Here is a 72089-nt window from a genome sequence, read left to right as displayed (position 1 = left end):
GAGTGGATCCTATGTACACACCCAGTCCTAATCCAGTGGTTATCAGAGTGGATCCGATGTCCACACCCAGTCCTAATCCAGTGGTTATCAGAGTGGATCCGATGTCCACACCCAGTCCTAATCCAGTGGTTATCAGAGTGGATCCTATGTCCACACCCAGTCCTAATCCAGTGGTTATCAGAGTTGATCCGATGTCCACACCCAGTCCTAATCCAGTGGTTATCAGAGTGGATCCGATGTCCACACCCAGTCCTAATCCAGTGGTTATCAGAGTGGATCCGATGTCCACACCCAGTCCTGATCCAGTGGTTATCAGAGTGGATCCTATGTCCACACCCAGTCCTAATCCAGTGGTTATCAGAGTGGATCCGATGTCCACACCCAGTCCTAATCCAGAGGGTATTAGCTACTAGCACTCAGTCCTAATCCAAGTTTCCGGGACACATCATCTAGGTCCCGACTCCGACCCACTGTGAGTTCCTTAGAACACATCCACTAAAAATGATATACAGTATTAGGCAATTACTGTGTGTCAATGAGCTCTGTCTAATAAGGAAATGGTAGACAGCCAAGATTCCTCCATTCACATCTCAATATAAAGCCTTTTTTTCTACAAATGTATGAACTCTTTATAGAGACTAACGATGTAAAGATAACTCATAATGACAGATATCTCCAGAGCCCTGTCACAGCTTGGCATCAATCATCAGTGTGTGTGTGTGTGTGCGTGTGCGTGTGTGTGCAAGCACGTGTTTGCATGTGCACGTGTAGAGACACTCAGTGAAAAAGATGACAGTTGATGCCATTGAACTTACATAGAGAGAGAGACAGTGTTTTTGTGTTTTTGGTAACAGGAAAACAAATGGGAACAATTTTATGAATGTAAACTGTTCTTTCTCACACAATACAATCCCCAGCTGGAATATGCAAATCTACAACATCATTGACTAGTAATACTTTCCCTTTATTAAATGGAACAGAGTAGGAACAAATGTGTGTGACTCTGGCCTCTACAGGACAACATAAAGAAGAGACAACACAACAGAGGAAGGATGAATGATCAATGGAAGATATTGAAAGGATGAATGATTAATGGAAGTGATTAAAAGGACGAATGATCAATGGAAGTGATGGGAAGGATGAATGATCAATGGAAGTGATGGGAAGGATGAATGATCAATGGAAGTGATTGGAAGGATGAATGATCAATGGAAGTGATTGGAATGATGAATGATCAATGAAAGTGATTGGAAGGACGAATGATCAATGGAAGTGATTGGAAGGACGAATGATCAATGGAAGTGATTAAAAGGACGAATGATCAATGGAAGTGATTGGAAGGATGAATGATCAATGGAAGTGATTGGAAGGATGAATGATCAATGGAAGTGATGGGAAGGATGAATAATCAATGAAAGTCATTGGAAGGATGAATGATCAATGGAAGTGATGGGAAGGATGAATGATCAATGGAAGTGATTGGAAGGATGAATGATCAATGGAAGTGATTGGAATGCAGCAGAGAGAGAGAACGAGAAATAAAGAAGATATGTATTCTTCCATTAGAATAGATCAATAATCACTTTAAGGCCACATATGAACTGATTGGAAGGATGCATGATCAATAGAAGTGATTAAAAGGACGAATGATCAATGGAAGTGATTGGAAGGATGAATGATCAATGGAAGTGATTGGAATGATGAATGATCAATGGAAGTGATTGGAATGACGAATGATCAATGGAAGTGATTGGAAGGACGAATGATCAATGGAAGTGATTGGAAGGACAAATGATCAATGGAAGTGATGGGAAGGATGAATGATCAATGGAAGTAATTGGAAGGATGAATGATCAATGGAAGTGATGGGAAGGATGAATGATCAATGGAAGTGATGGGAAGGATGAATAATCAATGAAAGTCATTGGAAGGATGAATGATCAATGGAAGTGATGGGAAGGATGAATGATCAATGGAAGTGATTGGAAGGATGAATGATCAATGGAAGTGATTGGAATGCAGCAGAGAGAGAGAACGAGAAATAAAGAAGACATGTATTCTCCCATTAGAATAGATCAATAATCCCTTTAAGGCCACATATGAACTGATTATAATGAATAAATGATTAGTCAACCCTTCATTGAGTCAGGACAACATCATTGTCTTCACATTCTCCAATCAAGTTGGAAATTGTAGCATTATTTCCTCTTGATGACATTGATCACTTCAGTATAACTGAAGAGAGGATTACTACCCTCTCTTCGTATAGAAGAGGGTAGTAATCCTCTCTTCAGTATAGAAGAGGGTAGTAATCCTGTTAGATCTGGGGCTATCCAGTAATGTTAGATCTGGGGCCTATCCAGTAATGTTAGATCTGGGGCCTATCCAGTAATGTTAGATCTGGGGCCTATCCCATAATGTTAGATCTGGGGCCTATCCAGTAGTGTTAGATCAGGGGCCTATCCAGTAATGGTAGATGTGGGGCCTATCCGGTAATGTTAGATGGCCATATGTGGCCCTATGTATCAAGCGTCTCAGAATAGCAGTGCTGATAGCAGTGCTGATCTGTCCATTTAATCTGATTTAACCTAAATCAGCACTCTTAACTGATACGTACTTACAGCCCCAGGTGCTCTGATGTGATTGCCATGCTACCTGGGTCCTATAATACAGCCAAACCCATTATGCTGGTGATGACTCACAAGCAGGGCCATAACCAGGGAGTTTCAGACAGCTCCTGAAGGGGGTGGGGGGGGATATTTTTTATATTTTTTAAGCTCATTTACTGCTTTTCTATACAATTAAACTTTAAAATGTTATTTGGAGAACAGCAAAAATAAGTAAAAATGAGCCCAGCCATTATCACCTTGGCTGCTGTAGGTTCATTCACCTCAATACAGCTACAGACACATACAGTGCATTTGAAAAGATTTCAGATCCCTTGACTTTTTCCACATTTTGTTACGTTACAGCCTTGTTCGAAAATGTATTTTAAAAAAAATCTCATCAATCTACAGACAATAACCCATAATGACAAAGCGAAAAAAGGTTTTTAGAAATGTTTGCAAATGTATGAAAAATGTAAAACAGAAATGCCTTATTTACATGCAGACCAGTCAAAAGTTTGGACACACCGACTCATTCAAGGGTTTTTCTTTATTTTTACTATGGTCTACATTGTAGAATAATAGTGAAGACATCAAACGTAGCTATAATGACCCAAAACACACCTCCAAGCTGTTTAAGGGCTATTTGACCAAGAAGGAGAGTGAAGGAGTGCTGCATCAGATGACTTGGCCTCCACAATCACCTGACCTCAACCCAATTGAGATGGTTTTGGATGAGTTGGACCGCAGAGTGAAGGAAAAGCAGCCAACAAGTGCTCAGCATATGTGGGAACTCCTTCAAGACTGTTGGAAAAGCATTCCTCTTGAAGCCTGTTGAGAGAATGCCAAGTGTGTGCAGAGCTGTCATCAAGTTAAAGGATAGCTACTTTGAAGAATATAACTTTTATATTTTGATTGTATTAACAGTTTTTTTGGTTACATGATTCCATATGTGTTATTTCATAGTTTTGATGTCTTCACTATTATTCTACAATGTAGAAAATAGTAAAAATGAAGAAAAACCTTTGAATGAGTAGGTGTGTCCAAACTTTTGACTGGTACTGTAAGTATTTAGACCCTTTGCTATGAGACTCAAAATTGAGCTCAGGTGCATCCTGTTTCCATTGATCATCCTTGAGATGTTTCTACAACTTGATTGGAGTGCACCTGTAGTAAATTCAATTGATTGGACATTATTTGGAAAGGCACACACTTGTCTATATAAGGACCCATAGTTGACAATGCATGACAGAGCAGAAACCAAGCCATAAGGTCAAAGGAATTGTCCGAGAACTCCGAGACAGGATTGTGTCGAGGCACAGATCTGGGGAAAGGTTCCAAAACATGTATGCAGCATTGAAGGTCCCCAACAACACAGTGGCCTCCATCATTCTTAAATGTAAGAAGTTTGGAACCACCAAGACTCTTCCTAGAGCTGGCCGCCCGGCCAAACTGAGCAATCGGGGGAGGTGACCAAGAACCCGATGGTCACTCTGACAGAGCTCTAGAGTTCCTATGTGGAAATGGTTGTCCTTCTGGAAAGTTCTCTCATCTCTGCATCAGGCCTTTATGGTAGAGTGGTTAGACGGAAGCCACTGCTCAGTAAAAGGCACGACAACCCACTTAGTTTGCCAAAAGGCACCGAAAGGACTCTCAGACCATGAGAAACAAGAATCTCTTGTCTGATGAAACCAAGATTAAATTCTTTGGCCTGAATGCCAAGTGTCACGTCTGGAGGAAACTTGCACCATCCCTACGGTGAAGCATGGTGATGTCAGCATCATGCTGTGGGGATGATTTTCAGCAGCAGGGGCTGGGAGACTATTCAGGATCGAGGGAAAGATGAACAGAGCAAAGTACAGAGAGATCCTTGATGTAAACCTGCTCCAGAATGCTCATGACCTCAGACTCGGGTGACAGTTCATCTTCCAACAGGACAACGACCCTAAGCACACAGCCAAGACAACACAGGAGTGACTTCGGAACAAGACTCTGAATGTTCTTGAGTGGCCCAGCCAGAGCCCGGACTTGAACCTGCTCAAACATCTCTGTAGAGACCTGAAAAATAGTTGTGTAGCGACGCTTGAGAGGATCTGCAGAGAAGAAGGGGACAAACTCCCCAAATACAGGTGTAACAACCTTGTAGTGTCATACCCAAGAAGACTCAAGGCTGTAATCACTGCAAAAGGTGCTTCAGCAAAGTACTGAGTAAAAGGTCTGAATACTTATGGGAATGTGATATTTTCTTACATTTTATACATTTGCCAAAAATTCTAAACCTGATTTTTGATTTGTCATCATGGGGTATGTGTGTAGGGGGAAAAACGATTTAACCAATTTTAGAATAAGGCTGCAACGTAACAAAATGTGGAGAAAGTCAAGGGGTCTAAATACTTTCCGTACTGGTACCCGTGTATATAGCCTAGCTATCATTGCTCATTGTGGATTTATTCCTTGTGTTTTCTATTATTGTTATTAGATTTGTTTCATTGTATTCTGCATTGCTGGGAAGGACCTGTAAGGAAGCATTTCACTGTTAGTCTACACCTGTTTTATGAAGCATGTGACAAATAAAATTAGATTTTGATTTGATCATATGAAATTGTATTTCACACCTATCCAAATAGTGTTTTGTGCCTATCCATATATAACATTTAGTGAAAGAAGTCTAGACTAGATATTGGTGAATCTAGATGCTTGCGATGGTTAAACTTGAACTATAGACTGAGAGGACCATGAGACAGATTTCCAGTTGAATAGTGTTTATCAGTCATACGTTGCGTTACATCAGTTGGCAGGGGTTACAAAGGTACAGCAGTTGACAATTACCACAAAATACATAATGGAGAATAACAAGATCATAGATATTAGACTCAAGGCAAACATAGGAGTTAGCAGTTGCAGTGTTATCATGCACTAACAAAGGGCTGGAATACGGTCTAGAATACGACCCTTGCATTTAAAAAGATAGTCGATGCCTGTGCAGCAATCTAATAATGAAATACCCACTAAAATATGTCTGTTCAAACTAGATGCTTTTTTGCATGGGCTGCGTCTCAGTCCACCGCTTCTGCATATGGTGGCCTTCCACATCTGCAGTGTTTATCAGACCAGGAGACATTACCAAATTCTGTCTTCTCAAGAAAACGTCTGTAGCATCCAAACGATTTGGGCTACAAACTATTATGACCCCTCTATGGAAAGATGAGACTCTCACAAATGTGAGAGATATACTGTAGATCTACGATATAGAGAGGACAGACACTTCAAAACAAACTTTCTTTTGATGTATCTTATTGCAGCAAACTGTGAAAACTGTGATAACCTGACTGTCAAGAGGTGTGTAGACTCTGTCACAAGTGACCACGACTCTTCGTGAATATTCATGAATACTGTAGCTTATGCCAAGTAAGGAAATAAGCTATCAATATGCCAAAACTTTATATGTACAGAATCATAAATATGCAGATGAATTCTACAAGGTTCTCTAAATGTGAACATGTAGTAGTTGAATGTTTTCTGGCTTTTTTCATTAGTCTATTACAGTTTCATGGAAGTTGACAACGGCATTATGGTGAGATCAATGGGTAAATTGTATCAATCATCATTCTGAAAAGTGTTTGTGCAAATTCATTTTTTAAAAACCAGCAGTGTGTCCTTGACTCCTTCCTTATCTTAGCTGTACATTGCACTTACTGTATGTTCATCACTTTACATCCCAGATGGAACTTTACTGACCCCTGCTGGATGAAGACAGTATTCATCAGTATCCAGCGGGCCAAACAGCCTGTTGGGTCAGTTATACAGGGACTAGAGTTCACTACAGAAACAGAAACAGGTCCAGAGCTTAAAGGGTATGTATAGGAGTTCAATGGATGCCCTCTCTATAAAAGGCTAACTTTAAATTTGAATAATGGTCTTCTCTATAAAGCTTTAATGAAGATAGGCATAATCTGAATAAGATGGCAGTCAGAACCCAATGAGTTTGCTGGCACCACAGAGATCCTATTAGCCTAAATAGTTCTATATGTAATACTATGGCTGGTACTAAGAGAGAGATCAGTGTTGTGTGGCCTCGTATAAACATTTACTTGTTATGATATAAAACAGTTGCACAGACAAAGACTCAAAATAAAAGCCTTCTGATCTGGGCGGGAATAATTCAAAATTGGATGCTTCGTTAGCCAAAGCCTGAAGGCTGTGTGACGGGGTTAAGCAGGGCCCTATAGAGTAGGCTACCGAAGCACCTACACACACCAGAGTCATTTCATTCATGTACTGTATATCTCAGTAATATCATGCCGGGACACATCAGATTACATGTTTGTTATACTTAAATCAAATCAATTTGTAATAGCCACATGTGCCAAGTACAACAGGTGTAGACTTACAGTGAAATGCTTACTTACAAGCCCCTAACCAACAATGCAGTTAACAAAAAAAATATGGATAAGAATAAGAAATAAAAGTAACAAGTTATTAAAGAGCAGCAGTAAAATAACAATAGCGAGACTATACACGGGGGGGGGGGGGGGGGTACCGATACAGAGTCAATGTGCGGGGGCACCGGTTAGTTGAAGTAATATGTACATGTAGGTAGAGTTATTAAAGTGACTATGCATAGATGATAACAACAGAGAGTAGCAGCGGTGTAAAAAGGAGGGGCAATGCAAATAGTATGGGTAGCCGTTTGATTAGGTGTTGAGGAGTCTTTTGGCTTGGGAGTAGAAGCTGTTTAGAAGCCTCTTGGACCTAGACTTGGCGCTCCGGTACCGCTTGCCGTAAGGTAGCAGAGAGAACAGTCTATGACTAGGGTGGCTGGAGTCTTTGACAATTTTTAGGGCCTTCCTCTGACATACCGCCTGGTATAGAGGTCCTGGATGGCAGGGAGCTTGGCTACAGTGATGTACTGGGCTGTTCGCACTACCCTCTGTAGTGTCTTGTGGTCAGAGGCCGAGCAGTTGCCATACCAGGCAGTGATGCAACCAGTCAGGATGCTCTCGATGGTGCAGCTGTAGAACCTTTTGAGGATCTGAGGACCCATGCTAAATCTTTTCAGTCTCCTGAGGGGGAATAGGTTTTGTCGTGCCCTCTTCACAACTGTCTTGGTGTGCTTGGACCATGTTAGTTTGTTGGTGATGTGGACACCAAGGAACTTGAAGCTCTCAACCTGCTCCACTGCAGCCTCGTTGATGAGAATGGGGGTGTACTCGGTCCTCTTTTTCCTGTAGTCTACAATCATCTCCTTTGACATGATCACGTTGAGGGAGAGGTTGTTGTCCTGGCACCACGTGGCCAGGTCTCTGACCTCCTCCCTATAGGCTGTCTCGTCATTTTCGGTGATCAGGCCTACCACTGTTGTGTCATCTGCAAATGTAATGATGCTGTTGGAGTCGTGAGGGAGAGCTTTGTATGCGTCTCTGTGTGTGAAGTAAAGATATTCCAGAGTTTGTTTTCCTCTGGTTGCACATTTAACATGCTGATAGAAATTTGGTAAAACGGATATAAGTTTCCCTGCATTAAAGTCCCCTGCTACTAGGAGCGCCGCCTCTGTGTGATAGTTTTCTTGTTTGCTTATGGCGGAATACAGCTCATTCAATGCTGTCTTAGTACCAGCCTCTGACTGTGGTGGTATGTAAACAGCTACGAAAAATACAGATGAAAACTCTCTAGGTAGGTAGTGTGGTCTACAGCTTATCATGAGATATTCTACCTCAGGTGAACAATAGCTCGAGACTTAGATATCGTGCACCAGCTGTTATTTACAAAAATACATAGTCCGCTGCCTCTTGTCTTATCAGACTCCACTGTTCTATCCTGCCGGTACATCGTATAACCAGCCAGCTGTATGTTGATAGAGTCGTCGTTCAGCCACGACTCCTTAAAGCATAAGATATTACAGTTTTGAATGTCCCGTTGGTAGTTTAATCTTCCGCGTAGGTCATCTATTTTATTCTCCAAAGATTTCACGTTTGCTAGCAGAATGAAAGGAAGTGTTGTTTTTATTCCGATCGCCTACAAATTTTCAGAAGGCAGCCCGCCCTTTATCCCCTTTTTCTCTGCCTCCTCTTCACGCAAATCACGGGGATCTGTTCCCGAGAAAGCAGTATGTCATTCGCGTCGGGCTCGTCAGACTCGTTAAAGGAAAAAAAAGATTCTGCCAGTGCGTGGTCACAGTCCTGATGTCCAGAAGTTATTTTCGGTCATAAGAGACGGTAGCGGCAACATTATGTACAAAATATGTAAATAATTAAGTTACAAAAACCGCAAATAAACAAATTAAAAACACAATCGGTTGGGGACACGTAAAACGTCAGCCTTCTTCTCTGGCGCCATTTTTTCTTGACCGTTTGGTCTAGCGCTGTTCACATAATCCATGCATCCATGCACTTTATTCCATGGTCATTTTGTAACTGTTGTTCGCAGTCAACAATTACTTTGATTCATTTATGGTAGTTTACTTTATGTTACAGACAATATTATTTGTCATTTTGAATGTGTTGTTTTTTGATTGATTAACCTTTTTGGTTTGTCTCTGTAGGAGGGGCTAAGGCAACATAAAAGTTGTGTTCCCCTGCTCAGATGTTGCATGCATCAATGGTTGCCTTCCACGTCATCGACTGTCCGTTCATTTATATAACATATGGGTCGTGTTTCTCTGCTCAGATGTTGCTGACGCATTCTAGATCTTATATCTCCTGGACAGGTATTTTATGTATCAGCTAACCACATCATATGCTATTATGATTTATTCATTTTTATTTAATCAGGGGAACCCAATTGAGACCAGGGTCTCATTTTCAATGGTGCCCTGAGGACATAAAATAAAAGATAAAATACAAGATAGAATAACAAGATATAATAACAAGCACATTACATTAGATCATCACAGGCATCATAAACAAATTATTAAATCAATTGTATACCTCGGTGAACTCATCACCAGGGTTTTAAAATGCTCCAGTGGCACCAGGGAATCCAAATGTAATGGATTTTGTAAGTGCTGAAAGAAATGTGGAGCTTGGAAACTAAAAGCGGATTTACCTAATTTCGTGGAGACCTGAGGAATCTGAAGAGATAACCAACTCTGTGAACAGGTTTGGTATCTCATTCTTTCATACGGTAGCAACGAAGTTAGGTTGGTTGGAAGCTTGTGTAGTAGGGCTTTGTAAACAAAAAGGAAATCATTAACTGATCTACTTGAGAACCAGCCAACCTTTTGATACAGGATGCAGTGGTGAGTATGAAAACTGTCACCAGTGATAAAACGAATGGCGCTATGGTAGACACCATCCAAAGCTTTAAGAGTAGTGGTTGCTGCAAACTGGTAAATGGTGTCATCATAATCAAGAACTGGCAGTAAAGTCAACTGTACAATCTGCTTCCTGCTATTTAGGGAGAGGCAAGATCTATTTCTAAAAAGCCCACTTTAAATCATAGCTTTTTAACTAGCTCATCCATATGTTTTTTTTAAACATTAAGTCTTTGTCAATCAGATGCCCAGATATTTGTAGGCGGGAAGCCAATCAATGGCAGAATCATCCAATGAATAAATATCTAGTCCATCTGGAACATTCTGGTGAGAACTAGATGGTCGCATTATTGCAATCTAGTGCCCGACAGCACAATTGATGACGACGTGGCAACCATTGGTTGATGCATGCACCATCTGAGCAGGGGAACACAACCTTTATGTGGTTTGCTGATATGTAAAATACCTATCCAGGCATTGGAAGATCTGGCATGCATCAGCAACGTCTGAGCAGAGGAACACGACCAATGGCTGGGTTAGAACTCCTCCCAGGCAGACCATGGTGAACATTTGACACAAGGTATTTAGCTTTTAGGGCCCAACCTAAATTTTCTTCACCAGATTCTGGAAATCCACAACCTTTTTGTAAAATAACCCAATTGTGACTCTATATTGCTGCCACTTCAATACTTTTAAGCCTCCAACCGCTGGGCAAACCCTACAGGCAGTAACAAAGGTAGTAGGACTGAAAAACTAAAATACAATAGAGGAAATTCAAAAGAAAATGTCATACTGAAGAAGTGCCTGTGGGCTATCAAAAATGGTGAGTTCTGTGTTTTGTGAGTTTTAGTGTTAAATTCTGATGTATCAGAAGTAGATTACTGAGATGGAGCCAAAGATAAAAGGTATAGCTCAGTATTTAACATGACGTCACGGAATGAGTTTACCCAAAATTTGCAGCCTTGTGGTACTGCAACTTCCTGAGCTAACTTTGACACTTCGGCTATGAATACATTATCTGTGGCTATGAGCTGCGCCTTCTGTATGACCAGGCCTTATTTCCTGTATAGAAGAGGGAGAGAGACAGAGAGCGTTCATGTTGAACGTGAAACCACATCAGACTGGGTTGTGGTCTGGAGGACCCTGAACTATGAACCTGGTTTAACGTGAGAGTCTGTGGAGGTCTTGGTCTAGTTCTCATCACTCCATCTCTGCAGCACATCTCAATTCTATCAATTTCTTTGATACAAATGTATGATAGTTTTTTTATACAGAATTAATTCTGAAATACTGAATTTGGAAACAAAAAGGCGCAATGCTAGCTCACTATTAAACATTACTAGTTTTAAAAGACTGACATTTTAGCCTTTAATGGCCTTCTTCAGAAATATTGAATTTGGCCATTGAAAATGTGGTGCATTATGTCCCTGCATCCAATATTTCTATCATTAATAGCCTGTTTTCCATCAGAGGACAACAGGATAGTAGTGAATCTTGGTCCCAAAAAGGCCTTAGAGAAAGCTGACATACATGTACATTGTAGTGACTATGAGTTTTAGGTTAAACTAGTCTATATAATGCAATAGTTGCTATCTGCCACTGTTGGGGGCATGTACACACAAACAGAAGCAGGAAGAGAGTTAAAGTGAGGTCTGTGAACATAAGGAAGTAGAGTAATTCTCGCTGTTGACTTTTTTTCTTGACACACACATCAGTACATAGATACCTGTCTCACATACACACAGAGTCAAACCCTCACATGGCTCCCCATCTCGCCCGCCGCATCCTCCTCCTCTTCCTCATCTTCCCCAGACTCTCAGCAGGTATGTGTAATCTCCTACAAACAACAATACTACAGTTTACTATAGAAAACTATATTACTTACTATAGAATTCTATAGTAAAGTGTAGTATACTGTAGAATTCTACACCACACTGTAGTATACTTTGATTGTGTAGTGCTTACTTACGTATTTTGTAGTATACTGGAGAATACTATATGATATATTGTAGTATCCCCTTCGATCGTGTAGTGCTTACAATAGAATTTTGTCATATACTGGAGAATTCTATTCTTCTTCTAGTATTCCTCAATCACGTAGTACTTATTTTAGAATTTTTAGATGGATTGGACTGCTAGCTAGTTTTACTGCTGTTTTGATTTGAACGCGCTGTCCTTGGGGAGCTCATGCCGGGGATTTCCACTGAGGTTCCGACTTGATCATGTAGCGCTTACTGTAGAATTTTGCAGTATACTGTAGAATACTATACTCAACACTTTAGTATCCCTTGACTGATAGATTTTCTCTGACTACTTAAAAAACAAAACAACCACAAATGTGGATACAATGTATTTAGAAATTTGTTGAGAATAACACAAAAAAAAGTTGTAAATTTATTTACATTGTGATCCTAGTTCAAACCTACAAATATATTACACATTTACAGCTTACCCACATGAAAAAATACTAAAGTATAATATGGTATAAATACTGTAGTATTACTATAGTTATATACTATAGTACTGCGGACTAGTGTTTTTGCAGACATGACTGTAGTATACAATAGTATTCAATGTTGTGTTTTTGCAGACTTTACTGTAGTATTCACTGCAGTGTTCTTGGGGGCATGACTGGTATACTATAGTATTCACTGTAGTGTTTTTGCTGACATGGCTGTAGTGATTGTGGACTTCAGGAAACAGCAGAGGGAGCACCCCCCTATCCACATCGAAGGGACAGCAGTGGAGAAGGTGGAAAGTTTTAAGTTCCTAGGCGTACACATCACAGACAAACTGAAATGATCCACCCACACAGACAGTGTGGTGAAGAAGGCGCAACAGCGCCTCTTCAACCTCAGGAGGCGGAAGAAATTTGGTATTAGGTTGTTGTTGGGGAATTGTTAGATTACTTGTTAAATATTACTGCACTATCGGAACTAGAAGCACAAGCATTTCGCTACACTCGCATTAACATCTGCTAACCTTGTGCATGTGACAAATACAATTTGAATTGATTGATGTATAGTATAGTATTCAATGTATTGTTTTTTCAGGCATGACTGTAGTATTCACTGTAGTGTTTTTGTGGACTTTACTGTAGTATTCACTGTAGTGTTTTTGCGGACATGGCTGTAGTATAGTATAGTATTCACTAAGGGTTGGGGAGTAACAGATTACCGTTTTTTTTTTACGCATAAAATATTGTAATCAGATTACAGATACTTTTGGAAAACTACAAATAGCTGATTACTTCTAGGATGACTTTTAAATTCAGAAAGGATGTTTGTGAAAAAATTATTTGATACCTTTCTGTTTTCTCAATGACATTCAAATTGTCATTGAAAAGGCCACGTTTAAAGTGGAACTGACAGCATTTTAACTACAATGCAGATATGAAACAGACAATCATAATATCAGTCAAAAATATCTAATTCCCAGTTTATGCTACAAAACCAACTTTATAAAAGGTTTTAAAAATTGGTTCTATTTGACTAAAAGTTCCATGACATACAGTAAGGCATTGTTGACAGAATAGATGGATGCAGTTTAATGCAAGACCTTTTCTCAATAGGGGGGCACCATTTCGACTTTGTAAAAATTCGTTCCCAAATTAAACTGCCTCGTACTCAATTCTTGCTCGTACAATATGCATATTATTATTACTATTGGATAGAAAACACTCTCTAGTTTCTAAAACCGTTTGAATTATATCTGTGAGTAAAACAGAACTCATTTTGCAGCAAACTTCCTGTCAGGAAGTGAGAAATCTGAAATCGGGGGCTCTGTTCCAGGGTCAGTTTATTAATTTGCATGTAATCTATGGGTCTACATGCACTGCATACCCCTTCCCCTAGATGTCAGTAAGCAGTGAGAATTGGAATGGGGTGTCTAGGTAGCTCTGAGGCCGAACAAGAGCTCTTGGAACCGGGTGTGCAGTCTTTTCTACGTTCGTCATGACGCGAGACAGACCTCAGGATTGCGTCCTGAAAAGCTGTTGTTATAGGCGCTAGATATATCCGGCTCTGATTTTATTCGATATACGTGTTAAAAACATCATAATGTAGTTATTTTAAACCGAGTTATATCAGTTTATATCAGTATATTGCGATTTTCGGGATTTTCTTTGTTCTGCGTTATGCTGAGCTGGACACGTCTGCACCACATGGCTAACGTTTGCTGCTAATTCCACAGTTGAAGACGACCTTCTACAACCGAGCAACGATTATTCTGGACAAATGACAACTTGTACAAGATTCTGATGGAAGCTCATCAAATAGTAAGAACTATTTATGATGTTAATTCGTAATTTCTGTTCGAAAAAGTTAAACTATTATTCCGCCATTAATTTCGGTGCGGTCTTGCTTTAACGCACGCTGTATGTCGTAGTAACGTTCATTTTAAAAATCTAACACAGCGGTTGCATTAAGAACTAATGTATCTTTCATTTGCTGTCCAACCTGTATTTTTTAGTCAAGTTTATGATTAGTTATTGATTAGATTAGGTGCCTCTCCCAAGATTTCTCCCGACATTTTGTTTGCAGTTTGGCTACTATTCTCATTGTATAACCACGATTTGTGCCGCTAAATATGCACATTTTCGAACAAACCATATATGTATTGTGTAATATGATGTTATAGGACTGTCATCTGATGGAGTTTGAGAAGGTTAGTGAAAAAATTAATATCTTTTGCTGGTTTATTCGCTATCGCTAACGTGTCTTGAATGAATGCGGCTGTGTGTTAGGCTATTGTAGTAAGCTAATATAATGCTATATTGTGTTTTCGCTGTAAAACACTTAAAACATCTGAAATATTGGCTGGATTCACAAGATGTTTGTCTTTCATTTGCTGTACACTGTGTATTTTTCATAAATGTTTTATGATGAGTATTTAGGTAATTCACGTTGGTCTCTGTAGTTATTCTAGCTGCTTTGGTGAGATTTTGTGATGGTGGCTGCAATGTAAAACTATGATTTATACCTGAAATATGCAAATTTTTCGAACAAAACATATGCTATACAATAAATATGTTATCAGACTGTCATCTGATGAAGTTGTTTCTTGGTTAGTGACTATTTATATCTTTATTTGGTCGAATTTGTGATAGCTACCTATGCACTAAAAAAATGGTGGGAAAAAAAAGTTGGGTCTTTTGCTATCGTGGTTAGCTAATAGAAATACATATTGTGTCTTCCCTGTAAAACATTTTAAAAATCAGAAATGATGGCTGGATTCACAAGATGTGTATCTTTCATCTGGTGTCTTGGACTTGTGATTTAATGATATTTAGATGCTAGTATTTACTTGTGGCGCTATGCTAGGCTATGCTAGTCAGCTTTTTTACTGATGAGGGTGCTCCCGGATCCGGGATGAGTACCAAGTAGAAGTTATTAATGTAACAATCCCTTTAATTTAATTTTATTTCAACAATACCTTTCTTGGTAGGCCAAACAAGATTGCTATCAGGTTGTACATCACAGCTGGCCTAACATGGTTTGCTGCCTCCCCCCATTAAGGAGATTAGTTTATTTTTATGTTTACAGGGACAGTACACATTAATCAACGTTTCAGTAAAAGTGCCGGTTTTAGCCAGCCGGCTAATTATCAACCGCAGTCCCTGGACAGGTTATTAAAAACAATTACAATAACAATACAGACAATCAATGAGCAGTGAGCATACGCAGAGCAGCATAGGACAAGTAAGACGTAGCATGCAGACAGAGCAACATAGAACAAAAAGCAACAAGACAAAATCCATAAAAGCAATAAAGTGTTTCCACCCCTCACAAACTACAGACAACAGACGACATGGAAAGCAGCAATACACAACTAGGGATTATGTTCAGAAGTCTGATTGGCCTTGAGCCATGTCTTCATGTTTTTGTGTGAAAGTGTGATAGGTGGTGCAGTTGTGTGTGTCTGATGGCAGTGTATTCCAGACATGGGAAGCTCTCACAGAGAATGCAGATTGACTAAAGGTGTTTTCCGTAAGGGAACTATATACGCAGTCACCTCTAATCGCAGACCTTGTGGATCTGCTGCCATATGTTTGGGTTTTCTGTTTAACAAAAGTGCTGAGTGGAGGGGGGAGCCAGGCCATTTAGGATATTGAATACAAGACATGCGTCGGTGTATTGCACAAGATTTTTCCAACTAAGGAGCTCATGCTTTCTGAGGATGGAACAGTGATGATGGCTATTGGGCTTCCTATCAAGCACTTTGAGAGCCTGTTTGTAGACAGACTGAATGGGTTTTAATGTTGTACAGCAAGCTTGAGCCCAACTAGTCAAGCAGTATGTTAAGTGGGGGAGTATCATAGATTTGAAGTACAGTTTTGCTACCTCCATTAGTAAAACAATTTCGTATAAATCGGAAATTAGCTAGGTTGAATTTGGTTATTTGAGTTACCCTTTTCACCTGCTTTTTAAAAGAGAGGTTGGAATCAAGTATGATGCCAAGGTACTTAAACTCAAATACCATCTGGAGCTTCTCCCCTGACACATAGACATCTGGCTCAGTAGCATCTGTTGCCCTCTTTGTGAAGAACATGCAGACAGTTTTTTTCACATTGAGATGCAAACATGAGTCACTGAGCCACTTTGTAACCTGTACCATTACAGTAGTGAGTTCTTGTGCAGCTTGTTGTTTGCTCTTTGCATGTACATATATCACTGTATCATCTGCATACATTTGAACTTCAGACCCAGTACAAACAGAAGGCAGATCAGTCATGTACAGGCTGAACAGGAGGGGCCCCAGTATTGACCCTTGGGGCACACCCACATCATAGCTAAGAGTGGGCTACAGCTCATTGCTCACTCTGACACACTGAGTTCTGCCTTCAAAGTATGATTTCATCCATCTCAAGTCATCGGGGGAAAAGTTGAACTTGGACAATTTTGTGATGAGAACCTCATGGTTAACAGTATCAAAAGCCTTCCGTAGGTCCAGAAACACAGCCCCAACAATGCCCCTTTGTCCATCTTGGACTTCACATTTTCCAGAAGAAGCAGTTGGCCGTTTCGGTGGAGTGTTTGCTCTGAAGCCAAACTGCATGGAGTGTAATGTGAAGGGGCTGATGTTGAGTTGGGCAATCAGTTGTTCTGCTACACACTTTTCAACAACCTTCGACACCACAGGTAGTATACAAATGGGCCTGTAGTTACTCACTTCAGCAGGGTCACCCGATTTAAAGATGGCCGTTATTATGGCCGACTTCCAGACCCTTGGAAACACCCCCGGACCAATAGATTGGTGTGTTGGTGACCTTAGTAATGGGGCCAATGAGTGACTCTGTAGTTTTTAAGAAAGGTAGAGTCCAGCCCAAACACATCTTTGGCTTTAGAGTTCTTTAGTGAGCTAATCACCTTGTTCACCACTGACTCAGAAACCTCCCTTATGATGAAGACAGGTTGAGTGTCATTCACTAGCACTGAGCCCAAGATACCAGTGGAGGGGTTCTGTGTCAGTACCCTGACAGAGTCAACAAAGTAGGAATTGAAGGCTATTGCTATTTCGACTGCATCCTTTGTTAGATTGTCATTCACCATGATTCCTAGTCTTTTTGCAGTGTTACTATGGTCTTTCCCTGTTAACTTTTTTAGATTCTCCCAGATCAATTTAGAATTTCCCTTTGCTTCACCAATTATGTTAATAAAAAAGTTTGCCTTGGCCTGTCGGATTTCTTTCAACACCTTATTTCTCAACATAGTAAACCTATGTCTGTCCTGCTCTAATTTGGACTTTAGGGATGTTTTTAGAGCACGATCTCGTTCTTTCATCAGTTTCCAGATTTCTCCATTTAGCCAAGGAAGAGCGCTCTTTTGGCCAGGATGCACTCTTTCAGTTTCAATGACTCAATATTTGTCAATACAATCAAACTAACAAGGGCAATGATCACAAGTCAGTCTTAACGTGGCTAATGGGCTAGCTTATCTATTTATGTAGATATTTATTTAGCAAGCTACAAACACGGAGCCTAACGTTAGCTAGCTGCTGGAAGGATTTCATGTCATTGATTGGAGGCGTGAGTGAGGGAATGACCGACTTTTCCCCTTCATCGCTTTTCGGTGGCTACAGCCAGACATACTGGTGTCATTTGGTTAGCTGGCAAGAAATGTGAATCTCTTTGCTAACTAGCTAGCTATGCTGAACATGATCGACTGCTATCCACAGATAGAATATCTCTTAGTTGTCAATCAAATACATCTGGCATCGATCAAATAAGCGGACAGGCAGGCAAGTTCCAATTTTGTCAAAACGTGGGTTGGGAGAAGCATGCATTGGCAGGCAAGCTGCAGTAGCAGGTTACTATTCCCCATTGTTTATCAGTGCATTTTTGACGGCCAAATAGCTGAAAAAGCTTGAGGGTTTATCTAATGTTCCCTCGTTAGATTTTTGCTCATCTCGCTCTGGCTAGCGTTAGTTGTCGATCTTGTTGTTGTTGATGTGCATAGGCAACTGAGGGCGAGAGGGCCTACTTTTTCACGGTTGTTTGATCAATAGGACAGCGAAGTTCCCAAATGTATGAGGACTCCCGTGGTATTTACATATTTCCAGAAATCCATTCAGGTGTATTTTGTGGCTTTTGGCCAATGCGTTCTAATGATCTAAAGTCACGCTGTTGCTACTGCCTGTAAATACACAGTTCAAACTGAATGATGGCGGACCCGTGTGGCAAATGGCTTATTTGCATATAGGCCTACTGTAGCTCTGAATAACTATGGTGCACCGGTCTGCGTAGACTCCGGTCCAAGATGAGCATGTGTTTTTATTAGGTTTTATTTACTGCAGTGTCTATTAATTGTCCAAACGCACGGCCGCTTTCCCACTTTACATTGCTATAGAATTTTCACAAATGCTTTACTATACTTCATTCCCAAACATTCTATGAATTTATGAAAAAGAGAAAATGACCATATTTAAGTGCTCGCTTGTCCAAAATATTTTTTTGAAGGTGTCATTCTTCCTGGGGGTGTATACTGTATGTAGCAGGAGTAGTTTTCACCTGCATGTATTTGTATGAAGTTCGTCAAAATATTAGATTCTCATTCTAAAGGGAATAAATTCCAAGATGTTATATCTCTATTCAAGGCTCTTATGCATTCTTACGCCCTCTCCCGGCATAAGATGGTATTGGTCTGGTGTCAAGTTCACAGTTGCCGCCATATTTGGGTTCCCTTTCCATTATGGCGAAGACAGTATGTAGAAAGTTGAGCTCTGCTCCTTTTTGTGATATAACATGTCATAATAGTCTAGTCCAACTCTATAAAATGCCTGAATGCACTGTATATGAATCAAGCTGTGTGGAGATCAGACTACCTCAGATATTTAATATCTCAGTATCTTGATGTATCGGCACTAAATTAACGTTCTGAATGTTTACTTTGCTAGCTAATGAGGCATGTAATGGCTAACGTTACCACAAGCGGTAAGACAAAGTTGTGACTGTACAAAATACTTTGAAGTATTTGTAGTTAATCATACCAGTAATGTTAGTTCATCATATCAGAGCTGCAGCTCCGCCCACCGGTGAAGTGGAGCAGAGCATGCTGGGCGCTATCCAGCTGAGAGAAGAAGATCAGCTCTAGAGATGTCAAGTGAGAGAAAGTTCCAGCCATCTTTGTGTTTACCACCAGTTAGCTTTCATTGTGTTAGCCAACACCAGTGTGCATCCTTGTTGATATTTGCCAGACCACTAAGTGCCTTAGCCCATCCATACTACATACAGTGTGCGGTGCTGTTCCATACCTGTGCATCTTCAGCGTTATTAAACCACCTCAACTGGTATCCTACCTGTCTGCTATCTGTGCCCTTACCAGTACACTGGAGTGAACACATAAAGTAAAACCTAACCTAAAGAATATACAGTCCACCAGAATATACAGTAAAATTATACGATCACGTTTTGTTATTATGATCATATTTGCCCTTTCATTTGTAATTATGGCGAAGACAGAGCTGGAGGAATGTAAATTCATAATCGCCTGATTCTGACTTGAACACCTACATTGTGTGCTTTATTGCAAGGCTACAGTAAACGGCGCACTCACCTGAACCCGGTGATCCTGTCTGTGCGTATCAGTCCTGCAAAGTAGAGATAGTCAAGAATCAAGGGGTTACATACTGTGTATGAACAGATTTGAATATGATTTCATGTTTCTGAAACGCTTCCACTTTAAGTTTGTTCCGTCTGAGCGAGTCTGACCACAAGTCAAAGACCACTATGACGTTTGATGGTTCGCGGGAAAAGAGCGGGAAAAGGGTTTTGTAGGCTTGTCCAAGCTAGGTCTTCCAATGTTGCGACTGCTGTCGGCATCCAAAGATTATCCAACTTGAAAAAATGCTTGGAGGTAAGGACAACAGCAGAGGTGTAGCCTACGGGCAATACGGATGGTTATCACTTATTATTGATATCTAGGCTAGATAGCGTATTGATGTGAATCACACTGCTGCTCTCTCATTTAGCTATTTGCACTTTATGGATTGAGGTTGTTGTGGATGGCTGTTTACAACGTAAATGTGTCATTTAATCCAATAATGGTTGAACTGAAGAAGTTTAAACTGCCGATCAATCAGGTACAGCAAGTGGATTTGGGAATGTCAATAGATTAAAAAAGATAGCCCCTCAGCTTTGCATAAAGCACCCTCCCTTGAAGACTTTAATCCCTCCCTAACCATTTTTGATAGATTCAGTTACAGGATTCAAATTAAGATCATTCACAGCTTAAAGATTTTTGATGATCTTTACACCGAGATAGGTTATAGTATCTTTTTCAGGTTATAGTATCTTTTTCAGAGATGTAACAATCTGCTGGATTGACAGCTCCTTTCAGAACAAACATCTCACATTTGGAAAGATTTAAAACTTCTTTGGGACTGGGGGGCAGTATTGAGTAGCTTGGATGAATAAGGTGCCCAAAGTAAACTGCCTGCTACTCAGGCCCAGTTGCTAATATATGCATAGTATTAGTGGATTTGGATAGAAAACACCCTGAAGTTTCTAAAACTGTTTGAATGATGTCTGTGAGTATAACAGAACTCATATGGCAGGCAGAAACCTGAGAAAAATCCAACCAGGAAGTGGGAAATCTGAGGTTTGTAGTTTTTCAACTAATTCCCTATCGAAAACACAGTGTCTATGGGGTCATGTTGCACTTCCTAAGGCTTTCACTAGATGTCAACCGTCTTTAGAACCTTGTTTGATGCTTCTACTGTGCGAATAAGGGCTGTTTGAGCCAGGTGTCTCATGGCACTCTGCCAGGTGTCTGGCAGAGTGCCATGAGCTCGTGACGCACGTTCACGTGAGAGTTAGCTTGCGTTCCATTGCATTTCTACAGACAAAGGAATTCTCCGGTTGGAACATTATTGAAGATTTATGATAAAAACATCCTAAAGACTGATTCTATACTTCGTTTGACATGTTTCTACGAACTGTAATATAACTTTTCGTCTGAACTTTCGCATGGACATGCCGGCGCGTCGTGATTTTGGATTGTGTACTAAACGCGTGAACAACAAGGAGGTATTTGGACATAAATGAGGGACAAATCAAACATTTATTGTGGAACTGGGATTCCTGGGAGTGCATTCTGATGAAGATCATCAAAGGTAAGTGAAAATTTATAATGCTATTTCTGACTTCTGTTGACTGCACAACATGGCGGATATCTGTTTGGCTGTTTTGTTGTCTGAGCGCTGTACTCAGATTATTGCATGGTTTGCTTTTTCGGTAAAGCTTTTTTGAAATCTGACACAGCGGTTGCATTAAGTAGAAGTGTATCTAAAGTTCCATGCATAACACTTGTATTTTAATCAACATTTATGACGAGTATTTCTGTAAATTGATGTGGCTCTCTGCAAAATCACCGGATGTTTTGGAACTACTGAACGTAACACACCAATGTAAACTCAGATTTTTTATATAAATATGAACTTTATCAAACAAAACATACATGTATTGTGTAAAATGAAGTCCTATGAGTGTCATCTGATGAAGATCATCCAAGGTTAGTGATTAATTTGATCTCTATTTGTGTTTTTTTGTGACTCCTCTCTTTGGCTGGAAAAATAGCTGTGTTTTTCTGTGACTTGGCTCTGACCTAACATAATAGTTTGTGGTGCTTTCGCCGTAAAGCCTTTTTGAAATCGGACACTGTGGCTGGATTAAAGAGAAGTTTATCTTTAAAATGGTGTAAAATAGTTGTATGCTTGAGGAATTTTAATTATGAGATTTCTGTTGTTTTGAATTTGGCACCCTGCACTTTCATTGGTTGTTGTTGAGGTGGGACGCTACCGGCCCCGAATATCCCAGAGAGGTTTTAATACCAAATAATAATAATACCAGATTTGGGAGAACTGCTTCACAATATCCAATGCTAATCTATTTTGCGACATTTAAAAAATAAATTTCAAAAAGTGAGGTGTCATATGCCAGTTGGAATATCTTGATCTCTTTTGCCTGGAATGTAATGCCTTCAATTTGACTTTGATAAATTAATGAGCATAAAATTTGAGGAAAAAAAAAAGGTGAGATTGGTCAAACCTGTCGTATACCTTTGCAAATGTTAAAACTTGAGGATGTTCTATGGCAGAGTTTGATTCAGCTATTGCCACCAGAATACAGAGTTCTAAAAGCATCAACAACAAATATACCAAACTTAAAATGCTTAAGACAATCAAAGATAAAATTGTGATTAAGGTATGAAATGCTTTCTGAAAATCCCAAAATAAGATAACAGGGAAGCCATCCAATAGATCACAATACTCAACCAAATCTAACACCAGCATCAGATTACTATATATTTGGCTCCCTTTCATAAACCCTGATTGACATTCATCAATCAGATCATTCAAGCACAACTTTAACCTTTTCGCAAAGATTGAGACTTTTGTAGTTGTTACTGAGGGGAGTGATTGGACGCCAATCATCAAAAATTAAGAGATCCTTGTGTGGTTTAGGTATAAGAGTAATAACCCCTTGCATCAGAGAGGCAGGTAGTTTCCCTTCTTTATAGCCTCAAATGGTTCAAGTAAAAATGTTGCTATTTCCTCAGACAAGGTTTTGTAAAATTCAGAGGTTAATCCATCACAACCTAGAGATTTGTTATTTTTTAATTGAGCAACCTCATAGTGGATGTCCATAATGAATAAATCTTGGCAACAAGTCTGATTGAATTCTATAAATATTTAACTTTCATAAAATCACAAGTGCAATATATCAAAATAAAGCTTATCTTGTTGTTAATGCAGCCGCCGTGTCAGATGTCAAAAATACTTTACGGCGAAAGCATACCATGTGAATATCTGAGGACAGCGCTCAGCACACGAACCATTACAAACAGTAACCAGCCAAGTAGAGGAGTAACAAAAGTCAGAAATAGCGATACAGTTAATCACTTACCTTTGATGATCTTCAAATGGTTGCACTCACAAGACTCCCAGTTACCCAATAAATGTTTGTTTTGTTCGATAAAGTCCCTCTTTATATCCAAAAACCTCGTGAAACTCAACAAAACAGAATTTCTCATAATAAACATACAAGTGTATATACATCAGCTTAACTTGTTACAAAACTGTGCATCAGTGCATTAGTGTGTTTAACTTCTCTAGGGTAGGGGGCAGCATTCGGAATTTTGGATGAAATGCATGCGCAAATTAAACTGCCTGCATCTCGGGCCCAGAATATATGATATGCATATAACTGGTAGATTTGGATAGAAAACACTCTAGAGTTTCCAAAGCTGTTAAAATAGTGTCTGTCAGTATAACAGAACTGATTTGGCAGGCAAAAACCTGAGAAAAATCCATTCAGTAAGTAGTTTTTTTTGTTTTGTAGTTTTCTATTCAATGCCAATACAGTATCCATTGACTTAGGATTCAAAATGCAGTTTCTATGCCTTCCACTAGATGTCAACAGTCTTCAGAAAATGTTTCAGGCTTGTATCCTGAAAAATGAGGAAGTAAGAGCAGTCTGAATGAGTGGACCCTGCCGTGTCACAGAGCTTTTTCCTGCGCACAGAGCTTTTCCACCAGTTTCACTGGCTGTTGAAGAGGTGGGACGCTACCGTCTCACGTGCCCAAGAGAGGTTAAAGATAAACTTCTTGTTAATCCAACCGCTGTGTCAGATTTCAAAAAGGCTTTACGGCGAAAGCAAATCATGAGATTATCTGAGAACAGCACCCAGCAGACAAATCATTACAAACAGTAACCAGCCAAGTAGAGGAGTAACAAAAGTCAGAAATAGCGATAAAATGTATCACTTACCTTTGATGATCTTCATATGGTTGCACTCCCAAGACTCCATGTTATACAATAAATGTTTGTTTTGTTCGATAAAGTCCCTCTTTTTGTTCAGTAATCAATTGGAAAAGGCGCAGTCACAGCAGGCAGATGAAAAATCAAAAAAGTACCATAAAAGTTCGTAGAAACATGTCAAACGATGTTTATAATCAACCCTCTGATTATTTATGACAACAACAACCTATCATATTTCAACCGGACAATAGCTTCGTCAATAGAAAAGGAAAAACAAGAAAAGCGCGCTCCCGGTCACGCATTGAAAGTGGTGTTTCTCCCTCATTTTTCAGAGTAAAAGCCTGAAACAATGCCTAAAGACTGGCCACATGTAGTTTCAAAATAATAGCACTTCCTGGATGGATTTTCCTCAGGTTTTCACCTGCCAGTTCTGTTATACTCACAGACATTATTTTAACAGTTTTGGAAACTTGAGAGTGTTTTCTTTCCAAATCTACCAATTATATGCATATCCTAGCTTCTAGTCCTTAGCAGGCAGTTTTCTTTGGGGATGCTTTTCATCCAAAATTCCGAATGCTGCCCCCTATCCCAAAAAAGTTAAGAAGTAAGTAATTTGGAGGACTAGTACAGTATCCATATACATTACACAACACAAATAATCTGTCCATGTGGTTGATGACCGTTCTACCCAATGTCCATTGGTGTCCATTGGTGTAAACAAAAATTTCCCTTTGAAATTGTGTGCTAAAATTGCAACCTCAGCTGAATGATTAGTCCTTTGGGCCAAGAAACTGTCACTGCCCTACTGATCTTTCAAAAAATTATAGTCCTCTTTGCATGAATGCGTTTCTTGAAGGAATACAAGATCTGCGGTGCAGTCCTTACAAAACAAAACAAAGCTTTCCTCTTCAACAGGTTTTTGTATCCCCCTGGCATTGATTGACATAAACTTCAAGTCCACGTATACAAATAGAATGGAAGATCCTATGCAATCTCAACTCTACCCTTTCTATAAAAAGGTGTGTCATATATGTATTAGCAGAACTCTTAACCATAACATCACAATTCAAAACCAGAATACTCAGTTTGTTGTGGTGAAGGGTCTACCTTGTAAGACTACCAGCGTAGCAAATCACCCAGGTCAAATGTATTTTCCATCGGCGAAAAAAGCTCTGATTCCCCTGTAGTATCCACCCTTTCCTTGATTTTGGGCCTGTTGGACGAGAGGCCACAACTTTGCCTTTGCTGCCTTGTCTGCTGCAGTCAGGTCCTCACCGAATATAAATGTTCTCTCTTTCAGAAAGGCGCTTTCCTCTGCATCTCTCGCTGTGCGGAAAGCAAACTGGATGATGATTGAGCTGCTGCCGAAGGCATCTTGCTTCTTCCCAATACGATGAGCGACATCCACAGCCATGTCCATATATCCTTTGGAGAAGTCCGGGGCCACATGGTTACAGATGCCACTTACTATTTGCTTCACATCCCCACCCTGGTCCTTGGGGACACTGTAAAGTCATAGCCCCTACCTCTCCGGTATCGCTCTGCTTCCAATAAGTGCTCTTGCATGTGTTTTCGCATATCATTTTCTCTAGACCATCCGCTCTTTAATTTACCTTTGCAGTGACAACATCGATTATGTTGACCTGGAGTTCCCGCAAAGACAATTATTTTGTGTGTTTTTGGGTGCAGGACTATTGACTGGAGTTTCTGAATCAACCAAATGTCCAGATTCCTCCATTTGTTCTTCTGGGGAGTCAGGAGGCAATTTCTCTCCGGTTTATGAGTGGTCAGCTAGGAACTGCAGTCTCCTCCCTTTGCTCTTTCGCACATTATTTTCTTCCATTTTGCCAAGTTTCAGATCAAATTATCGGTCTACTGAGCGTTATGCTCTGTTGTCTTTACTATATACTATTTTGATAACTTTTATCCCTCTCAAACTTACTTAAATGTAAGGTTACACGGGGCAAGCTAAAATCCGGTATTTTGCTCCAAAATGTAAAAAACAAGTGGGGCTTTTATTGCTCAATTTAATTTGTGCTGATTCAAAAAGAATTGAATGCTGAAACTGACACACTTTCGATAGAAGATAAGTCAAGTGTCACCAACAAAAATGTAAACAATAGACCCATTGCAAAAGCAGCATATGGAATACATTTTTCCCATGCACATATCACTTTTCTGTAAAGCTCAAAGCATGCCATTCTGACAGCAGCATTTATATCCCCACTTGAAGCAATGAGCCCAATCAGTCCTCCATGACAACAAAATCATAAACAACAGTGTTGGCCAACAGTCCTTCGTTTTTGGTTATGCTCAGATAAAACAATTTGACTCATTTATATTTCCAAGACCTATTCTTGAAGATCAAGGGCAATTCAATTAATTGGAATGACAAATCTGACAGACTTTTATGCACATATACAGCCTTAACAAACTATAATTTTGGCAAGTCGGTTAGGACATCTACTTTGTGCATGACACAAGTCATTTTTCCAACAATTGTTTATATACAGATTATTTCACTTATAATTCACGGTATCACAATTCCAGTGGGTCAGAAGTTTACATACACTGAGTTGACTGTGCCATTAAACAGCTTGGGAAATTCCAGAAAATGATGTCATGGCTGTAGAAGCTTCTGGTCGGCTAATTGACATCATTTGAGTCAATTAGAGGTGTACTTGTCGATGTATTTCAAGGCCTACCTTCAAACTCAGTGCGTCTTTGCTTGACATCATGGGAAAATCAAAATAAATCAGCCAAGACCTCAGAAAACAATTGTAGACCTCCACAAGTCTGGTTCATCCTTGGGAGCAATTTCCAAACACCTGAAGGTACCACGTTCATCTGTACAAAGAATAGTACGCAAGTATAAACACCATGGGACCACGCAGCCGTCATACCGCTCAGGAAGGAGACACGTTCTGTCTCCTAGAGATGAATGTACTTTAGTGCAAAAAGTCCAAATCAATCCCTGAACAACAGCAAAGGACCTTGTGAAGATGCTGGAGGAAACAGGTACAAAAGTATCTATATCCACAGTAAAACGAGTCCTATATCGACATAACGTGAAAGGCCGCTCAGCAAGGAAGAAGCCACTGCTCCAAAACGCCATATAAAAGCCAGACTACGGTTTGCAACTGCAGATGGGGACAAAGATCGTACTTTTGGAGAAACAGAAAAATAACTGTTTGGCCATAATGACCATCGTTATGTTTGGAGGAAAAAGGGGGGAGGCTTGCAAGCTGAAGAACACCATCCCAACCGTGAAGCACGGAGGTGGCAGCATCATGTTGTGGGGGTGCTTTGCTGCAGGAGGGACTGGTGCACTTCACAAACTAGATGGCATCATGAGGTAGGAAAATTATGTGCATATATTGAAGCAACATCTCAAGACATCAGTCAGGAAGTTGAAGCTTGGTCGCAAATGGGTCTTCCAAATGGACGATGACCAGAAGCATACTTCCAAAGTTGTGGCAAAATGGCTTAAGGACAACGAAGTCAAGGTATTGGAGTGGCCATCACAAAGCCCTGACCTCAATCGTATAGAACATTTGTGGGCAGAACTGAAAAAGCATGTGCGAGCAAGGAGGCCTACAAATCTGACTCAGTTACACCAGCTCTGTCAGGAGGAATGGGCCAACATTCACCCAACTTATTGTGGGAAGCTTGTGGAAGGCTACCCCAAACGTTTGACCCAAGTTGAACAATTTAAAGGCAATGCAACCAAATACTAATTGAGTGTATGTAAACTTCTGACCCACTGGGAATGTGATGAAAGAAATAAAAGCTGAAATAAATAATTCTCTCTACTATTATTCTGACATTTCACATTCTTAAAATAAAGTGGTGATCCTAACTGGGAAGACAGGGATTTTTTACTAGGATTAAATGTCAGGAATTGTGAAAAACTGAGTTTAAATGTATTTGGCTAAGGTGTATCTAAACTTCCGACTTCAACTGTACCTAATGTCATTTTTTTGGTGAGTTTGGACATTTTACAAGTGAATGTGAACAAGAGAGATTGTGCAAATGAACTAAGTTTTGAGCATTCTTGTCTGAAGGAAGAACAGTACTGGCGCTCCAGCAGCATGTCTACATGCTGTGTCTGTAACTGGCCTACCTCCTCTGCTCGGAGAAGATGGGGGAGGAGCAGACTGGCCAAGAAAGGAAAGGAGGAGAGGTGAAAAAACGCAACGAAATCAAGGTAGCAGTGGGAGCTGTACTAAAAACGAATTCATCCAAAGGGCTTTGACTTCTCAAACAAAGCAGGAAGATAATACAGTATGATGTCCTGCCACCTTATTCATTCAGCCACTTACATAGATAGAAAGTTAATCTTACGGCTTGTGTTAATGCAGAATTCTGCATTTTTTTATGCATAAGAAATATCTTGTTGCGTTTTGTAAACGCAGATCTTAAATGCTTATTATTGTAATTTCTGCTTGGCATCAGACTCTAAACTTGGCTCTGACTGATGTGTAGCTACTTTTTACTTTTCTTGGTGTTGCCAGCCTACTTTTCTCAGGTAAAATGCAAGACTAACTTTAAGCTAAACATTAGATAATGCAGCTGGCTACATTGTTTCTATTATTGGCCTAAACATTAGATATATGATGACCATACATGCATCGTTTTTGGAAATAAATACCTTGTGCTGTGCTTTTTCATTGTAAGCCTTTTTACGTGTGTGTCTGCTAGAAAAATTCTGTTGCCCTTCTGTTGTCACCTGATGAAAATGAAGCTATTTTCTGCCGAATGTGTTGCACTAATGTATTTTCAGTGAAGGAAAACTGTATATTCCTGATCACTCTATTGACGTGAAAATACACTGTTGACTTTCAATATAAAATGCGACCCCTGTCAATACACACAAACAAACAGTTGACTGGCTCAACTGTTCTGGGGAACTATGTAAGCGTCATAATGTAAAATAATGTGACAGGTGAAATGGTGAAATGAAGAATGCAATGTGCTTTATCTCCTAACGCATTGCACATGTTGACTGGAGGTATTTACTTAAAAATGTGCTACAAATATTTAAGTGTTTTTGCAGACTTTACCACAGTAACTGTAGAACTAAGAAAAGATATCGCTCTTGGTTCACTCCAGACCTGACCGCCCTTGACCAGCACAAAAACATACTGCAATAGCATCGAATGCGTTAGGAGATTTGCAACTGTTCAGGGAAGTCAGGAACCAATACATACACTCAGTCAGGAAAGCAAAGGCTAGCTTTTTCAAACAGAAATTTGCATCCTGTAGCTCTAACTCCCAAAAGTTTTGGGACACTGTAAAGTCCATGGAGAACAAGAGCACCTCCTCCCAGCTGCCCACTGCACTGAGGCTAGACAACACGGTCACCACCGATAAATCCATGATAATCGAAAATTTCAATAAGCATTTCTCTACGGCTGGCCATGCTTTCCTCCTGGCTACCCCAACCCCGGCCAAAAGCTCCGCACCCCTCGCAGCTACTTGCCCTAGCTTCCCCAGCTTCTCCTTCACCCAAATTTAGATCGCAGATGTTCTGAAAGAGCTGCAAAACCTGGACCCGTACAAATCAGCTGGGCTAGACAATCTCTCTTTCTAAAATTATCCGCCGCCATTGTTGCAACCCCTATTACCAGTCTGTTCAACCTCTCTTTCGTATCGTCCGAGATCCCTAAAGATTGGAAAGCTGCCACGGTCATCCCCCGCTTCAAAGGGGGTGACACTCTAGACCCAAACTGTTACAGACCTATATCCATCCTGCCCTGCCTTTCTAAAGTCTTTGAAAGCCAAGTTAATAAACAGATCACTGACCATTTCGAATCCCATCGTACCTTCTCTGCTTTGCAATCCGGTTTCCGAGCTGGTCACGGGTGCACCTCAGCAACGCTCAAGGTACTAAACGATATCATAGCCGCCATCGATATAAGAACTGTGCAGCCGTCTTCATCGACCTGGCCAAGGCTTTCGACTCTGTCAATCACCGTATTCTTATCGGCAGACTCAATGGCATTGGTTTCTCAAATGACTGCCTCGCCTGGTTCACCAACTACTTTGCAAACAGATTTCAGTGTGTAAAATCGGAGGGTCTGTTGTCCGGACCTCTGGCAGTCTCTATGGGGGTACCACAGGGTTCAATTCTTGGGCCGACTCTTTTCTCTGTATATATCAACGATGTCGCTCTTGCTGCGGGTGATTCCCTGATCCACCTCTACGCAGACGACACCATTCTGTATACATCTGGCCCTTCTTTGGACACTGTGTTGAAGGAAAATATCACTCAAAAGCGAACTTTGGTATTTTTTTCATTAGTTTACTGTTGATACAGTCCCAAAATGTTTTGCAAGTCAGCAGGGGCGGACTGAAACAATAATTCAGGCTGGGAATTTGACTCTATCCCATGCCAGCCTGTTCACGCAAACCACCAGACAGCTAATTTTGTAGGGTAACCCTATTTGTTGTTGTAATGGGTAGCAAACTAGTTTTATATTTGGCCACTATGTTCATCTGGGAAGAAAGTTATCCACATTACAAAATACAAACATTTGGGACTGACAAACATGTAGCCTATCTGAACACTGAGTTTTCAAGGTATGCTATGGCTATGGGTGCACCCTCAAACACTCACTAGGAATACACCAATCATAGCACATACAAATGTACACGGCTCGACACACAAAACAATTAGCCTACACTGTTTAAAAAGAGAATTAGATACACAGAGTTAGCTCAAATTTTCAAATGATTATCTTTATATTCAAGCCTCAAGCATATCAAAAGTATCAAAAAACTTCACACATTCACTGAACGTGAACATAAGCTACAACAATGTAAGTAAGTATAATACAAAAGTCGAAAAAGCACTCCTCTACAAAATTTTTTTAGATTACAATGTTCACTCACTGGTGTCCATAAAGCAAACAGCACAAAAATAAACATCTACACACTGAGTCAATGAAATTGAACATTGGCTACATAACTGCAAGTATAATACGAATGTCCAAAAAACATGCCTCTGTACAAAAGCTTTAACTCACAGCAAATGTTCTTTCACCCTTGTCAGCCTGTTAAGGAAGAGTCATAGCATAGCTACTTCAGAGTAACCAGGAAGTAATTACCACTAGTAAACCAGTAGACGGCGCAGTAACTCAATGCTCTCCGCCATCTTGTCAATGATGTCATCTTTGTCAAGTCCCAAAAGAATCTCCTTCTCTGTTGCATTCAAAAGGAACGCTTCAAGGTTCTCTTGAGTGAGGGAGGTTCTTAGGCAGTTCTTCATGAATTTCAGGGTGGAGAAGGTCCTCTCACAAGCCACCTGAGTGACGGATAGGGTGAGGAGGAACTTGTAGCCCAGACCAATGATGTGATACGCATCCGTGAGTAGATTGTACTGAGACAGAAGCAGCGTATCGAGCAGTTTTTACATGTGGAACAACTTCTGATCACCAACTCCACACTTTCATTAGGATCCTCAAAGCCTTCTCCTGATTCATCACTGGTGGCGGTGGCACTGGTGTTGTACTCCTCCAATGCTGACTGTTTCAGTCTTTTCCACTGTTGTGCAAGGCTGATCAGTTCAGCCTGCAATGCCTCAACAGTGGCATGTTCATCAAATTCCAGTAAGCATTTGCTGAGCTCCTTCATGGCTGTCTTTGGAAGGCCCTTTTCGCTGGTCTCAGAAAAATGCTTTGGATTCATGCAGGAGACATCTGCACACAGCACTGCATTTGCTACATAACGACGGTGAATACTTTCAACAACAGTGTCCAGTAACACATTGTGGATCTTGATTTTGAAATCCATGTCTGCATTAGCAATGGGCTCGTCTTCTGCCAACTCACCTGGTTCTCTTCTTTTTTTTGTTCTCTTCTCTGGGAGAGCAGTCTGAGCTTCGGCATCACAGTCCTGCTGCTCCTCCAGAATGCCATTGACAAAGTCGTCTGCTGCCTTCTTCATACCCTCAAAGTCTCGGGCACACCGTCACCAAGTGCTGTGCTGTTACGATATCCATGCCACTTGTTTGCAAGTATTTAGAGAGAGGGGACGTCTGCTCAAAAATGCTGAGAAAAATCTCAGCTGTAGGTATGGTTTCATACTTTAGGAGAGCATCCTTGTACCCTTGAGCCTTGCTTCTGGTGGCAGGTTTTATGGTCACATCCTTTTCAATTCTTTCCATAGTGATGACCACATCCGTGTAAAGTGCACCGTCAGGCTTTGCAAAGCTTCCAAGTACTTTCCTCAAGGCCTCGTCTTTGGCCCACCAGCGTGTTTCACCAATTACATCAAGCAAGTCTGTGTCTCCTGTCCTCACTGGTTTCCTCTCATAGCTTCATGCGCTTGTAGGAATCTCGAACGAACACTGCAATGTCATTCAGTAGTGAGAAAAGGGATTCACTTGCCACAACAACTGGTGTCAGTTAGCACAAGGTTGGGGACATGTGAGTAACACCATATGTGTACTTGGTTAGGAGACTCTCCTGTGAGCAATGCAGAGAAGCCCCTGTATTGTCCCTGCATATTAGCTGCTCCGTCTGTTGCATTACCAACACATCGTTTGATGTCTATGTCCATCTTCTCAAGGGTCTGTTTCACAAGGTCCACAAAGTACTGTCCAGTCGATGACTCACAGTCACTGACCTCAATGCGTCTCTCATGGACAACATCAGTGACATATCGCAGAACTACTGCACACTGGTCTTTGGATGTTAAATCCTGTGTTGTGTCCATTTGTATTGAGAACATCCCTGCCTTTCTCACTTCAACAGCAATTGTCTGCTGAATCAACATTCTGATGACTTCAATTACTTTATTTGCTATTGTTTTGGACATCATAGTTACCAAGGACCCTTTATTTCCCATCTGCTTCTTGCTCTTCTCAATGCAATCACTAACATACTATTGTAGGCAGACATCATATTTACTTAGCAACAATATGAGCTCAAGAAACTTGCCATGATTGACAGCCATGTTTTCCAAGTTATATGCAGCTTTGTGTCTGTGTCCTCTGTAGCTAAGCCCACATTTACCAATAACTTCAACTACATCAATCACACGTTCCATGACCTGCCTCCTCTTTCTGACCTGGTCTCGTTGAACTGACATTTGCTTATCACCCAAAAGGGTACGAATGTCTGCTTTGCTGGCTCTGAGGAAAAAGGCTTCTGCACTTTCTCTATGGGTCTTGCTTCTCTCATGTTCCTGTACTCTCTGATGGGCATGTTTCCAGGCCTGCATGCCTCCTTTGACAAACGCACTCACTGGCTGAATGTGTTGCAAATGCAAGACATACTGAGCAGAACAAGGAAAGAGTCACTTCATTGTAGGTCAGCCATTTTCTGTTTGTTCCATATTTGGAGTGGGATACATTGGGAATAACTCTGAGGGGTTTGTTTTGGGTGGTAATGAAAAAATAAGGCAAAATCCTTGGACTGAGGATGGGCAAAATAATCAAATGGATTTTCAGTGCTTTCGCTGTCCCTTTCTATTTCCCTGTACTGGGCTCTGAAACTCTCTCGCTCTCTCTCTCTGCACATCTGGTTGCTCTGCAGAATGAGATTAACATTGTAAATAACCTAAACTTAAACTTGCATTACTTGAGCAGTCATCGATTGTATGCCCCCCGATTACAGTCCTACTGATAATATCATAAATAAAGCACATATTAATCTGAAATCATAGCCTACATGTTTAGGTTTGTGCTCTTAAGTTGTACCTGAAGGTTCCTGCTCTGAGTCTGACTCTGAACTGACCACCATCTCCAGTTCTGCAGGAGCACCTGAAGCTCTAGTGCTGCTGCTGCTTCCTTCTCCACCTTAGCAAAGAAAATACTCTATTATTATACTCACTCACTATCATTAGTGTATCAGTAGGCTACATTAATACAGCTCTGAAAAAAATTAAGAGTGGTCTCTTAATTTTTCCCAGAGCTGTATATTATTGTAGTAAGTTGTAATGCTTGTACTAATCGCGCTAATGATCTTTGTCATTGCCTGTGCTGTGTCAAATAGCCTACTGTGTTACATTCATGGATGTATTATGGTTACGTTACTGTAGCCTGTTTCCCTAGCTTATGTGGCATGAGTCATGACCGAATGCTGTCAAGTCCATAGTCTAGGTTTACTATTTTTTACTAGTTGAAACACATTGCCTTCAATGTCATATTATGATCGCTATGTTGCACTCATTGCTATGATATAATTCCTCCACGAAGACGTAAGATGTGAAAACTGTTTAGCCTACCGGCCGTTGTGTCGCTGTTATTAGCTAGGCTACTCAGCTAGCCATGCTCGGTGTGGTGTGTGTCAGTGTATGTTTTAGCGAGTGTTTTTGACTGACCTGGTCCCTTACTGGCGAACGCTTTTTTTGCAGCATTTAGCTGCATCTGTGGTCAGGGCTTTTCTCTTTTTTATTCTCTCCCTCTCTGCTCCACCTTTCCTTTTCTGACCATCCATTTCGCCGTGTGCCTAGTCTAAAATGTTATCGGTAGAGAAGCAGGTAGACGGTTGCTATGTGCGTCGCGGAGAGACCTGGCGTTATTTTTGGCGCGGGGACACTGCAGCGAGAGAGAGTTGCGCCTGATGTGTGGATTCTCCGTCAACTCATTCCTGCTTGCTATATTATCGCTGGTCAAGTTGACTATTCACGGCAGGCCAAAACGACCCTCAGCCACCGGGAAATGTCCCTGTGCTCCCGACGGCCAAACCGACACTGCATGTCAGCAGTCAAGTTGTCAAGATATTGGACATTTAAGAAGAAAAGTGTCTCCAGCCACATCATCATGATGATCCATTTTGCATCATGATGATGTGGTTAGAGACACTTTTCTTTCTAGCTGTTCGTTGTGAGCTTCATGAAATGGGTTTCCATGGCCGAGCAGCTGCACACAAGTCTAAGATCCCCACGCGCAGTGTAGTGTAAAGCTCGCAGCCATTGGATTCTGGAGCAGTGGAAACACGTTTTCTGGAGTGATGAATCCCTTTTCACCATCTGGCAGTCCTGACGGACAAATTTGGGTTTGGCGGATGCCAGGAGAACGCTACCTGCCCCAATGGATAGTGCCAACTGTTAAGTTTGGTGGGTCTGGGGAATAATTGTCTGGGGCTGTTTTTCATGGTTCGGGCTAGGCCCCTTAGTTCCAGTGATGTTTACGCTACAGCATACAGTTATATTCTAGACGATTCTGTGCTTTCAACTTTGTGGCAACAGTTTGGGGAAGGCCCTTTCCTGTTTCAGCATGACAATGCCCCAATGCACAAAGCGAGGTCCATACAGAAATGGTTTGTTGAGATCGATGTTGAAGAACTTGAATGGCCTGCACAGAGCCCTGACCTCAACCCAATCGAACACCTTTGGGATTAATTGGAACGCCGACTGAAAGCCAGGCCTAATCGCCCAACATCAGTGCCCGACCTCACTAATGCTCTTGTGGCCAGTGCTTGATTTTGGGAGGTGACCAGGGGAGCTCTGAGGTACCAGAAAATCACCTTTATAACAAAGCATTGCATGCATATCATTGTATTTGCACGTTCCTGGTCTAGACTAGAGCAGTAGAATAGAGGCCCTTGTTGAATTTTATTTGTAGCCTAGGGTCCGGGAAAACCTGTACCTTTTATAAATGCATTTCATGCAATTCTATGTAATTTTAATGACTGGAGACTTTTGCAGAACCTTGTTTAATACAGCACAAATGATTGAAATGTCAGGCTACTTTGACACTGACAAACTGAGAATGTGAGATCATTAAAAACGACCTTGTCTTGAATCAATCAATTGCCTAGGCCTAGGTGTGTGGAGACACACATATTGTACAATATGAGGAGGAAATTATACTCCTAAAAAGCTTTCTAGTTTCACTGACTCACCCAATAATGCGCAGATTCACTCACCAGCGATGGCCGATGCACTCATCCAGAAAGCTTCACTCTCTCGTTTTAGTTTGTAAAAACAATGCTGTTCGCTCAATAGGCCTATTTGGAAGTTGATAAAATATTTTCGTTGCCTACAGACAGATAAGTATTTCTGTTTCAGCAGAAGCCATTTGCTTTCCAACCTGTGCTATCCCACGATTGTATTAGAAATATTGCGAAAGGCCTGTTTTGGCTGCATGCTGTTCACTGACTGATTTGCCACGTGTTCCCGACTGTAGGCAATGCCTTGTGATTGGGCTCCACACAATCCACAGCTGAACTAAAAAAATAAACTATTGATCCTCCGGCCTACTCGTGGGGAGTATTCTGTAGTATTTCAATTATTTCGGAACAGACGGAAGTAATTCTATAACTTTAGCAAATGTATTTCAATTTATCAGCTGCAGCACCACCATGAAGTACAACTCTGGAGAGATGGTAGGTGCAGTCTCATCAGAACAGAGAGAGGGAAAGAGATGTTTTTATTAGATTTTTTATTTAACCTTTATTTAACCAGGAAGGGCTCATTGAGATTTAAAATCTCTTTTTCAAGAGCGTCCTGGCCAAGATAGGAAGCACCAAGTCATTACAAAAATGACAGACAGACAACATGAAAAACTACAAGTAATCTAGTAAAAACCATTGAATTCACAAGAGTATAACAAAATCAAAAACAGCAAATTAAAAACATTGACAGGTCAGGGAATCAGCCTCAAAATCCTTCATCAGTGATTTAAAAACACCAATCCGGACAAGTTCTTCCAGTTTAAAAGTATTTTGTAAGGTGTTCCAAGACGATGGCGCAGAGTACATAAAAGCCCTTTTACCAAATTCAGTTCGGACATTTGGAACAGTTAGCAGGATAACTTCTACTTCATCACAATCCCTGATCCGGGAGCACCCCCATCAGTAAAAAAGCTGACTAGCATAGCCTAGCATAGCGTCACAAGTAAATACTAGCATCTAAATATCATTAAATCACAAGTCCAAGACACCAGATGAAAGATACACATCTTGTGAATCCAGCCATCATTTCTGATTTTTAAAATGTTTTACAGGGAAGACACAATATGTATTTCTATTAGCTAACCACGATAGCAAAAGACACAACTTTTTTTTCCCACCATTTTTTTCCTGCATAGGTAGCTATCACAATTTCGACCAAATAAAGATATAAATAGTCACTAACCAAGAAACAACTTCATCAGATGACAGTCTGATAACATATTTATTGTATAGCATATGTTTTGTTAGAAAAATGTGCATATTTCAGGTATAAATCATAGTTTTACATTGCAGCCACCATCACAACTCTCACCAAAGCAACTAGAATAACTACAGAGACCAACGTGAATTACCTAAATACTCATCATAAAACATTTATGAAAAATACACAGCGTACAGCAAATGAAAGACAAAGATCTTGTGAATCCAGACAATATTTCAGATTTTTTAAGTGTTTTACAGCGAAAACACAATATAGCATTATATTAGCTTACTACAATAGCCAACCACACAACAGCATTGATTCAAGCCAACAATAGCGATAACGAATAAACCAGCAAAAGATATAAATTTTTTCACTAACCTTCTCAAACTTCTTCAGATGACAGTCCTATAACATCATATTACACAATACATATAGAGTTTGTTCGAAAATGTGCATATTTAGCGGCACAAATCGTGGTTATACAATGAGAATAGTAGCCAAGCTGCCAACAAAATGTCGGGAGAAATCTTGGGAGAGGCACCTAATCTAATCATTAACTAATCAGAAACTTGACTAAAAAATACAGGTTGGACAGCAAATGAAAGATACATTAGTTCTTAATGCAACCGCTGTGTTAGATTTTTAAAATTAACGTTACTACGACATACAGCGTGCGTTAAAGCGAGACCGCACCGAAATTAATGGCGGAATAGGAGTTTTACATTTTTCAACAGAACAACGAATTAACATCATAAATAGTTCTTACTTTTTGATGAGCTTTCATCAGAATCTTGGGCAAGTTGTCCTTTGTCCAAAAGAATCGTTGCTCGGTTGTAGATTGTCGCCTTCAACTTTGGAATTAGCAGTAAACATTAGCCATGTGGCCCAGACGTGCCCAACTCACTATAACGCAGCACAAAGAAATATCCGAAAATCGCAATATACTGATATAAACTGATATAACTCGGTTTAAAATAACAACATTATGATGTCTTTAACACCTATATCGAATAAAATCAGAGCCGGATATATCTAAGGCCTATAACGGGAGCTTTCCAGAACGCCATCCTGAGGTCTGTCTTGCGTCATGGCGAATGTTGAAAAGACTGCACCCCACGTTCCAAGACCATTTATATGGCCTCAGATCTGCCTAGCAACTCCATTCCAATTCTCACTATTTGCTGACATCTAGGGGAAGGCGTATGCAGTGCATCTCGACCAATAGAAGACATGCAAATTAATAAACTGACCCCAGAACAGCCTGCCTGATTTCAGATTTCTCACTTCCTCACAGGAAGTTTTCTCCAACTTGAGTTCTGTTTTACTCACAGATATAATTCAAACGGTTTTAGAAACTAGAGAGTGTTTTCTATCCAATAGTAATAATAATATGCATATTGTACGAGCAAGAATTGAGTACGAGGCAGTTTAATTTGGGAACAACATTTTTACAAAGTGAAAACAGCACCCCCTATTGAGAAAAGGATAAAGTCCAGCGAACGAAGAGAGTACCCACCACATTTCTGAAAAATAAAAATGCCCAAATAAAAAGGTAGTAAACCCAAAATGGCTTTGTAAATAAAAGTATACCAGTGACTGGGCCTACGAGTGACTAGAGAAGGCCAGCCAACCCTGGTAAACAAAGTGCAGTGGTGCGTAATGGTTTTGCAGTTTAAAATAAATCTCAAAGTGCCATGGTAAAGAGTGTCAATTGATCTCAAACACTGAGTGGAAGCATTCATATATAAAATATCCCCATAGTCTAGTAAAGGCATAAATGTAGCTGATACTAGCCTCCTTCTGGCTTCAAAAGAAAAACAGGCCTTATTCCTAAAATAAAATCCCAATTTCAGCTTAAATTTTTTGTAAGTTGTTGGATATGCAATTTAAAAGAGAGGCCGTCATCAATTCAAATTCCAAGATATTTATATGAGATCATAGAAAGTGAATCTCATTCTGGTTCTGTGAGAGATAGGCTACAGGCACGCTTCTCTCTCGCAACACAGCAATTGCCACAAGTTGGTCTCTAGGCGACAATGTTGCGCAAATCATAGGGCAGGCCCAACCCGAAGCAATTCTTAGAATATCAGGGGCAGGCTGAAAATCAAAATTTTCACATTAGGCTACGTTTTTTTAGGGTGCAGAAGAATTACAGCGGAGGCAACTCAAATTAACTCTGAACGCTTTTATTTGAATTTTTACATGCAAACACTGAACATTGTGTTTCATGCCTCGAGAGGTACCGGATCCTTGCAATTAGGTTCCCGGAACGAAACAGTCCAAAACTGAGAGGTGCCGGATCCTGTTCCAGCACCTCAGTTTTAAGCACTGCTTGTGACTGAATGGAAGAAAGTCCCCGCAGCAATGTTCCAACATCTAGCGTTCCAACATCTAGCGGAAAGCCTTCCCAGAAGAGTGGAGGCTGTTATAGCAGCAAAGGAGGGACAAACTCCATATTAATGTCCATGATTTTGGAATGAGATGTTCAACGAGCAGGTGTTCACATACTTTTGGTCAGGTACTGTAGTGTATTTTAGAAATACAAATGACTTTACTTAAAAATACCATCACCTTATTGGTGCTGCCAATAAACTGCCTGGACCTCAAACCAGCAAAGGCTACCCAAACAAACCAACTGAAAAAAATACATTATTGCAATGGCTTTACATTTAATGTAAGGCCTGGGTGTCGGAGTGTGGAGTCAAAACGCAGGAAACAGCAGGTGCCAATACAAAATGTTCTTTAATGAACACAGACAAACTAGGCCACCCTACTAACACCCTACTAGTACAAAAAAAAGTATGAATGTATGTACTTGTAAGTCGCTCTGGATAAGAGCGTCTGCTAAATGACTTAAATGTAAATGTAACACACTGGGTGTACTACTTAACCAACCCCAGACACGGGGGAAAGGAACACAGTCCAGAAAACACGTAGCACAAAACCAACACCACTACTTACAAACAAACAATCCTGCACAAAGAAACGTGCGGGCCGGCTGACTAATAAGCCCAACTAATTAACCCTAATACAAAACAGGTGAACCCAATAAACACATAGGGAGGGGGAGAAAAGGATCAGTGGCAGCTAATAGGCCGGTGACGACGACCGCCGAACGCCACCCGAACGGGAAGGAGAGCCTGCCTCGGTCGAAGTCGTGACATTTAAGACTTGAATATTAGTTTTAGCTATCCCCTAGTTGACAGGGGATACAACAATATACTACAGTCATGTCCGCAAAAACAACAGTAAATACTACAGCCATGTCCTCAAACACCACAGTTTAAAAAATTAATAAGTGTAACCTTTATTTAACCAGGTAGGCTAGTTGAGAACAAGTTCTCATTTATAACTGTGACCTGACCAAGATAAAGCAAAGCAGTGCGACAAAAAGAACAACACAGAGTTACACATGGAATAAACAAGCGCACAGTCAATAACACAATAGAAAAAAGAAAGTCTTTATACAGTGTGTGCAAATATCATAAAGAGGTATGGCAATAAATAGGCCATAGTAGCAAAGTAATTACAATTTAGCAGATTAACACTGGAGTGATAGATGAGCAGATGATGATGAGCAGATGATGGTGTGTAAGTAGTGATACTGGTGTGCAAAAGAGCAGCAAAGTAAATTAAAACGATATGGGGATGAGGTAGGTAGATTGGGTGGGCTATTTACAGATGGACTATGTACAGCTGCAGCGATCGGTTAGCTGCTCAGATAGCTGATGTTTAAAGTTAGTGAGGGAAATGTAAGTCTCCAGCTTCAGCGATTTTTGCAATTCGTTCCAGTCACTGGCAGCAGAGAACTGGAAGGAATGGCGGCCAAAAGAGATGTTGGCTTTGGGGATGACCAGTGAGATATACCTGCTGGAGCGCGTGCTACGGGTGGGTGTTGTTATCATGACCAGTGAGCTGAGATAAGGCGGAGCTTTACCTAGCATAGACTTATAGATAACCTGGAGCCAGTGGGTCTGGCGATGAATATGTAGCGAGGGCCAGCCGACTAGAGCATACAGGTCGCAGTGGTGGGTGGTATAAGGCGCTTTGGTAACAAAACTGATGGCACTGTGATAGACTGCATCCAATTTGCTGAGTGGAGTATTGGAAGCTATTTTGTAGATGACATCGCCGAAGTCGAGGATCGGTAGGATAGTCAGTTTTACTAGGGTAAATTTGGCGGCGTGAGTGAAGGAGGCTTTGTTGCGAAATAGAAAGCCGATTCTAGATTTGATTTTGGATTGGAGATGTTTGATATGAGTCTGGAAGGAGGGTTTACAGTCTAGCCAGACACCTAGGTATTTGTAGTTGTCCACGTATTCTAGGTCAGAACCGTCCAGGGTGGTGATGCTAGTCGGGCGGGCGGGTGCGGCCAGCGGACGGTTGAAAAGCATGCATTTGGTTTTGCTAGCGTTTAAGAGCAGTTGGAGGCCACAGAAGGAGTGCTGTATGGCATTGAAGCTCGTTTGGAGGTTAGTTCAGTATCAAAAATAAAAGTATAAATAATTTCAAATTCCTTAGATTAAGCAAACCAGACAGCACCATGTTCTTGTTTTTTAAAATGTACAGATAGCCAGGGGCATACTCCAACACTCAGACATAATTTACGAACAAAGCATGTGTGTTTAGTGAGTCTGCCTGGTCAGAGGCCGTAGGGATGATCAAGTGCATGAATTTGACAATTTTCCTGTCCAGCTAAGCATTCAAAATGTAACAAGTACTTTTGGGTGTCAGGGAAAATGTATGGAGCAGAAAGTACATTATTTTCTTTAGAAATGTTGTGAAGTAAAATTAAAAGTTGTCCAAAATATGAATAGTAAAGTACAGATAACCCCCAAAAATACTTAACTAGTACTTTAAAGTATTTTTACTTAAGTACTTTACACCCCTGTAAATACTGTGGTTACCTGTTTATTATTTTCTACCATCAGAAGTACAGTATTGTTTGTCACAGTTTTTGGTCATCTTGTTTACTTGGTCAGCTGAATCTCTGTGAAAGCACTGTTGTATTTCATAAAGCTAAGAAATCATTTTGGTGTACTCTTGTTAATGTGTGTTATCTGTATCAAACAAGAAAACCTAATTCTCTGTTGACCTAATTCTCTGTTGACCTAACTCAATAGGTGGCCTGTCACAAACCTGTGTGTCTTTATGTTTTGGTTGTGGTGTTCCCCTCATTATACAGTAACTTGCATAGTCGGCAGATGTTACTACAATATACTACAGTCATGTCCGCAAAACACTATAGTGAATACTACAGTAAATTCCACAAAAGCAGTGTAGAGAATACCATAGTATATAAATATACTATACTACAGTATTTAGACCGTATGATTGTTTCATGTGGGATGTTTCTATAAAGGGCAGTAAACAGTGTTATCAATCTTAATCATACACAAGTTGTTTTATACTGGTCCCGTGTGGCTCAGTTGGTAGAGCATGGCGCTTGCAACGCCAGGGTTGTGGGTTCATTCCCCACGGGGGGACCAGGATGAATATGTATGAACTTTCCAATTTGTAGGTCGCTCTGGATAAGAGCGTCTGCTAAATGACTTAAATGTAAATGTAAATGTAATACTGCAGAAACAAAGTGATTGCATTCCAACCTAAATGTGTTTTGTGTTGATGTGTCCACAGTGGGGTATGTGTCTGTGCAGACAGGAGGCTCCATCACCTTCCCATGTCACTATGATCTGAGTCATATCAACCATGTGAAATACTGGTGTAAAGGATTAGGTTGGGATGTATGTTCTTATGTAGTACGCACTGACCATCCTAAGAGCAGTGGTAAGACCTCAATCTCTGATGACATCACCCAGAGAATCTTCACTGTGACCATGACTGACCTGAAGTCATGGGACTATGGGAATTACAGGTGTGTTGTGGAGATCAATGGAGGACCAGATATCATGATACAATGGTTCTACCTATCTGTCACTCCAGGTACGATCCCTTCACTGCTCGTATCTAGTAAAGTAGAATGAATAATGTTCAGCAATGTCCTATGGATTGTCCTGTAATACTGCAATGTCAAATACTAAATAATGACCCAATTATAAATAGCCTATTACAACAAATGAAATGAGAAATGTGTAACCACTCTGAAATTCATAGACAGATCTATACTGTACATGTAGGTAAAACAAGATTATAAACTCAGCAAAAAAAGAAACGTCCCTTTTTCAGGACCCCGTCTTTCAAAGATAATTAGTTAAAATTCAAATAACTTCACAGATCTTCAATGTAAAGGGTTTAAACACCGTTTCCCATGCTTGTTCAATGAACCATAAGCAAATAATGAACATGCACCTGTGGAACGGTCATTAAGACACTAACAGCTTACAGACAGTAGGCAATTAAGGTCACAGTTATGAAAACTTAGGACACTAAAGAGGCCTTTCTACTGACTCTGAAAAACACCAAAGAAAGATGCCCAGGGTCCCTGCCATCTGCGTGAACGTGCCTTAGGCATGCTGCAAGGAGGCATAAGGACTGCAGTTGTGGCCAGGGCAATAAATTGCAATGCCCGTACTGTGAGATGCCTAAGACAGCGCTACAGGGAGACAGGACAGACAGATGATTGTCCTCAAAGTGGCAGACTATGTGTAACAACACCTGCACAGGATCGGTACATCTGAACATCACACCTGCAAGGACAGGTACAGGATGGCAACAACAACTGCCCGAGTTACACCAGGAGCTCACAATTCCTCCATCAGTGCTTAGACTGTCCGCAATAGGCTGAGAGAGGCTGGACTGAGGGCTTGTAGGCCTGTTGTAAGACAGGTCCTCACCAGACATCACCGGCAAGTTTGCTGAAAATAAACGCAGTTGACAGTGTTGGATTCGACATTTTGAACATTGAGATATTAAATAAATGATAGAAAAGAAGCATAGAATATTAAGGAGTGAAATAGACTGGGTCTCTGTAGAAAGACAGATAGCTGTGGAATGTGTTGGGTGACAAGAGGAGAGCACCGTGTTGATACAGGAAAGACAGATGGACATCTGTGGATTAGGTTGAGGTCAGAAGGTGAGGACAAATTCCCTGAAGGGAGTAATAAGGGTTTGGTATCTTGTTACTATTTTCCTGTTAAACTATAAGATGTAAGGCCTCCTAATTGTCCCTAGAATTTCTAAGCAAACAGCGGGAGGCAGGGCTTTCTCCTATAGATCTCCATTTTTATGGAACAGTCTGCCTACCCATGTGAGAGACGCAGACTCGGTCTCAACCTTTAAGTCTTTACTGAAGACTTATCTCTTCAGTAGGTCATATGATTGAGTGTAGTCTGGCCCAGGAGTGTGAAGGTGAACGGAAAGGCTCTGGAGCAACGAACCGCCCTTGCTGTCTCTGCCAGGCCGGTTCCCCTCTCTCCACTGGGATTCTCTGCCTCTAACCCTGTTACAGGGGCTGAGTCACTGGCTTGCTGGTGCTCTTTCATGCCGTCCCTAGGAGGGGTGCGTCACTTGAGTGGGTTGAGTTACTGACGTGATCTTCCTGTCTGGGTTGGCGCCCCCCCTTGGTTTGTGCTGTGGTGGAGACCTTTGTGGGCTATACTCGGCCTTGTCTCAGGATTGTAAGTTGGTGGTTGAGGATATCCCTCTAGTGGTGCGGGGGCTGTGCTTTGGCAAAGTGGGTGGGGTTATATCCTTCCTGTTTGGCCCTGTCCGGGGGTTTCTTCGGATGGGGCCACAGTGTCTCCTGACCGCTCCTGTCTCAGCCTCCAGTATTTATGCTGCAGTAGTTTATGTGTCGGGGGGCTAGGGTCAGTTGGTTATACCTGGAGTACTTCTCCTGTCTTATCCAGTGTCCTGTGTGAATTTAAGTATGCTCTCTCTAATTCTCTCGTTCTCTCTTTCTCTCTGAGAACCTGAGCCCTAGGACCATACGTCAGGACTACCGGGCATGCTGACACCTTGCTGTCCCCAGTCCGCCTGGCCTTGCTGCTATTCCAGTTTCAACTGTTCTGCCTGCGGTTACGAAACCCCTACCTGTCCCAGACCTGCTGTTTTCAACTCTTAATGATCGGCTATGAAAAGCCAACTGAGATTTATTCCTGATTATTATTTGACCATGCTTGTCATTTATGAACATTTTGAAAATCTTGGCTCTCTCTAATTTTCTCCTTCTCTCTTTCTTTCTCTCGGAGGACCTGAGCCCTAGGACCATACGTCGGGACTACCGGCCGTGGTGACTCCTTGCTGTCCCCAGTCCGCCTGGCCTTGCTGCTATTCCAGTTTCAACTGTTCTGCCTGCGGTTATGGAACCCCTACCTGTCCCAGACCTGCTGTTTTCAACTCTTAATGATCGGCTATGAAAAGCCAACTGAGATTTATTCCTGATTATTATTTGACCATGCTTGTCATTTATGAACATTTTGAAAATCTTGGCTCTCTCTAATTTTCTCCTTCTCTCTTTCTTTCTCTCGGAGGACCTGGGCCCTAGGACCATGCGTCGGGACTGCCGCCCGTGGTGACTCCTTGCTGTCCCCAGTCCGCCTGGCCTTGCTGCTATTCCAGTTTCAGCTGTTCTGCCTGCGGTTATGGAACCGCCACCTGTCCCAGACCTGTTGTTTTTCAACTCTTAATGATCAGCTATGAAAAGCCAACTGAAAATTATTCATGATTATTATTTGACCATGCTTGTCACTTATGAACATTTTTGAACATCTTGGCATAGTTCTGTTATAATCTCCACCCGGCACAGCCAGAAGAGGACTGGCCACCCCTCATAGCCTGGTTCCTCTCTAGGTTTCTTCCTAGGTTTTGGCCTTTCTAGGGAGTTTTTCCTAGCCACCGTGCTTCTACACCTGCATTACTAGCTGTTTGGGGTTTTAGGCTGGGTTTCTGTACAGCACTTCGAGATATTAGCTGATGTACGAAGGGCTATATAAAATAAAAATTGAAAAATTGATTGATTGATTGGAGAGAAGGAGGAGTGTCTTAAGTGGGATATATATATCTGGATTGAAGAACTGTTGAGTTGTCTGATTACAGCTGTACAGAACCTTTGGGAAAGAATTCAACTTGGTTAAAGCTTCTCTAGTGTCCTTGAGTTATTTACTCTGAAAAATAAGATCCTAACAACAGTGAGAGGACGTTTCTTTTTTTTGCTGAATTTATTTTGGGTCATGATGGAGTGACAGAACTAAGTGTAACGGCAGTCTAGCTCTTCCTCATCCTCGGACGAGGAGAGGCGAGAAGTATCGGAGGACCAATGTACAGCGTGGTAAGTTTCCATGATTTAATATACACGAAACTATACACAATACAAAATAACAAACAAACTAACCGTCACAGTCCCGTGTGGCACAAACACTGACACAGGAAACAACCACCCACAAATCCCCAACACAAAACAAGCCACCTATATATGATTCTCAATCAGGGACAACGATTGACAGCTGCCTCTGATTGAGAACCATATTAGGCCGAACACAGAAACAGACAAACGAGACACACAACATAGAATGCCCACCCAGCTCACGTCCTGACCAACACTAAAACAAGCAAAACACATAAGCACTATGGTCAGGACGTGACACTAAGCTTGTGAGGAAAGTTACATTCTTCAAGAATCAATGGCAATATATCATTATTATGAATTTAAAGGCAAAAAATAGATGTATCAATCACAGAATGCAGCTTTAAGGAACTTGGAAGGAGCCTGTTGTAAAAGCACTTTTTTCTTCTCTGAATTCTTGTTTTTTACCTCTGTGTTCAGGTACTCCAGAACTCTATGTGGAACAACAGGAAGTGACTGGAGTAGAAGGAGGGAGTGTCACTGTTCATTGTTACTATAGTAACTCTGGAGATATGAAGTGGTGCAGGATGGGTGGTGATGGTGTGAGTGGGGATTCTGGGACTTTAAATGGAACATTAGTGACATTAAAGCGGACTAGTGAAGCCAACAACAGAACAGTCTTAACAGTGACTATGAGTGGACTGAAGATGGAGAACACTGACTGGTATTGGTGTAGAGTGGGAGAACTAGAGATGCCTGTTCACATCACTGTCAGTCAACAAACTGCAACACAGAGAACCTCTAAGATGTCCTCAAGTTAGTAGATCAATCACATACTTTATGATCAATATGATTCACTTTGTTTTATCCACTGGCATCATCTGGAACTGATTGTAATATTAACTATGAATGTGATGTTGCTATACAACCTGACTATCTGGTTTACCATTAACTTCATTGATGATATTGTTGTTTTACCTCACAGCAACCCAAGATCCAACCCCTCAACAACCCTCTGCCTTTCCAACTGCTGAGCCTGTTCAGACTGACAACACAAGTCAAGGAGCTGAGGGGAACATGGAGGAAGTCCACCAAAGGTTATTATCACTCCTTCAGCTGTATTATCCCACATATTGTTAGATAATATGAACACAGAGAAACATTACAATTCCATCATACACTACAATAGTTAATGCTAACCAAACACCCTCCCTAAATGCATATAGAGACTGTTATCACGTCCTCTTGGGTACAACATCTCTGTGGTTGTTTTGTGAGAAGTAGCAATATTATTGTGTTCTTCTCACTCATTTGCAAGGACAAGTTGCACACTTAAAAAATAGTCATAATCTCAATAATAATCATATCTCTTCATTTGCATTGTCAACTTCCACACATGTGAATAGATAAATAATTGTTCCATGTATCACAACAAGTGCATACAACAAATGATCAATTAATAATGATCTATTTTAACTGTATTTTTAATTGAATCTTTTATATGTAATCCATCAGGTCTGTGAAAGTCCTACTCATCTCTCTGGGCATGTTGGTGGTGGTGACAGCTGGTATCCTAGTAACATGGAAGATGTGGAGAAAACATAGTAAGTAGTCATTTATGTGAATATAAAAAAGGAGAATAGTTTAGAAAATACTAAATATATTAATATCGTGACCAACAGTATATTTCTTGCCTGTGATTCATCTTGAATGACAGAAAGTATTTGGAAGAATTGTCTTTAAGAAATCCATTCAGAGGTATTATTGTACTATAACAAACTCAGAAGTAGTTGATATCTCCCTCTCGTTATTCCAGAGGACAATAAGGCCAAGGACCAGACAACTAACAACTCAGTGGTAGGATACACTTATTTTATTTTATTATTTTATTTTTCTTTTCTTGATTTGGGATCATCTACCATTTGACTCTAGCGTTACCTCTTCAGTTGATCATCAATGAGTTGACTTAAAAGGTCCCATATTCTAACTGAACCCAAGCTCTTACAGTGCTTAATATGTTGAAAAATACTGTTAAAAAGACAGATAACAGGGAATTGTCAGTTCACTAAACATACATCTGAAACAAACTGTGGTTTAGGTGGAAAATAGACATGTCCTGTTTCTCTTTGCTATTTATTTCTTTGCAGTCTGCTGACCCTGAGCAGGACATTACATACAGCACAGTGACCTACACCAGAAAAACAGTACAGCAGGTACAAACTGAATAAACTTGGTTTTGGTCTGTGGAGATCTTGGACTAGTACCAATCACTCCATCTCTGCAGTGAGCCGAGGTTCTCTCTCTCTCTCTCTCTCTCTCTCTCTCTCTCTCTCTCTCTCTCTCTCTCTCTCTCTCTCTCTCTCTCTCTCTGTCTCTCTCTGTCCTCGATTTCGGCAGTGTGAGCTGGTGTTCTCTATCTCTCTCTCTCTCCTAACTCAATTAAAATACATTTTGGTTGTTGTTTGGCATGGGAAACATATGTTTACATTGCCAAAGCAAGTGAAATAGATAGTAAACAAAGTGAAATAACAATACAACATTTACAGTGAACATAACACTCACAAAAGTTCCAAAATACATTTCCAATGTCATATTATGTCTATATATAGTGTTGCAATGATGTGCAAAGAGTTAAAGTACAAAAGGGAAAATACATATACATAAAAATACGTTGTATAGGTTTTTCTGTGGCAACAGTTCACAAATCTTGCTGCTGTGATGACACACTGTGGTATTTTAACCAATAGATATGGGAGTTTATCAAAATTGGATTTGTTTTCAAATTCTTTGTTGGTCTGTGTAATCTGAGGGAAATATGTGTCATACATTTGGCAGGAGGTTAGGAAGTGCAGCTCAGTTCACACCTCATTTTGTGGACAGTGTGCACATAGCCTGTCTTCTCTTGAGAGCCAGGTCTGCTTCCGGCAGCTTTTCTCAATAGCAAGGCTATACATAGTGAAAGATTTTCATAATTTTTGGTCTGTCACAGTGGTCAGGTTTTCTGCCACTGTGTACTCTTTGTTTAGGGCCAAATAGCATTCTAGTTTGCTCAGTTTTTTTGTAAATTCTTAACAATGTGTCAAGTAATAATCTTTTTGCTTTCTCATGATTTGGTTGGGTCTAATTGTGTTGCTGTCCTGGGGCTCTGTGGGGTCTGTATGTGTTTGTGAACAGAGCCCCAGGACCAGCTTGCTGAGGGGACTCTTCTCGAAGATAATTTATTTGTAGGTGATGGCTTTGTTACGGAAGGTTTGGGATTCGCTTCGTTTCAGGGGATTGTAGAATTAACGTCTCTTTTCTGTATTTTGATCATTAGCCGGTATCGGCCTAATTCTGCTCTGCATGCATTATATGTTTTACATTGCACACTGGGGATATTTTTGCAGAATTCTGCATGCAGAGTCTCAATTTGGTGTTGTTCCATTTTGTGAATTCTTGTTGGTGAGCGGACCCCGACCTCACAACCATGAAGGGCAATGGGTTCTATAACTGTTTCAAGTATTTTTAGCTAACTCCAAATTGGTATGTCAGATTTGATGTTCTTTTTGATGGCATAGAAGGCTCTTCTTGCCTTGTCTCTCAGATCGTTCACAGCTTTCTGGAAGTTACCTGTGATGTTTAGGCCAAGGTATGTATAGTTTTTTTAGTGCTCTAGTGCAACGGTGTTTGTGTTTGTGGTCCTGGCAACTGGACCTTTTTTGGAAGACCATTATTTTTTGTCTTACTGAGATTTACTAGCTGGGCCCAGGTTTGACAGAATCTGTGCAGAAGATCTAGGTGCTGCTGTAGGCTCTCCTTGGTTGGGGACAGAAGCACCAGATCAAGAGGAAACAGTTGACATTTGACTTCAGATTCTAGTAGGGTGAAGCCGGGTGCTGCAGACTGTTCCATTGCCCTCGCCAATTGAATGATATATATGTTGAAAAGTACAGATACCAAAAAAAACTTATGGCTGCAGGGGCAGAATGGAGTAGCTTGGATGAAAGGTGCCCAGAGGTGCCCATAGTAAACTGCCTGCTCCTCAGTCCCAGTTGCTAATATATGCATATTATTATTTCTATTAGATAGAAAACACTCTGAAGTTTCTAAAACTATTTGAATGATGTCTGTGAGTATAACAGAACTCATATGGCAGGCAAAAACCTGAGAAAAAATCCAAACAGGAAGTGGGAATTCTGAGGTTGGTCGATTTTCAACCAAGACCCTATTGAATACACAGTGGGATATGTTTGCACTTCCTACGGCTTCCACTAGATGTCAACAGTCTGTAGAACATTGTCTGATGCCACTACTGTGAAGTGGGGCCGAAGGAGACAGGAATTAGTCAGGTCTGCCATGAGGTGACCAAGCTCTGACCATGCGCGTTCACATGAGAGGGAGCTCTGTTCCATCGCACATCTGAAGTCAATGTAATTCTTCGGTTGGAACGTTACTGAAGATTTATGTTAAAAACATTCTAAAGATTGATTCAATACATCATTTGACATGTTTCTACTGACTGTTACGGAACTTTTTGACATTTCTGCTTTTAGTGAACGCGCTTCCTGACTTTGTTTACCAAAAACGCAAAAAAAAATAGCTATTTGGACATAAATGATGGACATTACCGAACAAAATGAACATTTCTTGTGGAAGTGGGAGTCCTGGGAGTGCATTCCGACGAAGATCAGCAAAGATAAGTGAAGATTTACAATGCTTTTTATGAGTTTTGTTGACTGCACAATTTGGCGGGTAACTGTATGGCTTCCTTTTGTGGCTGAACGCTGTTCTCAGATTATTGAATATTGTGCTTTTGCCGTAAAGCTTTATGAAATCTGACACAGTGGTTGCATTAAAAACAAGTGTATCTTTAATTCTATGTAAAACATGTATCTTTCATCAAAGTTTATGATGAGTATTTATGTTATTGGACGTGGCTCTCTGCAATTTCTCCGGATATTTTGGAGGCATTTCTGAACATGGCGCCAATGTAAACTGAGGTTTTTGGATATAAATATGAACTTTATCGAACAAAACATATATGTATTGTGTAACATGAAGTCTTGAGTGTCATCTGATGAAGATCATCAAAGGTTAATGATTCATTTTATCTCTATTTCTGCTTTTTGTGACTCCTGTCTTTGGCTGGGAAAATGACTGTGTTCGTCTGGGATTTTGCGGTGACCTAACATAATCGTTTGTGGTGCTTTCACTGTAAAGCCTATTTGAAATCGGACACTTTGGTGGGAATAACAACAAGATTACCTTTAAAATGATATAAGATACATGTATGTTTGATTAATTTTAATTATGAGATTTCTGTTGTTTGCATTTGGCGCCCTGCACTTTCACTGGCTGTTGTCATATCATCCCGTTAACAGGATTGTAGCCATAAGAAGTTAATTCAGTAGTACTTTAAAGTATTTTTACTTGAGTACTTTACACCACTGGTCCTTGTTTCCAAATATTGGGGAATGTGCCAGAGCGGTGGATTATGTTATAGAGTTTTGTATAGCCAATTGGAATTTGTGGTCTGTATATTTTATTATTTCATTTAGGATACCATCAGCCCCACAGGCCTTTTTGGGTTGGAGGGTTAGTATTTTGTCCTCTAGTTCATTCAAAGTAATTGGAGAATCCAGTGGGTTCTGGAAGTCTTTACTAGTGGATTCTAAGATTTGTATTTGATCATGTATATGTTTTTGCGGTTTGTTCGTTGTTACAGAGCCAAATAGATTGGAGAACTGGTTTATCCAAACATTTCAGTTTTGGATAGATAACTCTTCATGTTGTTGTTTGTTCAGAGTTTCCGAATTTTCCCAGAATTGGTTAGATTCTATGGATTCTTCAATTACATTGAGCTGATTTCTGATGTGCCGTTCCTTCTTTTTCCATAGTGTATGTCTGTATTGTTTTAGTGATTCACCGTAGAGAAGGCGTAGGCTCAGGTTTTCTGGGTCTCTGTTTTTGGTTGGATAGGTTTCTCAATTTCTGTCTTAGGTTTTTGCATTCTTCATCAAACCATTTGTCATAGTTCCCGCCATCACCTCGTTCCCGCTTCTCCCGAAATTCACTGCCACTATGCTTGCTAGCTATGGTGATGTGTGTGTTTATATGGGATTGTCCAATTGTGAAACATTAATAAAAATGAATCTGCCAATTAAATGATTGTATTGTTTTTTATATTTGTGTGTGACGAACACGATTAGTGATTAAGGCGGTAGCTTGTTAACATTAGCTAGCTACTACTAGTGGATATAATTTTAGATTAAAGTAAACTATAGAGATATGAATAAATTTGCTACCATGTCTAAAAGACAAAAACTACCAGGAAGCGAATATATATATAAAAAATAATGTGAATAGAGTCAAAATCTCTAAACCAAAGAAATTCACTGCTGAAATTTATCAGCGTGCAGCAATGTCCATCAGCCGGAGTGGAGAATGACAAGCCTCCGAGGACAGGCCATTAATTCGCCGAGAACAACCCCGTTTGCTAATTATTGCAGCGAAGAGGGTAAACCAGAGGAGTCCGAGCCATGCACTTCCACCAATGATGACAGCTCTCTGGCTGGAAAAGAACAGGTGGTTGCACCAGGGCTAGCCACACCTCCAAACAATGCCGGCGAAGACCCTACTATCCTGGACCCGGACTCAGATCCGTTGCTCCCCGGCCTGATGACAGTGGCTGTGCTGCTGCTAAATCCGACTCCCAGACAAAAAACATGAAAGATCCCGGTGAGTGGCCAAAATAAATTAATGGATCTTTACGGGATGTTAGTGCAGGCTGGGCCACATCAGGATAAGGAGGGGAATTTCCAAAGAGATGAGGGACAACAAAAGTTTTTGGTGGCCCACTACAATAGGAGGATGGCAAACAGGCAGAGTGGAGAGACCATGGCTTGTCTATTCCAATCACAACGATGCAGCCAGGGACTATCAACATTATCAAAAGAAACTCTGTTTCCTGCTAAAGGCAGCTGGCCAATGCAGGGGTTAAAGTAAAATTCCCTTCTGCCTGGGACCTCCTATATGTGCACGCATGCACCAACATTTGTTATGGTCATAATCATATAATGATATATATACAGTAATTGGTGCCTATTTCTTCCTATTCCCATAAATAAGTGGTTCGACCTGTTGGACAGACACAATTATGCTATAGATCCATAGATGTCGGTATAGCCAAATACTACCATACTGTCACATGCACTGATTAAATACATCCGTGTCTGGGAACGGCTTGGTGTGTTTGGTTCTGATTAAATACCTCTGTGTCTGGGAATGGCTTGGTGTGTTTGGTTCTGATTAAATACATCCGTGTCTGGGAACGGCTTGGTGTGTTTGGTTCTGATTAAATACCTCCGTGTCTGGGAAGGGCTTGGTGTGTTTGGTTCTGATTAAATACCTCCGTGTCTGGGAAGGGCTTGGTGTGTTTGGTTCTGATTAAATACCTCCGTGTCTGTGGAAGGGCTTGGTGTGTTTGGTTCCGATTAAATACATCCGTGTCTGGGAACGGCTTGGTGTGTTTGGTTCTGATTAAATACCTCCGTGTCTGGGAAGGGCTTGGTGTGTTTGGTTCTGATTAAATACCTCCGTGTCTGGGAAGGGCTTGGTGTGTTTGGTTCTGATTAAATACCTCCGTGTCTGGGAAGGGCTTGGTGTGTTTGGTTCTGATTAAATACCTCCGTGTCTGGGAAGGGCTTGGTGTGTTTGGTTCCGATTAAATACATCTGTGTCTGGGAACGGCTTGGTGTGTTTGGTTCTGATTAAATACCTCCATGTCTGGGAACGGCTTGGTGTGTTTGGTTCTGATTAAATACCTCCGTGTCTGGGAAGGGCTTGGTGTGTTTGGTTCTGATTAAATACCTTCGTGTCTGGGAAGGGCTTGGTGTGTTTGGTTCTGATTAAATACCTCCGTGTCTGGGAAGGGCTTGGTGTGTTTGGTTCTGATTAAATACCTCTGTGTCTGGGAAGGCCTTGGTGTGTTTGGTTCTGATTAAATACATCCGTGTCTGGGAAGGGCTTGGTGTGTTTGGTTCTGATTAAATACCTCTGTGTCTGGGAACGGCTAAGTGTGTTTGGTTCTGATTAAATACCTCCTTGTCTGGGAAGGGCTTGGTGTGTTTGGTTCTGATTAAATACCTCTGTGTCTGGGAACGGCTAAGTGTGTTTGGTTCTGATTAAATACCTCCTTGTCTGGGAAGGGCTTGGTGTGTTTGGTTAAAACCAGGGATCGAATTGAGTGAGGAAAGGGCACAAAGGATATCTGTTATTTGTTTTATATTTTGAAATAAATACATTAAACATATCCAAATTGTATCAAGCGTTCTATAACAATGCCTAACTCTGTGATGACTTATGGTAGAAACAAGCTCTACAATGCCCGCGAAAGACATCTTGAAGCTGAGCTGGAGCCTATAATATTCGAGGAGATAGAACATTTACTTTGCTTTTCTGTCCCTATCAATTGAGCTTTTCTCTTACTGAAAAGAGAAGATGTTTGGTTAAACCCAGGCAGCTTTCAGGGAAGCACTTGTGTTGTTGGGTTATACAACAGACGACTAGCCAGCAGTTGAAGCTTACATTTTTCTGCGTCGGTAGAGCCTCTGTCTGGGTGGAAAGGTAACTTTTGAAAGTGCCATGCTTAGATTCATAAGGATGTATAAGATGTAATTATCTGCAAACAGCGTTGTAAACTAGACACTGGTTTGGTAAGAATGGTAAGAATGCCTATTTCTCTGTCCATATTTCCTAAAACTTCTATTTGGTGTGTCTGGGGGGGGTCATATTTGTGTCTCGCCTAGGGAGGCAGAATGTCCAGGACCGGCCCTGTATGTGGTACATTTTCACAACTCTTAGAACAAAACTCCAAACTGGTCACACTTTTAATGCAGCCAGTCTTTCATTCAGAACCTGTCATTGTGCATTCATTTGGATTGTAAACATCTCTCACCACACAAACATTGATTATCAGGACTCAGGATAAGACCCAGATGTAGTTCGAATCACAGATGTTTATTTACAAAACAGGGGGCAGGCAAACGACAGGTCAAGGGCAGGCAGAGGTCAGTAATCCAGGGCAGTGTCAGTAAGGTACAGAAGGACAGGCGAGCTCAGGGACAGGACAGGCAGAGGTCAGTAATCCAGGGCAGGTAGAAAGGTACAGATCGGCAGGCAGGATCAGGGTCAGGGCAGGCAGAATTGTCAAAACCGGGAGAACTAGAAAACAGCAACTATAGAAACTCAAAAACAGGATAACACGCTGGTAGGACTTGACGGGACAAGACGAACTGGCATCAGACAAAAAGAAAACACAGATATAAATACACAGGAGACACCTGGTGGGGGGTGAAGACAAGCACAAGACAGGTGAAACAGATCAGGGTGTCACATGACTCAACATCTAAGTTTATTGTGAAATGTAATAAGAACATTGGTTTAATCACCAAAACTAGACATAATAAATGTAGTCGTTTTAACTACCAGTTAATCCAATAGCAAACAATGCAAGATCCGCATTTCAAATTAGAAGTGCTGAAAGTAATATGTTAAAATACTGTAAATTACAGTAGATTACAGTGTTTTCACATTAGGCAATACACTCACAATACCCAACAAAATGTACATAAAATCTGGAATTTCCATAATATCTATCCAATGTGTAGTTAAAGGTGTGATCAATGAAGACATTGTTCTGAATAGATGTCGTAGCTTGCTTCATCCACGGCCAGAAGGAGGGTGGCACTCTCATGGGGATGGCGATCGTACAACTTCCACAAATAAAATTCTCTAAAGGGCTGAAGAAAGGAGAGTATGGAGGCAGGTATAGGGTCACAAATCAGGGATGGATTTGTCTCTGAACCGCATGGTGTGACCTAACATTTTCCCACACAATGACATAGGTGACCCCTTCACCTTGACAGGCCTGCTCAATTTCATTAAGAAACACAATGAGGTGTGCAGTGTTGTAAGATCCAAGTAATGGCCTACGTCCTCCACACCATCTTCAGAGGTAGCTGCACACATGGAGATGTTTCACTATGTTGTCCAGGCACTTGGACGGTCGCCCCGTTGGCCGATGAGAGTCCGCCCACGGCACCGAGTTTTGTCCAGGTTGAAGCCCGCTTCATCAACAAAGATATTCTTGTGATGGTTAACAGCAGCATCAAGAACATTCATGTTCTAAAAATATTTTGGTTAGATATTTTTACAGTATAGTTCCTTCATGATATTGTGAAGTTGCATGGGCATCAAATAGTAACAGTAATACAGTATATAGTGCTGTACCTGAACACACTCGGCCCCCAGTCTTTGTTTCTCTCCAAGGCACCAGGTAAATGTGTTTCATAGATACCTGGTGCCTCTTCAAAAGGTGGCCGATTGTTGGTAGGCTGATGGATGCCACATTGACAAAGGCGTCATCGTTCTCTTCAAAGTGCTACTTTATTTCGTACAGCCATATGTCATTCCTGACCCTCACCATTTCCAGCGCTGCCCACTACTGCTGGACGGTCAGCACACAGCCACTGCCACCACCATTTGGTGTTCTGTCAATTCTGAGGGTAGAACAGAGTATACTGTCAATAGATCATTCTGTAAGAATACTGTAAAACAAATGTGAATTTACATGCATTATAATATGTCATTACTGTCAATGTAATGGTAAAGCGTAGGGTATATCCTGCAGACTTACTGGTTTTCTTGGCTAAATGATCTCATGATCTAACAAACAGTTGATCCTTTTAGATTGGATTGACAGCCTCTGACAGGGTAAGGCCTCTGTTTACCACATGGTCAACAAAGATGGCCTGGACTTCATTAGACACAACAGTTCCCTGCCGTCAGCTCCCTCTCTCTGATGTCCACCTCTTTGACGGGGTCCATGCCCACCTCTTTGACCTATTTGACAGGGCCCATACCCACCTCTTTGACCTCTTTGATGGGTCCCATTCCCACCTCTTTGACCTCTTTGACGGGGTCCATGCCCAGCTCTTTGACAGGGCCCATGCCCACCTCTTTGACCTTTTTGACAGGGCCCATGCCCACCTCGTTGACCTCTTTGATGGGGTTCATGCCCAGCTCTTTGACCTCTTTGATGGGGTTCATGCCCACATCTTTGACCTCTTTGACGGGGTCCATGCCCACTTCTCTGACAGGCCCCTTGTCCATTAACTATTTGATTTCTTACTCTCCCTTCCTGTCTATCTGCTCCATGTTCAAAGAAAGTGTTCACACACACCCTATATGATGACCAAATGTGGTTACCACTATGTGAAATCAATTAGCAATAATGAATAGTCATTATGTATGGTTATCATGTATTATACATGTCATTTAGGTGTTTATATGATACAAACACACATTTTATTTATGTAGTTGTCAATATCCATATATAGCAGACAAACCAGTTAAAAATCTATAGGTTTACCAAACGGTTAAGTGGTTATTAAACATTAAACGTAGTTGGATTAAGTGATGGTCAAATGTATTTAAACAATTAGAGATAATAATATGAAAAGTATTGTGAGCATTGCATTGTGAAGGGAATTACTATATATGAAAGAGTTACTGTGTGATTTTGTGTGTTGTATTTAGTCAATTGAAAATGTGCTTCAAGTTTTGTTAAAACAGCATTTTTGATGATCTGTTTTAAGTTTTGTGCTAAAAGTTGTGAAATGTTGCCACAGATGTGTGAAAATAGCACGAAAGCAATAAAAAAATATATATTTTTAAAGACATTTTATTGTCACAACATGATGTGAGCTCTGTGCTCTGTGAGTTTGAGAGATAATGCAGCTTCTTGAGCTAACTATAACACCTTCACTTGGAGGACATCTGTGGTTATGAGCTGTACATGACCAGGGTTCACTTCCTGTATAGAAGGGGGAGAGAGACAGAGAGTGTTCTTGTTGAACAGGACCCTTTTTTTATATACAATCAATTTTACAATAAGGCTGTAACATAACAAAATATGGAAAAAGTCAAGGGGTCTGAATAATTTCTGAAGGAACTGTCTGTTATATACCAAAATATAGATTATTGCCAATGGGAATGTGGTGCATGTCACCCAATTACGTAATATTTATAATCATTAGTGGACTATGTTCCAGTAGAGAGTAACAGGATAGTAGTGACTATTGGTCCCAAAGGGCCCTTAGACAAAGCAGAAATACATTGTAGTGGCTATGATTTTGGGGTTAAACTAGTCTATATAATGCAATAGTTGCTCTCTGCCACTGAGGGGGGCATGTACACACAAACAGAAGCAGGAAGAGAGTTAACTTTTCACGCCTCTCAACCCCGGATCCGGGATCACCCCCCACCCCCCCCACACTGATTAGCATCGCTAGCATAGCGTCACAATTAAATAGTAGCATCTAAATATCATTAAATCACAAGTCCAAGACACCAAATGAAAGATACAGATCTTGTGAATAAAGCCACCATTTCAGATTTTTAAAATGTTTTACAGGGAAGACAAAATATGTAAATCTATTAGCTAACCACGTTAGCAAAAGACACCATTTTTCTTTGTCCACCATTTTTTCTCTCCACCAGTAGCTATCACCAATTCGGCCAAATAAAGATATTGATAGCCACTAACCAAGAAAAAACCTCATCAGATGACAGTCTGATAACATATTTATTGTATAGGATAGGTTTTGTTAGAAAAATGTGCATATTTCAGGTAGAAATCATAGTTTACAATTGCACCCACCATCACAACTCGACTAGAATAAATACAGAGAGCAACGTGTATTACCTAATTACTAATCATAAAACATTTCTTAAAAATACACAGCTCACAGCAATGGAAAGACACAGATCTTGTGAATTCAGACAATATTTCAGATTTTCTAAGTGTTTTACAGCGAAAACACAATAAATCGTTATATTAGCATACCACATATGCAAACGTTACCCGAGCATTGATTCAAGCCAAAGAGAGCGATATCGTTATCATCGCCAAAATATATAAATTTTTTCCTTCCTTCTCAGAATTCTTCCGATGACACTCCTGTAACATCATATTACAACATACATATAGAGTTTGTTCGAAAATGTGCATATTTAGCCACAAAAAAACGTGGTTATACAATGACAATACTAGCAAAACTGGCCTGAAAATGTCGGGCGCCATCTTTGACAGTGATCTTGTCTAATGAATAACTATTCATAAACTTGACTAAAAAAATATAAGTTGGACAGCTATCGAAAGACAAATTAGTTCTTAATGCAATCGCTGAATTACATTTCTAAAATTATCCTTACTGTGCAATACAGGGTTCGCCAAGCGAAGCTGTACCAAAAAAAATGGCGGAATATGCGTTTAACATTTTTCTACAGAACAACGATTTATCATCTTAAATATTTCTTACTATGAGCTGATCTTCCATCAGAATCTTGGGCAATGTATCCTTTCTCCGGTCTAATCGTCTTTTGGTCGAAAGATGTCCTCTTGTCCGTCGAAATGGCCACTAACGTTCGACCGGTACTGGAAACGTGCCCGGCGCTTCAAAGTGCATCACAAAGAAATGCCTCAAAATCGCACTAAACGGATATAAATTGCTATAAAACGGTTTAAATTAACTACCTTATGATGTTTTTAACACCTATAACGAGTAAAAACATGACCGGCGATATATAAGTGGCTAAACCAAAACTTGGAAAGAGAGCCAGTACGACGTCCTTCGTGCGTCAGGCGCAGCAGGAAAAGAAAGCCACTTCCGCCTTGTGCTCTTTTATACAGGCCCTGATTGCGCAATCGACTCCATTCAAATTGTCACCTCTTACTGACATCTAGAGGAAGGCGTGGGCAGTGTTTGTATCCTCATAGCATTTACAGGGACTTTAAAACTGACCTGGGACCAGAGGCCAAGATTTCTGAAATCTCACTCCCTGTCAGGAAAAGTGCTGTAGAATGAGTTCTGTTCCACTCAGAGACATAATTCAAACGGCTATAGAAACTAGAGAGTGTTTTCTATCCAATAATAACAATAATATGCATATTGTACGAGCAAGAATTGAGTACTAGGCAGTTTAATCTGTAGACCAAATTATGCTAATGCGAAACAGCACCCCCTATAGTGGCAAGAAGTTTTAAAGTGAGGTCTGTGAACATTAGGAAGTAGTAGTTCTCGCTGGTGCCTTGGTCCTTGACACACATTTGTGCTCGGGCACCATTTAACATAACAGGCAGATTCTAACTCTCATGGCTCTTCATCTCTCTCTCCCTCCTCCTCCTCATCTTCTACAGACTCTCAGCAGGTAAGGGTTACATTTCTATGAATTAAGGGCAAAGTCACCTGAGTCAATTCACTATAAACACTGTATAATCAATCAGAATCATGAACAAGCTGTTTAAAAGTGTTGGAGCGATGTGATTTTTACATTTTTCCTCTGTAAAGATTCTATTAAATGTTAACTCTAATTTAAATGTGTTTTGTGTAGATGTGTCCACAGTGGGGTATGTGTCTGTGCAGACAGGAGGCTCCATCACCTTCCCATGTCACTATGATCTGAGTCATATCAACCATGTGAAATACTGGTGTAAAGGATTAGGTTGGGATGTATGTTCTTATGTAGTACGCACTGACCATCCTAAGAGCAGTGGTAAGACCTCAATCTCTGATGACATCAACAAGAGAATCTTCACTGTGACCATGACTGACCTGAAGTCATGGGACTATGGGAATTACAGGTGTGTTGTGGAGATCAATGGAGGACCAGATATCAGGATACAATGGATCTACCTATCTGTCACTCCAGGTACGATCCCTTCACTGCTCGTATCTAGTAAAGTAGAATGAATAGCGCTCAGCAATGTCCAATGGATTGTCCTGTAAACCTGCAACGTCAAATACTAAATAATGACCCAATTATACATAGTCATTTACAACAAATGTAATGAGAAATGTGTAACCACTCTGAAATTCATAGACAGAGCTATACTGTACATGTAGGTAAAACAAGATTATAAACTCAGCAAAAAAAGAAACGGCCCTTTTTCAGGACCCCGTCTTTCAAAGATAATTAGTTAAAATGCAAATAACTTCACAGATCTTCAATGTAAAGGGTTTAAACACCGTTTCCCATGCATGTTCAATGAACCAAAAGCAATTAATGAACATGCACCTGTGGAACGGTCATTAAGACACTAACAGCTTACAGACGGTAGGCAATTAAGGTCACAGTTATGAAAACTTAGGACACTAAAGAGGCCTTTCTACTGACTCTGAAAAACACCAAAAGAAAGATGCCCAGGGTCCCTGCTCATCTGCGTGAACGTGTCTTAGGCATGCTGCAAGGAGGCATAAGGACTGCAGATGTGGCCAGGGCAATAAATTGCAATGCCCGTACTGTGAGATGCCTAAGACAGCGCTACAGGGAGACAGGACGGACAGATGATTGTCCTCACAGTGGCAGACCATGTGTAACAACACCTGCACAGGATCGGTACATCCGAACATCACACCTGCAAGGATAGGTACAGGATGGCAACAACAACTGCCCGAGTTACACCAGGAGCTCACAATCCCTCCATCAGTGCTTAGACTGTCCGCAATAGGCTGAGAGAGGCTGGACTGAGGGCTTGTAGGCCTGTTGTAAGACAGGTTCTCACCAGACATCACCGGCAAGTTTGCTGAAAATAAACGCAGTTGACAGTGTTGGATTCGACATTTTGAACATTGAGATATTAAATAAATGATAGAGAAGAAGCATAGAATATTAAGGAGTGAAATAGACTGTCTCTGTAGAAAGACAGATAGATGTGGAATGTGTTGGGTGACAAGAGGAGAGCACCGTGTTGATACAGGAAAGACAGATGGACATCTGTGGATTAGGTTGAGGTCAGAAGGTGAGGACAACTTCCCTGAAGGGAGTAATAAGGGTTTGGTATCTTGTTACTCTTTTCCTGTTAAACTATAAGATGTAAGGATTGGAGAGAAGGAGGAGTGTCTTAAGTAGGATATATATATATCTGGATTGAAGAACTGTTGAGTTGTCTGATTACAGCTGTACAGAACCTTTGGGAAGAATTAAACTTGGTTAACGCTTCTCTTGTGTCCTTGAGTTATTTACTATGATAAATAAGAACCTAACAACAGAGAGAGGACGTTTCTTTTTTTGCTGAGGTTATTTTGGGTCATGATGGAGTAACAGAACTAATCTTGTGAGGAAAGTTACATTCTTCAAGAATCAATGGCAATATATCATTATTATGAATTTAAAAGACAAAAAATAGATGTACCAATCACAGAATGCAGCTTTAAGGAATTTGGAAGGAGCCTGTTTTTTAAAGCACTTTTCTGTTCTCTGAATTCATGTTTTTTACCTCTGTGTTCAGGTACTCCAGAACTCTATGTGGAACAACACGAAGTGACTGGAGTAGAAGGAGGGAGTGTCACTGTCCATTGTTACTATAGTAACTCTGGAGATATGAAGTGGTGCAGGATGGGTGGTGATTGTGTGATGTGGTATTCTGGGACTTTACATGGAACATCAGTGACATTAAAGTGGACAAGTGAAGCCAACAACAGAAAAGCCTTAACAGTGACTATGAGTGGACTGAAGATGGAGAACACTGACTGGTATTGGTGTAGAGTGGGAGAACTAGAGATGCCTGTTCACATCACTGTCAGTCAACAAACTGCAACACAGAGAACCTCTAAGATGACCTCATGTTAGTAGATCAATCACATACTTTATGATCAATATGATTCACTTTGTTTTATCCACTGGCATCATCTGGAACTGATTGTAATATTAACTATGAATGTGATGTTGCTATACAACCTGACTATCTGGTTTACCATTAACTTCATTGATGATATTGTTGTTTAACCTCACAGCAACCCAAGATCCAACCCCTCAACAACCCTCTGCCTTTCCAACTGCTGAGTCTGTTCAGACTGACAACACAAGTCAAGGAGCTGAGGGGAACATGGAGGAAGTCCACCAGAGGTTATTATCACTCCTTCAGCTGTATTATCCCACATATTGTTAGATAATATGAACACAGAGAAACATTACAATTCCATCATACACTACAACAGTTAATGATAACCAAACACCCTCCCTCAATGCATATAGAGACTGTTATCACTTCCTCTTGGTTAGAACATCTCTGTGGTTGCCTTGTGAGAAGTAGCACAAATGTTGGTGTTATACTCACTCATGTGCAAGAACAAGTTGCACACTTAAAAACTAGTCATAATATCAATAATAATCATATCTCTTAATTTGCATGGTCAAACTGTCACGGCTGTTGAAAGGAGAGGACCAAGGTGCAGGGTGGTGAGCGTACATGTTCTTTATTTAGACAAGACGCCGAACAAAACAATAAACACTACAAAACAAACCGTGAAGCTAAAGGCCATGTGCCCTAAACAAAGTCAACTTCCCACAAAGACAGGTGGAAAAAGGGCTACCTAAGTATGGTTCTCAATCAGAGACAACGATAGACAGCTGCCTCTGATTGAGAACCACACCCGGCCAAACACAAAGAAATAGAAAACATAGAAATAAAGAAACAAGAATGCCCACCCTAGTCATACCCTGGCCTAACCAAAATAGAGAATAAAAGTCTCTCTATGGCCAGGGCGTGACACAAACTCCACACATGTGAATAGATAAATAATTGTTCCATGTATCACAACAAGTGCATACAACAAATGATCAATTTATAATGATCTATTTTACTTGTATTTTTAATTCAAGTTCGTGTTTGTAATCCATCAGGTCCATAGATGTGAAAGTCCTACTCATCTCTCTGGGCATGTTGGTGGTGGTGACAGCTGGTATCCTAGTAACATGGAAGATGTGGAGAAAACATAGTAAGTAGTCATTTTATGTGAATATAAAAAAGGAGAATAGTTTAGAACATACTAAATGTATTAATATTGTGACCAACAGTATATTTCTTGCCTGTGATTCATCTTGAATGACAGAAAGTATTTGGAGGAATTGTCTTTAAGAAATCCATTCAGAGGTATTATTGTACTATAACAAACTCAGAAGTAGTTGATATCTCCCTCTCGTTATTCCAGAGGACAATAAGGCCAAGGACCAGACAACTAACAACTCAGTGGTAGGATACACTTATTTTATTATATTCTTTTCAACCATCTGCAAATCTGCCATTTGACTCTAGTGTTACCTCTTCAGTTGATTATCAATGAGTTGACATAAAAGGTCCCATATTCTAATGGAACACATTAATGGAACCCAAAATATGGTGAAAAATGCTATTAAAAGACAATTAACAGGAAATTGTCAGTTCACTACACATACATCTGAAACAAACTGTGGTTTAGGTGGTAAATAGACATGTCATGTTTCTCTTTGCTATTTATTTCTTTGCAGTCTGCTGACTCTGAGCAGGACATTACATACAGCACAGTGACCCACACCAGAAAAACAGCACAGCAGGTACAAACTGAAAAACCTGGGTTTGGTCTGTGGAGATCTTGGACTAGAACCAATCACTCCATCTCTGCAGTGAGCCGGGGTTCTCTCTCTCTCTCTCTCTCTCTCTCTCTCTCTCTCTCTCTCTCTCTCTCTCTCTCTTCGATTTCTGCAGTGTGAGCTGGTGTTCTCTATCTCCCTCTCCTAACTAAATTAAATGACATTTAAAAAAATTGGCATTGGAAACATATGTTTACATTGCCAAAGCAAGTGAAATAGATAATAAACAAAGTGAAATAATAATACAACATTTACAGTAAACATCACAATCACAAAAGTTCCAAAATACATTTCCAATGTCATATTATATCTATATATAGTGTTGCAATGATGTGCAAAGAGTTAAAGTACAAAAGGGAAAATAAATATACATAAAAATACGTTGTATAGGTTTTTCTTGTGGCAACAGTTCACAAATCTTGCTGCTGTGATTACACACTGTGGTATTTTCACCAATAGATATGGGTTTATCAAAATTGGATTTGTTTTCGAATTCTTTGTTGGTCTGTGTAATCTGAGGGAAATATGTGTCTCTAATATGGTCATACATTTGGCAGGAGGTTAGGAAGTGCAACTCAGTTTCCACCTCATTTTGTGGACAGTGTGCACATAGCCTGGCTTCCCTTGAGAGCCAGGTCTGCTTCCAGCAGCCTTTCTCAATAGCAAGGCTATACATAGTTAAAGATTTCAATTTTTTTTCGGTCTGTCACAGTGATCAGGTATTCTGCCACTGTGTACTCTCTGTTTAGGGCCAAATAGCATTCTAGTTTGCTCAGTTTTTTTGTAAATTCTTAACAATGTGTGAAGTAATTATGTTTTTGCTTTCTCATGATTTGGTTGGGTCTAGTTGTGTTGCTGTCCTGGGGCTCTGTGGGGTCTGTATGTGTTTGTGAACAGAGCCCCAGGACCAGCTTGCAGAGGGGACTCTTCTCGAAGATAATTTATCTGTAGGTGATGGCTTTGTTTAGGAAGGTTTGGGAATCGCTTCCTTTTGTGTGGTTGTAGAATGAACGTCTCTTTTCTGTATTTTGATCATTAGCGGGTATCGGCCTAATTCTGCTCTGCATGCATTATTTGGTGTTTTACATTGTACACTGAGGATATTTTTGCAGAATTCTGCATGCAGAGTCTCAATTTGGTGTTGTCCCATTTTGTGAATTCTTGTTGGTGAGGTGACCCCAGACCTCACAACCATAAAGGGCAATGGGTTCTATAACTGTTTCAAGTATTTTTAGCTAGCTCCAAATTGGTATGTAAAATGTGATGTTCCTTTTGATGGCATAGAAGGCTCTTCTTGCCTTGTCTCTCAGATCGTTCACAGCTTTGTGGAAGTTACCTGTGGCGTTGATGTTTAGGCCAAGGTATGTATAGTTTTTTGTGTGCTCTAGGGCAACGGTGTCTTGATGGAATTGATATTCGTGGTCATGGCAACTGGACCTTTTTTGGAAGACCATTATTTTTTGTCTAAATGAGATTTGCTATCACGGCCCAGGTCTGACAGAATCCGTGAAGAAGATCTAGGTGCTGCTGTAGGCCCTCCTTGGTTGGGGACAGAAGCACCTGATTAAGAGGAAACAGTTGACATTTGACTTCAGATTCTAGTAGGGTGAGGCCGGGTGCTGCAAACTGTTCCAGTGCCCTCGTCAATTCAGTGATATATATGTTGAAAAGTACAGATACAAAAAACAACTACTTAAGTAGTACTTTAAAGTATTTTTACTTTAGTACTTTACACCACTGGTCCTTGTTTCCAAATATTGGGGAATGTGCCAGAGCTCTGGATTATGTTATAGAGTTTTGTATAGCCAATTGGAATTTGTGGTCTGTATACTTTATTATTTAATTTAGGATACCATCAGCCCCACAGGCCTTTTTGGGTTGGAAGGTTTGTATTTTGTCCTGTAGTTCATTCAACGTAATTGGAGAATCCAGTGGGTTCTGGAAGTCTTTAATAGTGGATTCTAAAATTTGTATTTGATCATGTATATGTTTTTGCTGTTTGTCCTTTGTTATAGAGCCAAACAGATTGGAGAAGTGATTTATCCATACACCTCCGGATAGATAACTATTCGTATTGTTGTTTGTTTAGAGTTTTCCAATTTCCCCAGAAGTGGTTAGATTCTATGGATTCTTCAATTACATTGAGCTGATTTCTGACGTGCTGTTCCTTCTTTTTCCGTAGTGTATTTCTGTATTGTTTTAGTGATTCACCATAGTGAAAGCGTAGGCTCAGGTTTTCTGAAACTCTGTTTTTGGTTGGATAGATGTCTCAATTTCTTTCTTAGGTTTTTGCATTCTTCATCAAACCATTTGTCATTGTTGTTAATTTTCTTAGGTTGTCTGCTTGACATTTTTACATTTGATAGGGAAGCTGAAAGGCCAAATATACTGTTTAGGTTTTCTACTGCCAAGTTTACACCTTCACTATTACAGTGAAACATTTTGTCCAGGAAATTGTCTAGAAGGGATTGAATTTGTTGTTGACTAATAGTTTTTTGTTAGATTTCCACACTATGTTCCTTCTATCTATAGCATTTCTTAATATTATTCCGTTCCTTTGGCTTTGATGCCTCAAGATTGAGCATAGCTCTGTTCAAGTGGAGTGTGATTTTGCTGTGATGTGATAGGGGTCTCAGTGGACTGACTGTGAATTCTCTAAGAGACTCTGGGTTGAGGTCAGTGGTCTATAGTACTACTGCCAAGAGATCTGTCATACCTCATAGCGTCACAAGTAAATACTAGCATCTAAATATCATTAAATCACAAGTCCAAGATACCAGATGAAAGATAGACATCTTGTGAATCCAGCCATCATTTCTGATTTTTAAAATGTTTTACAGGGAAGACACAATATGTAAATCAATTAGCTAACCACGATAGCAAAAGACACCACTTTTTTTACTCCACCATTTTTTTACTGCATCAGTAGCTATCACAAATTCGACCAAATAAAGATATAAATAGCCACTAACCAAGAAACAACTTCATCAGATGACAGTCTGATAACATATTTATTGTATAGCATATGTTTTGTTAGAAAAATGTGCATATTTCAGGTATAAATCATAGTTTACCATTGCAGCCACCATCACAACTCACCAAAGCGACTAGAATAACTACAGAGAGCAACGTGAATTAACTAAATACTCATCATAAAACATTTCTGAAAAATACACAGCGTACAGCAAATGAAAGACAAACATCTTGTGAATCCAGCAAATATTTCAGATTTTTAAAGTGTTTTACAGCGAAAACACAATATAGCATTATATTAGCTTACCACAATAGCCAGAAACACAACACCATTTACCAGCAGCAAAGGTTAGCGATCGTAACAAGCAAGCAAAAGATATATAATTTGACTAACCTTCATAAACTTCTTCAGATGACAGTCCTGTAACATCATATTACACAATGCATATAGGGTTTGTTCGAAAAAGTGCATATGTAGCGGCACAAATCGTGGTTATACAATGTGAGTAGTGGCCAAACTTCAGGCAATTTGTCCTGCGCCATCTTGGAGAGGCACCTAATCTAATCGAAAACTATTCATAAACTTGACTAAAAAACACAGGTTGGACAGCAAATGAAAGATACATTAGTTCTTAATGCAACCGCTGTGTTAGATTTTTAAAATTAACGTTACTGCGCATACAGCGTGCGCTAAAGCGAGACCGCACCGAAATTCATGGCGGAATTATTGTTTAACATTTGTTTACATAAATACGAATTAACAGCATAAAGACTTCTTACTATTTGACGAGCTTCCATCAGAATCTTGGGCAAGGTGTCCTTTCTCCAGAACAATCGTCTTTTGGTTGAAAGATGTCCTCTTCTCCTGTAGAAATAGCAGCTAACGCTAGCTATGTGCAGGAGAGGTGTCCAACTCGTGAAAGCGCGTGACAAAGAAATTCCAGAAAATCGCAATAAACTGATATAAACTGCTATAAGTCGGTTTAAATTAACTACCTTATGATGTCTTTAACACCTATAACGAATAAAAACATGACCGGATATATCTAAAGGCCTATAACCGGAGCGTTCTAGAGCCACAGCCAGATGTCCTCCTTGTGTCAGAGCGAAGTGAAAAAAGGCCGGACACTTTGTTCCGAGGTGTTTTATAAGCTCTCAGTTCTGCCTAGCAACCCCATTTCAACTCTCACTATTCGCTGACACCCAGGGGAAGACGTATGCAGTGCATCTCAACCAATAGAAGACAGGCAGATTTATAAACAGATCTCAGAACAGCAAGAAGATTTCTGCATTCTCACATCCTCATAGGAAAAATGCTCTAACTCGAGTTCTGTTTCACTCACAGATATAATTCAAACGGTTTTAGAAACTAGAGAGTGTTTTCTATCCAATAGTAATAATAATATGCATATTGTACGAGCAAGAATTGAGTACGAGGCAGTTTAATTTGGGAACGAAATTATTACAAAGTGCAAACAGCACCCCCTATTGAGTAGAGGTTAAAAGAAATGTCCCTTTATTCAGGACCCTGTCTTTCAAAGATAATTCGTACAAATACAAATAACTTCACAGATATTCATTGTAAAGGGTTTAAACAGTTTCACATGCTTGTTCAATGAACCATAAACAATTAATGAACATGCACCTGCGGAACGGTCGTTGAGACACTAACAGCTTACAGACGGTAGGCAATTAAGGTCACAGTTATGAAAACTTAGGACACTAAAGAGGCCTTTCTACTGACTCTGAAAAACACCAAAAGAAAGATGCCCAGTGTCCCTGCTCATCTGCGCCTTAGGAATGCTGCAAGGAGGCATGAGGACTGCAGATGTGGCCAGGGCAAAAAATTGCAATGTCCATACTGTGAGACGCTTAAGACAGAGCTACAGGGAGACAGCTGATCATGCTCACAGTGGCAGACCACGTGTAACAACACCTGCACAGGACTGGTACATCACACTTGTGGGACAGGTACAGGATGGCAACAACAACTGCCCGAGTTACACCAGGAACTCACAATCCCTCCATCAGTGCTCAGACTGTCCGCAATAGGCTGAGAGAGGCTGGACTGAGTGCTTGTAGGCCTGTTGTAAGACAGTTCCTCACCAGACATCACCGGCAACAACATCGCCTATGGGCACAAACCCACCGTCGCTGGACCAGACAGGACTGGCAAAAAGTGCTCTTCACTGATGAGTCGCGGTTTTGTCTCACCAGGGTGATCGTCGGATTCGCGTTTATCGTCAAAGGAATGAGCGTTATACCGAGGCCTGTACTCTGGAGCAGGATCGATTTGTAGGTGGAGGGTCCGTCATGGTCTGGTGCGGTGTGTCACAGCATCATCGGAATGAGCTTGTTGTCATTGCAGGCAGTCTCATTACTGGGAAGACATCCTCCTCCCTCATGTTGTACCCTTCCTGCAGGCTCATCCTGACATGACCCTCCAGCATGACAATGCCACCAGCCATACTGCTCGTCCTGTGCGTGATTTCCTGCAAGGTCAGGAATGTCAGTGTTCTCCCATGGCCAGCAAAGAGCCTGGATCTCAATCCCATTGAGCACGTCTGGGACCTGTTGGATCGGAGGGTGAGGGCTAGGGCCATTCCCCCCAGAAATGTCCGGGAACTTGCAGGTGCCTGGTGGAAGAGTGGGGTAACATCTCACAGCAAGAACTGGCAAATCTGGTGCAGTCCATGAGGAGGAGATGCACTGCAGTACTTAATGCAGCTGGTGGCCACACCAGATACTGACTGTTACTTTTGACCCCCCCCCTTTGTTGCGGGACACATTATTCCATTTCTGTTAGTCACATGTCTGTGGAACTTGTTCAGTTTATGTCTCAGTTGTTGAATCTTGTTATGTTCATACAAATATTTACACATGTTAAGTTTGCTGAAAATAAACACAGTTGACAGTGAGAGGACATTTCTTTTTTTGCTGAGTTTACATATACACACATGGACAACAACACTTAGGCTTCTACTTCCAGCTTTAAATACATTTTACTGGCACAGTATATTTTACATTAGTTATCTTTAGTTTGTTTTTAGTCCTTCAGCTTTCCTCAACCCCTCCCATCTATCTCTGAAGACCATCCAGTTTTTTATATTTGCTATATATTTTCCAACTGTGCTGTTTCATAAAAGTTCTGAACCTACTGTAGCAGGTTCAAGGGTGTGGGGTTTCCACGTCAAGAAGTTCAATAACCAAACACGCACAAGGAGCACAACTAGAATGCAAATGGGAAGTTTATTAGGAAGATTTGCACACTGGGGAAAGGGGGGGAATTCACCAACCATTTCACAGTCCACAAACCGTTCTGGTTGTCCGTTCCGTTCTCCAGGGGTAATCCTAAAACTCATGTCCTCAGCCAAACTGGTTCAGTACACAGTGGTGGGTAATCACACAGCCATTTGTCTCTTCTCTCACTTCCCTCTCCGTTCTCTGCCTCTTTGGGCAGGCCACTTCCTCTTTTATCCCCACAGACTTGCCTCATTAGGGCAAGACGTCTATATAAGGCTCGGGGGTGGAGCTAGTGGGCTGCAAGATATCTCCCTTCAATAACCACTCCCCTCACCTCTCCCTGCAGTCTGCCACACTGTATACAAAATCAGAACTGTTTGTGGTTGCCAATGAAAACTCAAGTGTCCTGATCTCTGTCTGCCCAAAATAAATGATTAACCTAAGTGGAGAGTTGAAGGACAATTGTAAATGGGTTCCCGGGGTTCAAACCAAATCTGTTAAAGTATGAGGGAGGCGGGTTATTAACAATGGGGCACTTATGATATGTTGCTGTTTAAGTACTCTAAATTGGTATCCATCAACAATTACTTTGATTAATTCATGGCACCTTTTATTATGTTATTTAGAATATTATTTATCATTTTGAATGTATTGTATTTTTTATTGAATTTGAATGTTTCTGTAGGAGGGGCTATGGCAATTTAAAGGCTGGGGTTGAGCTCGTCCCGGACCCGGAGTCGTGGGCAGACCATGATAAGCAGATTCCATTAGCTTCCATAGCCACAGAGTCAGATTCCACAGCCACAAAGTTAGATTCCACAAACACATTTTATTAAAGGGTAGGGTTAAGGTAAACGGTGTGGTTAGGTTAGGGTTAAGGTTAACAGTGTGGTTACGTTAGGTTAAGGTTAACAATGTGGTTAGATTAGGGTTAAGTTTAACAGTGTGGTTAGGTTA

At 40.7% G+C, this 72089-nt stretch overlaps 2 protein-coding genes and 1 pseudogene across 2 annotated transcripts in view; 2 read left to right on the top strand and 1 right to left on the bottom strand.

The window, feature by feature from the left end:
• The window catches only part of LOC120017827 (semaphorin-4G-like), a 69072-nt gene extending 43543 nt beyond the window's left edge, over positions 1–25529 (bottom strand). Inside the window, exons 1-2 of the mRNA XM_038960796.1 lie at positions 25391–25529; positions 1–387 (exon numbers count right to left, since the gene is read on the bottom strand). The exon at positions 1–387 is cut by the window's left edge and continues 430 nt beyond it. Coding sequence (XP_038816724.1) covers positions 1–387; positions 25391–25529 — 526 coding nt within the window. The remainder of the gene's footprint in view (positions 388–25390) is intronic.
• Positions 25530–41056: 15527 nt separating this feature from the next.
• On the top strand, positions 41057–48694 carry LOC120017826 (polymeric immunoglobulin receptor-like). The gene is made up of 7 exons (XM_038960794.1): positions 41057–41078; positions 42860–43165; positions 46947–47282; positions 47452–47563; positions 47982–48070; positions 48283–48323; positions 48614–48694. Exons 1-7 carry the CDS (start codon positions 41057–41059, stop codon positions 48692–48694), a joined length of 987 nt encoding a protein of 328 aa, XP_038816722.1.
• An 11966-nt stretch (positions 48695–60660) lies between these two features.
• Positions 60661–65867, top strand: LOC120017825 (annotated as a pseudogene).
• The last annotated feature ends 6222 nt before the right edge of the window (positions 65868–72089 follow it).

This window comes from Salvelinus namaycush, chromosome 22 (assembly GCF_016432855.1).
Source record: "Salvelinus namaycush isolate Seneca chromosome 22, SaNama_1.0, whole genome shotgun sequence".
NCBI lineage: Eukaryota > Metazoa > Chordata > Actinopteri > Salmoniformes > Salmonidae > Salvelinus > Salvelinus namaycush.
The sequence above is the reverse complement of the archived record's forward strand: the minus strand, read 5'-3'. Positions and strand labels throughout refer to the sequence as shown.

What these genes read in the sequence shown, in the direction of transcription:
- LOC120017826 (XM_038960794.1), top strand. Translation starts at nt 41,057, where the DNA reads ATGTTGGCTTTGGGGATGACCA. An exon ending in ATGGAGGAAGTCCACCAAAG is followed by an intron (nt 47,564 to 47,981) that starts GTTATTATCACT and finishes GTAATCCATCAG; the next exon opens with GTCTGTGAAAGTCCTACTCA. An exon ending in GAAGATGTGGAGAAAACATA is followed by an intron (nt 48,071 to 48,282) that starts GTAAGTAGTCAT and finishes TCGTTATTCCAG; the next exon opens with AGGACAATAAGGCCAAGGAC.